Source organism: Melanotaenia boesemani, chromosome 4 (genome assembly GCF_017639745.1).
Source record: "Melanotaenia boesemani isolate fMelBoe1 chromosome 4, fMelBoe1.pri, whole genome shotgun sequence".
Lineage (NCBI taxonomy): Eukaryota > Metazoa > Chordata > Actinopteri > Atheriniformes > Melanotaeniidae > Melanotaenia > Melanotaenia boesemani.
Window position 1 is genome coordinate 30,473,272 of NC_055685.1, and position 62,870 is coordinate 30,536,141.

The 62,870-nt window shown below is 38.1% G+C and overlaps 2 protein-coding genes across 3 annotated transcripts; one reads left to right on the forward strand and one right to left on the reverse strand.

The window, feature by feature from the left end:
* The first annotated feature begins 4,514 nt into the window (after positions 1 to 4,514).
* LOC121638001 (Kv channel-interacting protein 2-like) lies at positions 4,515 to 21,651 on the forward strand. 2 transcript variants are annotated; one of them, XM_041982413.1, is made up of 9 exons: positions 4,515 to 4,851; positions 17,398 to 17,496; positions 17,677 to 17,801; positions 17,967 to 18,036; positions 18,391 to 18,461; positions 18,779 to 18,886; positions 18,981 to 19,143; positions 20,169 to 20,231; positions 20,333 to 21,651. In XM_041982413.1, the coding sequence occupies exons 1-8, from the start codon at positions 4,779 to 4,781 to the stop codon at positions 20,186 to 20,188; spliced, it is 729 nt and encodes a 242-aa protein (XP_041838347.1). In that variant the 5' UTR covers positions 4,515 to 4,778; the 3' UTR covers positions 20,189 to 20,231; positions 20,333 to 21,651. The 2 variants fall into 2 exon arrangements, with proteins under 2 accessions (XP_041838347.1, XP_041838346.1); XM_041982412.1 differs by having other exon boundaries at positions 18,981 to 19,085; positions 20,333 to 21,650.
* A 2,019-nt stretch (positions 21,652 to 23,670) lies between these two features.
* LOC121638000 (junction plakoglobin-like) lies at positions 23,671 to 45,772 on the reverse strand. Its single transcript, XM_041982411.1, has 16 exons — positions 45,621 to 45,772; positions 34,628 to 34,680; positions 32,847 to 33,014; positions 32,513 to 32,766; positions 32,039 to 32,277; positions 31,492 to 31,693; positions 31,098 to 31,242; positions 30,844 to 30,947; positions 30,411 to 30,749; positions 29,368 to 29,520; positions 29,147 to 29,266; positions 28,897 to 29,047; positions 27,082 to 27,203; positions 26,534 to 26,573; positions 25,651 to 25,780; positions 23,671 to 24,015 (listed from the first exon to the last, which is right to left on the reverse strand). The coding sequence occupies exons 2-15, from the start codon at positions 34,638 to 34,640 to the stop codon at positions 25,653 to 25,655; spliced, it is 2,178 nt and encodes a 725-aa protein (XP_041838345.1). The 5' UTR covers positions 34,641 to 34,680; positions 45,621 to 45,772; the 3' UTR covers positions 23,671 to 24,015; positions 25,651 to 25,652.
* Between the last annotated feature and the right edge of the window lie 17,098 nt (positions 45,773 to 62,870).

The following is a 62,870-nucleotide window of genomic DNA, read 5'->3' on the forward strand; positions in this document are numbered from 1 at the left end:
CAGCTTAAGACGTGCCTGGGTGTTTTACTGCTACTGTGCATTCATAATGTTTCATTTAAGTATACCAGACTTATCAAATATTCATGTGAGGGGAGATTGCCTACTTTGTCTTGGCTAAACATCCCCCCTCCCACTGTTATCCTTTTGTTTCTTTAGTGTGTCCTTGCCTCCATATGCAGAAACATGCAAACACAGAATCAACTCAAACCACTTCTTTGTAAAGGTTTTGAACATCTGGTACAAATATGTTGTCTTGCACTGCCTATAATCATCTGCTTTGCCCAGTCTATGTCAGCTGGGTTAGTTTTTCCTGCCTGCCTCTGTTACCCAGACCATTGCTCCACACTGTGCCCAACTTCATTATTGGCTATCTGTCAGCTCCACTTTCCATCCTGTAGTGGGGCTAAACTTCTCAGTGGGAGATAAACACCATCAGTACTGTAGGATTTAACAGTCCCAAGACATATTATATATTCAAATACCTCTCTTCTGTGCTATTCTTTTATTTAGTTTATTCTTCATCCCTTCTCCTTCACTCTTTGTTGCGGATTTGCTTGAGCCGCCTCTCTTTGATATGCCTCCTTTGCTTTGCTTTTTTCTTCATACTGCTCTTTCTCCAGCAGCTGGTAGATATTCTTCCTCCTCTTCATCACTCTTCCGTCAGAGGATGCAATAATCCCTCACTCAGCTGCCTGTCTTTAAAAAGCTTAAACCCTGTTTATCCCCAACAAACATTATTTCAGCTTTTCCTGGAAAAACTATTTCTCTTTTTCTTGGTTACATTTGTTTATTAGTTTTACATTTTATCCTGGTTGTGTATAGTACCAATCAAAAGTTGGAACATGCCAATATGCTTATTTTGATGAAGATTCTGTTGCTTTTGACAGGCGTAGATTGAATTTTAACTTTAACATTATGCTGTATACCTAAAAATTATGTAAATTTATTCCAAATGACTAAATACAAGTTCTGAATTTTGAATACAAGGACATATTTTATGTCATATTCAAAGTAGACTAATTCATGGAGATTGCTGTGGGATTGCTGATACTGCCTGTTTTTCCTGTTGGTCATTGGTTGGTTGAATCTATGAAAGTGTTTGTAGACAATGCAAGGATGAGGAAATCTGTTGTTTCCCTCATCAAAACCAAATGTGCATGAGATGGTTGCTACCAAGGTGTTACCAAGGGTTTTCCATGTTGATGCCAAGTATGAAGTTATTAAGTGAACACATGAGTGCTAGAAGGCTTTAACCCTTCGAGTCCTGGGTCCATTTTTAGGCTTCTGTTGGAACATTGCATACCCTAATAGAAATGAGCATATCTCTGCAACCACAAGGTCTAATTGAATACTTTTGGAGCATAGTAAAGGGAACACCTCTTAAATAAGGTGTGTAAATATCAGTATATGTGATATTGGTGAAGAATAAATGAAGATGGCACATAGCACAAAAAAAGTTTCAAGCTCGTCTTAGAAAAAAAATTTCAGGATGAATGGGAATATCTATTTGGAATGATGCAGCTGTAGCTCTAAACTATCAGATTATAGTACAATATGTGAACATTATTTATGCTGAGGTTGACTGATAAAGTGAAGCAGAACAAAATTAGAGGTTACAGTATAGACAGTTCAGGAGAGGTCTCCAAAATTTAGGCATAGTTTAGCACCATCTGTTCCTAAAGTCCTCCAATAGGGAACCTCTGGTTTTAAAAGGCTAAAACAAACACTACAACTTCTGTTTTTCTGGTGTAAAACTGTTGACATTAAAGTGAGATATAAACAGAGTAACTTGTATTTTACTGATAAGCTTGTTTCTTGTTCTGTATGGGAGTCTAGGAAACGTCGGTATTCCTGTCTTTAGGAAGACTCTAGCTCAAAACCTGTAATTTTGTTTATGGCTGGGATCACCAACTCCAGTCCTTGAGAGCTACTGTCCTGGAAATTTTAGATGTTTACCTGCTGCAGCACAAATAAAATGGTGTTAAATGGTAAATGGTCTGTATTTATATAGCGCTTTTCTGTATCTGGAATGACACCCAAAGCGCTTTACATTATACATCACATTCACACACTGCTGGTGGAAGCTGCCATGCAAGGCGCTCAACCATGACCCATCAGGAGCAATTTGGGGTTCGGTGTCTTGCTCAGGGACACCTCAACATGAGCTCAAGGCCGAGGATCAAACCGGATCAACCCTCAGGCTACAAGACGACCTCTCTACCCACTGAGCCACGCCGCCCCACAGATCCAAACGTGAAGATCCAAACAGGCCTCAACGAACCATTAATTTGAATCAGGTGTGTTGCAGCAGGAAAATGTCTAAAACCTGCAAACCCGGAGTTAAAAACCTCTGGTTCTGAGTCACATGGTGGGAGATAATTCACATTTTAGTATTTTGATGGAAAAACAAACAAACAAAAAACCAAAAAAAACCAAAACAAAACACGAAGCTAAAGTTGATCGAATAAAAACTTTTCAAAATAATTTCTCAGACTGAGTCACTTTAAGTCTGAACATCCCATCTATAAAGATAATAAGTCATTGCAGTGGTCACACACACATGTATCCTAACTTTTTACAGGTTTTTCCAAGTTGCTTTCAGATTTCCTGTCCAGGTCACTGAAACAGTTTAAAGGGAAATGTGAGGGGAAAAAATAAGTTTTTATCGGTTACCAAATTCTACTTCAAAGCCTTTAAAGTGATTGTAGTAAACCACTAAACATTAACATGTACATGAGCATTAAAGGCATCTTTTCAAACACATCTATTGCTTTAATCATTTCAAATGAATTTTTAAACCATGTTAGCTGCTGGAGTCTTTGAGATAAGTATTTTCTTATTGGTGTAAGTCAAATGGGAACAGAAAGACCCCAAATTCAGTGTGTGAATTTTTGACAACTTCTGGAAATCAACAACCTCATTTACATTTTCTTGATACTATTTACCACACAGTGAAAGCTATAACCAACCAGTGTGGTGTACAATACTTTTAAGGAGGAAACAAGAATATTTACCAGGTGGCCATCATCAGGTCTTAAAGGAGCAAAACATTGTCAAAAGTACAAAGAAAACCCTTAATAGGTTAATGTTCCGGGAAGTATGATGATCCCTTAAAAAAGTGTTTCTTAATCCCTGTCCTGTATGTTTTAGAAGTTTCTGACTTGAGCGGACCTGGTTCAGATTAATTGAACAGCTCATCAAGTGCTTTTGGAAGCCTGCTCAAATCCTCTTTGGTTTGAATAATAATGGTGATAAATCTTTTGCAAATAAAGTCTTTAAATATCATGAGAACCAGGTGAGTTCAATTAACAAGCACAGGTGGACACAATCAGGAGCCTGGCAAGCAGAGCACCAACCAGTTCATGACAGCTCCACTCACAATTCAGAGTCTGAGAAGTTTTTCAAAAGAAGATAAACATTTTATTTATTGGAGCAGTAAATTGTATGTTTATGTAAAAGCTCATACAGTTAAGACCCTGTAGAATTACCTTTGAACTCTGTCTCTTTTCTTTGATGTAGTTAATTCAGAGTTTTTCTTGTGCAAGATAAGCATCTACTCGCTTCGATTAAGTCTCTTCTGTTCATCCCTCCAGTGCCAGATTATCTGTTGCCATTTGTTCAGTGATCCACTGGCTTTACCACAGCCTTTCTACCACTGCCTCATGGATTTGTCTTGGACTTCTGCCTTCATGTTGACAAACCTTATACCTGCATTGACCTTGCCTACCCCAGTTCCAGCCTTGTAAGTCAAGATTGTTTGCTCTCAGATATACTTACAATTGTCTGGATCTCTGCACTACATCCCTGTCGGGAGTTTTGACACCATTAACAACCTCTCTGTTTCCTCTCAGTAAACCATCAATCCACACTTGCCTCCAATCTCAGGCTCACTGGACCTCAAACCAGTTTACTTATTACTCACCAATGTAAATAAAACTTTCAACTTTTCAACTATTATAACATGTTTGTCCAAAAAATGTGATGCCTGCAACACACAGAATGGGTTCACTGGTTAATTCTTGCATTAGTATTATTTCTTTTAGGATGTGTTTATTACACATATAAACCTTGAAGGCTTACAGGAATTAGATGATTTAAAACAGAAGTTTATGGTGGGAAACGAGGCTGCTGAAATCTTTGAGTTTATCCTGTAAAGTAGCTAGGAGCCTCATCCAGCCTATGCTGCGTATTTAAGGATAGAATTAATTGATTTTCTTCTATCGTGACCTTGGTTCTCGCCTCTTATTAAATGGGAGAAAGTTATTCATTAACTAAATTTAAGGAAGTGGAGTTAACACCGTATTGATCGGAGGGTTTTACTTAATCCTAGCGCCTCAAGTTCGGGAGCCAAAGTGGCAGCATCCATTAGTCAGACACAGATTAGATGCTATTCTGTCCTGCACCCCTCCACCCCTCTCCTGCTTCACCACCCCACCACGGGTTCGTGTCGACGCTCTTTCCATTGCAATAAATGCGCGCGCTCCAGCAGTTGGCAACTCTAACCTTTCGATTCTCTGAAAAGTAAAATCAAACTCATTATAAAATCTGAACTGACTCAAAATGTGTACGTGGGAGTGCTGCTGCTAGAGAGGCGCAGAGGGACGAGCTTTGCGTCCACTTTCTCGTTCCCTGTTCATCAGTGTGCCGCGCGCACAGATTGACGCTCGCAGGAATTTACATGCAAACGGGAATCGCTGCACAGAAGAGGTCGTAGATGAACCGCAGCTCGGACGCACTCACGAATTCTGCAGGTACAACGCCGTAAAGTGGGGAAAAAGATGAAATCCAGGAGTCAGGATCAGAGTTTGTCGGACTCCAGAGAACTGGACAGATCTTACGACCCTCTCACAGGTTAGTTTCCCCCCAACATATTTATTTGATCGTATTTCCCGACCTGGCTTCACCTCCTATGAGTTTGGGCTGTTTATGATTTGTGGTCATTTGACATCAGAGATTCGGTGTGTTTGAAAGACGTTCAGCAGAACAGCTGCTTCAAGAGCAGCATCATTTTCTAACAGTCTGACATAACACATATTTTACCTCTGCTTGAACTTTACATCACCCCCCTGCCGCTTTATTAAAAAACGACCACAGAAGCATAAATCTAAAAGGATTCCATCATAATCATGTTCGTGTTTCTGAGCTGGAATTTTATGGAAAATGTTCCAGAATATTATATCACGTTAAATCTGTGAAGACACGGAGTGTAGACTGTGGAAGGAAACCGTCCTCATATAAAGAACTGTGTTTGATTCACATGTTTGTTTAATTCATTCATGTTCAGTGAGTGTAGACATGATTTTTGTGGCATTTTTGGACTTTTAGCAGTTTCTTTGAATCTTTCTTGTGGGCAGAAAAAAGTAATTACCACAGTAATTAACAGAGAAAAGTAATTTGATGCTTTTGGGATCAACATAGGGAAAATGAAAGAATATGTAAATTCTGCCGTACTGAAAGTCAGAGAATGTGTTTTAGAGTGACTTCATACCTTCTTGAGTGTGTGAGACTGAAAATGAGAAAGTCCATGTCAGATCAGGGAAAAGTCCCAGCTGCAGATTCCACTATAGTCAGTTTCAGCATTTTTAGTTAAGTTATGGGAGGTGCCCCCACTTTGCCAAAGTCTGGAAAAAGATTGAAACTGTTACCCACACTTGAGGGCATCATGGTCTGTGGGTTGGCTTGTGTTTTGGTATGGATTTAGTCTTTCTGGGTTTAATATATTAGCATCAGTTAGCCTTGGTCCAACTATGCACATTGCTGTTGTTTACTTCTGTTCAAGGTTAACCGGTTGCCATACCTTGAATTATTTCCTCCTGCAGTATTTCAGCTCCTTGATTTTTATTCAGTGCAAGAATCTCATAATTTGCAAATTCAGATCTGTTATTCATGCAAATTAAGTCTTGATTTTACTTGTGATGTTATGATTGTCTCATATTTTTGGATTATCTGCCTCTGCACAGTACTTACTTTTGTTTACCTTGCTGATGCCTCCTATTCAGTCTTGTATTCGGATCATCCTGCAAACATGGATTTTGGTATGGATGGTAAAAAAAAATAACTTTAGAAACTTAAACACATGATTTCATGCTGCTTGGATTTTAATGCTTAAAGCTAAATGAGTTTTACATCATGAATCCAGAGGCTGCTGTCTAAGAAAGAAGCCATTGATCCAAAAAGATCATTTTTAAACTCAACTACAATTTGCTGTAGAGCACACATTTAAAAAAACAAAAACAATGGCTGGTGAAGGGAGGTTTAACAACCTTGGGACAAAGATAAGACTGTTTGGTCACACTGATCAAAGAAATGTTTGGAGTCCCAAGTAAAAAAAAAAAGTGTTTCTCTTGAAGATTTCCAGTTTAAAAAGTTCCTAAAGATCAACAAAACACAGAGGGCAAATAAACTCTTTTGGGCCAGAGGACAAAAAGTCCTCTTCCTCCAAAACATTGGAGATGTTTGAGTGATTTTTTTCCCCCGCTTTTAATTCTTAGATCTCTCAGTCAACTTCTCTCCAATCCAAATATGTAGTTTATTGTAATTATTTATCCCTTTAAATGCTAATACAAACATATTTTATTAAAATAATAACTTGTTTTGTGTATATTTATTTTGATTTATTATTTCTTATATTCTATATATGAAGGTCTTTTTTTTATTGAACACAAGCACATATAAAGATACCAACTCTATCATGAAGAGTTCAAAAAGAAAGAAGAAGAAGAACAAAAAAATCTAAACACAGTTCTTACAGCAGCTTGTTAAAAACATCTAGAACAGTCTGTTCAAAGTTCAAGTCCCCAACAAGCATCCCCACTGTCATTTTACCCCTTTTATCAAAGTTATGAGCAATAATTCTGCCCCATTAAAAGAATAATTCAAACAAAATATTACCATAAAACTGAGATGTCTTTGAGTGTGTAAATTATAAGTAGAACTTTAGTTCACATGAACAAATGGCCTGGTTTAAAAGAGAAAAGACAGGAAACCTGAAGTTAAACCTCCCAGTGTATGTGTTTGTTGCCTAAAGAGATCAGTCAGGCTCCTCCTTCTGTCTTTTTTTTTTTTTTAACATTTCAGTGTAATAGTTTCTCTTTTGTGGAGATCAGACAGATTTCTCAGCCCTTTGTGAAGCTGGTCTTTCATACTACTGACAACTGCCAGAAATAGTCATTTCCAGTGAAATTAGAAAAAGGAACAGGTAAAAATAACCTCTCAATAATTCACAGGGCAGCACACTGTTGTTCCCATTAAGATTTCAGCATATTTTTCCATTTCTTTCTTTTAGACATGGAAATATATAAAGTGTGCAGATGACTGCTTATTTAAAGGCAGGACATTGTTGCTGGCACAATAGTTAATATAATTTCTATTCAGCAGCAGGTTAACTAAACGGTGAACAGGTGCATGAACGCTGAGGCTTTAGGTGGTGTTCAGGAGAAGCCCAGCCTGAGGGCCAAAACTAAGCAGCTCAGCCTTTTGCGTTCCACTTTTAATAACAGGTATTCACGGAGAAAACTAACAACAAGTTCTGATGAAAAAGTGCATCTAAAATATTTATCAGCTTTATCTAAAAACCATTCAGACTGGATAAAAATGGTCTTCATGTTCAGCTGTTCCAGCATAAAGCTGCTAAAAATGCCATGCTGTTTACTTTAGTGTTCATACATTATAAATACAAAGGATCTTTGTCAAGTCATCAGTTTCTTTGCTGCTGTTGACATGTTGCAGTGACTTCGACTGCTGCACAGGTGAACATAACGTCATGGCCAGGTGCCTAACTTATCATGTTAGTGAAATTTACCTGAGAATGAAATTTTTTTTAAGAAAAAATTCAGTTTCTGATTATGTCTCATTGTTTCTTTTTCTTAAAATAAATGCACATTTATATAAAAATGTGTTTGTGTGGATAAAACAAAAAATACAACTCAGGGCTGTCTAGGAATTTTAAACATCTTAACAATAAAAAATACTTAACTTCGTCCTGAGAACATGTTCAGTGGCATGTATGTTTGAGCGCTGAAAACAATGAGAGGTTTCAGTAATCCCATTTACAGCGAACTGTAAACTCCACAGATGCCAGATCAGCTTTAACCATTTGATGCTTGTTGAGTCAAATTTGCAACAAAGCACCTGTTTTTTAAAAAATATATATCTTTTTATATTATTATTTTATTTTATTGTTATTGGTGTATTTATTTTTTAATTATTTAATTTATCAATTATTATTTGATTTTAAATAATATTTAGTCAATTTTCATTTTCTTTATTCCTTATTTTTAACTGAATTTATTTTGTTATAAAACTGAAAAGAAAGTTGGGTGTTAACTTATTCCATCCACTGTTCTGTGATAATTCACATGGTTGATGAAAGTCAGAAAATTGACTGAAGGCTTAAACACAGCTTTTCCAAACTGCAATATCCCAACCAATTTAACATCACCAACTGCAGAGCATCTCCCTTCAAGTCTAGACTTGATTAGCGATGACCATTTCAATCTGAAAGAGTCGATTCCTAAAATCTATTTAGACTTTCAGCTCAATGAACCTTATTTATAGAAAGGTTGAGTTTTTAATACAAGATGAAATAAAATGTTTGTTAATGTGTTAGAACCTTCAAGCCTGACCATTGTAGAGTGGTACACAATATATACAGTACAAAGCAAATAGAGGCAAATAGAATGCAATAAATATAACAATATATAACAATAACAATATATAACAATAATAACAGTAAAATAAAATAAAATATAACAACAAAATAATATATAACAATATATAACAATAACAATATATAACAATAAAATAAGTTAATAATAAAATTGTTAATAAAACAATATAAACAAGCATAGTACACAGTAGAGGTGGAACAGATTCCCAGTTCACTATTGCACGTATAAGTTATAGCAACTGTTTGTATGAGTTATTGTGCATGTGTTGTATCAGGCGGACTGCACACCTCCCTCTCCCCCCTCCTTCTCCCCCTCCTGCCTAATACAGAGTTGTACAGTTTGATGGCTCGGGGGACAAAGGAGTCTCTGAGCCGGTTGGTCCTACTCTTGGGGAGGAGCAGCCTGTTACTGGTCAGGCTTCTCTGTGCACTGATGACAGTGTGCAGAGGGTGACTGGCATCATTCACAATAGCCAGTAGTTTTTTTAGTGTTCTCCTCTCTGCCACTGTCACCAGGGAGTCCAGCTTCATGCCAACCACAGAGCCCGCTCGCCTGATGAGTTTGTTTTTTTTTTTTTTTGATTATTATCATAACTTCCTTTTTCCCTAAACATGATATATTGTAAAGATTTAGAGATAAGGTAAGAATCTCAGAAGAAACAGGAGAATCTGGATGTTTATGTGTGATAGTGTGGGTTCATGTTTCTTCTATAATCTCACAGGCAGGGATTATGATGATACAGAGGCTGTTGCCTGGCAACATTAGCTGTATGACCCTGCTTAAGCTGTCATGACCTCCCAACGTAGATACAAAACACAAGTGAAAGTACAAACATACATGATAGATCAGTGTGTGGCTTGTCTCAACCAGCTTTGTTTTAACCAATAATTTTGTTCTTTATTTAAAAGATTAATCTTTGACACTTCACTTCATGACAAAATAACCTCGTCACTTTTACAAACACAGTCCAATTCAATCCAGTTTATTGTAGATCCATTACAAATCCAGATTCAAATCCATTACATCAGGGATGTGAAACTTTGGTCTTCAAGGGCCAGTGTCTGGCAGGTTTTAGGTTCTTCCCTGCTCCAACATCTTGATTCAAATGAAATGGATCCAACAGCTTGTTATTGTGTTTTACTCAATGACCCATTAATTTGAGTCAGGTGTTATGAAGCAGGAAAACATTTAAATCCTGCAGGACAGTGGCCCAGAGGGCCAGAGTTTAACACCCCTTCATTACATGATCCACAATAATAATAATAATAATAATAATTGAAGGATGCCAGCCTTCTGAGGAAGCACAGATGGCTCAGTCCTTTCCTGCACAGAGGATCTGTGCTGGCAGTCCAGTCCAGCAATCATCCAGCTGCACTCCCAGGTATGACGAAGTCCTGGATCAGTTCTCTGTACTATCCTCCTGTCCACTCCTGATACAACCCACAATAACTGTGTTGTCTGCGAACTTCTGTACATGGCAGAACTCAGAGTTGTACTGAAAGTCAGATGTGTAGAGGGTGAACAGGAATGGAGAGAGCACAGTTCCTTGCAGTGCTCCTCTGCTGCTGACGAGCGTTGGACCTGCAGTCCCCCAGCCTCACGCACTGAGGTCTGCCAGTCAGATAGTCTGTAATCCATGCCACCAGGTGTGATTCTACTCCCATCACTGTCAGTTTGTCCCTGAGAAGCAGTGGCTGGATGGTATTAAAGGCACTGGAGAATGTAATCCTCACAGCACCACTGCCTCTGTCCAAGGCAGAGACAGATCGGTAGAGCAAAAAGATGATGGCATCCTCTATTCCCACCTTCTCCCAAGCAAACTGCAGAGGTTCAAGAGCGTGGTGGGTCTGTGGCCTCAGGTGATGGAACAGCAGCTGTTCCACGGTCTTCATCACGTAGTAGAGAGGACAGGATAAAGGTCTTTTTCATCTCCAGAGTCCTTTTAGTGTTTATGACCTTTTCCCTCAATGACTTAAGTACTTTCAGCTTGAGTTGATGGCAGCAGTAGGTAAAGTTCCCTTTAAATGTGTTAATAACGAGAAGGAAGAGTATATTGATCTAAGAGGGCTTCATTTCTTCAAATTGATTTATTTAAAGTCACCTGGAGGACTTCTAGAGCTGAGAAATGGCTGGTGCCATTGACATATCGTTCTCATTTTTAATGCATGCATGGGACAGTTGGAGCTTTGTTTAATACTTCATGAGAAAAATCACTTCCTGGTGAAACACTGAAACATTTCTGTCTTTGTTATAAGTGCAGAATATCTTATAATAAGATTAAGGATGAATATTTTAAAATGTATCAACACCTGAAAAATCTGTATAATGTGGAAAACATACAAGTACAACATACAAAACAAAGCCTATGTAAACATGCCGGTTAGTAAAAACAAGTAAAGTCGCTGTGGGAGATGAGAAATGAAATTAGCTTTAGTGTGTTGAATAAGTTAGAAAATTGCTGAAAGAATCTGGGAGCAAAATTAAAAATGTTAAACCAACAGCTTTAAAAGCCTCAAAGTTAATCCACATGACATCTTAATAACACCTCTGGAAAGTCAGGTCTGGTGTTATTACAGCATTTTTCATGTTGTTATGTCATTGCATACAATGCGTGACTGATGACAACCTGCTCTGGGCACCAAATATTTGCTGTTGCATTTTAGATGGGATTACTGAAAAATGAGAAGCTTAACGTGGATAAATCAGATGTGAAAGGTTCCAGAAATGTCAAGCGATGACATGGCATGATCCATTAAAACATGTTGACCAACCAGAAACAGACAGGATGAGGTGCAGCCGTGATCAGCTGTTTAAAATCTGCTGTGTGTTAATTTGGATAAAATCATCCAGCAAAAGAAGACAACAGCAGAGTCAGTAGCTATGTTTATATGTACAAATACGTCTTCAGTGTCATCGGATTCAATCAGATTAAAATGGAAGTTTTCACATGCTCATAAAGTGTGTGTTTACATGCCCCAAAATGAAAAAAAACAAACATTTAAAAACAAATAATAATAATAATTTAGGAAAATTTAAACAACAAGGAACAAATTATATCCCACAAATGACTTTCTTTTGGCCCTTCTAGTAAAACATCAAACCCGACAGCACATTGGCCTCCTTCTCCTGCTTTCTATAAATGAAAATGCATGAAAGCAAATCTTTATAGCTCACTTCACTCCATCCTCCTTTCAGGAGTAAATGGGCTTTGGATGAAAGTCCAAGACAGAAACTGGTGAGAAAACTGATGAGTGACAATTTGCCCAGGAGTTCAATTGTACAAAAATGGAAACAGATAAAAGAAAATCTAGTTTAACGTTTCTAAGCCCTAATTCTGTTCCCATAGCAGATCAGTTTTATTTTGCTGTCACTGTGTTTCTTGGAAACTGAAAACTACACCTGGCTCACCTGGGTATTCCAGAAAGCTGGATTAAGGGAAAGCCTGGCTTATCTTGATAAGTCTGGCTCATTTAAGCCAGTTCCGTTCCATCAACGTGGCTTATTGGAATGCCCGCTCAGTAACCATGGTAACTTATGCACCAGAACTAGCCTGAACAGGGAAAGGCTAACGTTCAAGCTTAGCTTATCTGTTTCTCAAAGGTTTGACTCCCAAAAGAAAGTTCCACCTGGTAGAATGCTGCGCTCTCGCCACTCATTCTTTTTTTTATATATAAAAGTAACAAAAAACAAAACCAAACAAACAAACAAACAAACAAAAAACAAAAAAAAACTTATCACTACCTTGACTGTCTTGAACAATCAATAAATCTGTCAGCAATGTAACTAAAGAAACACAACTAGACAAGTACTGAACATGAAATTAAATGAAAAAGAACATGGTATTCATTAAAAATAACGAATACCTTATTAAACCCCCTCCCCAATTTCACGAACACCTGACCTACACTGCCTCTGGTTGGCTAACAGTAAAACTGGGTTCAGCTGAGCCCTGTCCATACAGGCCTATTTAAAGAGCGAGCTAGAGAAAGCTAAACTAAAGAGATAGACGGAGAAAGATGCAGCTAGATAGAGACAGATTTCCTTTTTGGTTACCATTGCTTGGCCTTTTATTGATGACCCTGCAGAGGGTGCACACTTAATTCAAAGCACATTCAAGCCACCAGCTCCATGGGTTTTCAGGGGGAGGACCCCCACCAGTAGCAGTGGCCTCTGAGGTTGGCTTGGTTTCCACAGTGGAACATATGTACAGCTCAACACTGAGGTGTCGCCAGACCCCATTTAATGAGGCACGTGCCCTAGTATAAATGAGCTGTGCCCCAGTATAGATGCTACAATTAATTTTTGACAAATATTTATCATACGTTATTTCAGATAATTCAGACGGGAGGAGATATATATTTCAACTCAAATGCGTAGCAAGAGCGTTAATTTCAAATAGAGGATCCAGCTCATGGACATATTCTGTCTCTGTATGTCACCGTGCACGAGCAGCAGGTGAACCACACTCGCAGCTCGCTTGCGTCGGGAGCGCACAACGCAGTTTGAGGTCACGTAACGTGTTACAAAAACAGTCAATTTTACCTTATTTTTAAAAATATAACCAAATGAGATGAGAAAGAGGGAGAGTGCAGTTAAAACAGTTTTAGGTTGGATATTGACAGATATTTGCTCTGGAGCGACCAGCGTCTCGTCTAGAATTAGATGCAGCTGAAATGTGTTTAATGAACGGCTTGAGCCTTAATTGAGAGATGGTGTTAGTTCAAGCTTGAACTAACACCATAATATTTTTGTATTAATTGAATTACCATGGTGACTTTGCTGTAAACTTGCAGGTCACAAGTAAAGCTAAAATTGAAGTGTCGGGTGCTTATTCCTATTTTCATGCCAAAAACCAAAAAATTAAATCACAGCTACAAAAGTACAACAGAGAGGGGAGGGAATAAAACTGGAGTCAGTGGCACACTTGCACCATGTACCCCCAGTATAAAAAAATAAGTAAATCCTGACTAGCTGAATATATCATGGTCTCAGGGTGTAGTGAGATTTTCTAAACTTTATCTGGTTCATTGTCAGTGCTGGTTGCAGATTCTCCTCTCCTGTGTTGCAGCAGTCTCTCATCTTCCCACTGCCAGATCATCAGTTTTTCCCATGAGTGTATCCAGACTTTCTTTCAATCCCTTCAACCCTGTTTTTGTCCCTGGATTCCCAAGCCTGCCTGCCCCAGCCTTGTAGTAAAAAAATTCTGATTCTAAACTTATATAGTCTTTTGGACTAGGGACTGTTTTTAGATTAGATCTGGGATTCTGGACAAAACTTGTTTTTCTGGATGGATTTTTTGGAAAGAATGGGGTTGAACCTTGGACCTGGAGAACGCTTGTCAGATTAATCCCTTAAAAAACTGCATTTTTCACCTAAAAGGGTTTTTTATGGATAAAAGACGTTTGGTGGACCTATTATCTTACTGAACCACTTTTACTGGACGCTTGCTGATGTAACAGGACAGTTTCTGTTGCAGTGTCGTCTGCTACTGGTTTACAGTATGGCTTTAAAGATAAACTGTTTTTGTGACTGGTCTTACTGCATCTAGTTATGATTGCAGCCTGGAATCCATCCGTCCATCCGTCCATCCGTCCATCCATCCATCCATCCATCCTCAAGAATCCTAGCTTTCCAATGGTGTATAATGGAAGGGAGACTGAGTAAAATACATATTTATTTGTGATGTCCCACTCATGGGATCATCTGGTTTGGACTTCTCACAAACCCCAGCTTATCTTTCAGCACTCACCACCTGCTCTCCTGTAACCTGTGTCTCTCTGTTAGTTACTCCTAATTATTACCTTGGACAGATTTCAGCTAAACTGCTGGTACAGAGAAGCCAGAGCAATCCAGACATTAGAGCCTGTCCTTGCTGTTCTCAAAACCTGTTTATGCTTTAAGAAACTTATATTTAACCCAGTTCTGAGTTAACTGAACTTCTGTCTGGATCATTACAGAATATCTGGAAGGTAAACACAGCCTCTTTTCATAACTAGAAATGAAAGGAGATAGGAACTAAAGAAAGAAGTTTATGTGGAATGTAAAATAAAGAAAACAAATAATTACTGTACTCTTGTTTATTATTTAACAGAATTTAGACAAACAGTCAGTTATAACTTATAGACTGAGCCTAGAGAAGCTTTTGGCTCAGTCTTGCCTTTAGTTCTTGTCTTTTGTGTAAAACAATCATATCAAAGACAAGCAAAAGAAAATATAAATGCCCTTCACTCCATGATCTAAAAATACCTGCTGCAAAGAAAATCAACCCCCCCCCCCTTTTTTTTAAATATATTTCTAGTCTCCTGTTTTATAACCTCAGGTGTTTGTGTGTTGCCTGTGTGTATAGGTGTGTATGTGGAGTTGTCTAAAGCTTTATTTGTTTACAGTACCAATAATAAGTGACCTTAGAATCAACTGTCCTATACGTTCATGATAACAAAGAGTTAAAGGCAACCACTGGGGGAGGGACAGAACTAATCACTTCGAGGGGATAATTATGGGATAAAAAAGGAAAAATTGTGATGGAAAACCTTGAAGGATGCTTAAAGTAAAATAATAATAAAGTAAGTTTGAAAGGCAGAGTAAAATCAGTTTGTTTTGTGGACATTAGAAACATATAATGGTGAATTAACAGTTTTGGGTTTTCAGCTGCAGATATTTTAGTAGTAAAACTGCAGGAGTTGCTGTTATGTGCTACCTGATTGATGCTTTTGTTAAGTCATTCTGCATTTCCCCACATTTTTGATGACTTGTTTGTTTACTGTAATGACACTTCTTATAAAACGTAGAATACATTTAGAATAATAATGCTGCTATAAAATTGCTTGCCATCTTTCCACCAGTTGACTTTTACAGCCTACTGTAAGGTGACTTACCAAATGCTGCCCTCTAGTGGTAATAAACCTCCATAAATATATTGGAAAGACTTTAAAAATAATTTTAAGCTTTTTCAGCTTCTGGATTTTCACACTGTCTCTATTTAATTTTGTGTAAATGATAATATTATCAATCTATAGATTGATTGGTGGTAGGATACTTAATAGTGTTACTGTGATACTAAAGGACAACACTTTAGAGGGAATAAATAATATGACAAAGTTCAAATAGTGAAGAACATATACAAACGTATGCAAAAAGGAACAAGATGAGAAGCAGAGAGAAAGGCATGTATAGAAAAGAAAAGTGAATTCGTCTGTGCACTAATTCCCATCTGCAGTCTGTTCTTGGATAGCATGCGATCAATATGAAGTTTCTATGTCTGGATTTGGATTTAGTCTGCAAAGATCAAGGCGCCTTCACAGGCTGAGAGCTCCTCTGTGGCTACTGCTGGAAGAAGTAAGGTTGATATCCGATAGGAGAACAAGCTGAGTTGTTCTGTGAAGGAGCTCATCAGAGATCCTACAAAGATCAATGAAAACTGATCTAAGATCACTTCAAAAGAACCAGAATCCAGTGTTTTAGTATGAATCAATGCAGTCTGATGGAGATGGACACAGTTAGATAGAATATAAAATCTTTTATGATTAAACCCTATCTTCAGGAGTCTCTAATCTATTTTTGTCTATGTCACTTGCATGTGTCTTTTGATGATATTTGGTACAGTAGGTGATGGATAATTCAAAGTCTTTACAATCTTAACTTAAGGAATATTATTCTCAAATAGCTCCACAATGTGCTGATGCAGTTATTCTGCAGATCGCTGAACTTACACTCACCTTTACTTCTAAGGTGCTCTGCCTTTCTAAGGTGCTCTTTTTATACTGGCCTATAGCCAATTAACCAACATGTTGCAACATGTTCTTCTCACTGTTTCTTTTTAGTAATAGCTTATTTTCCAGCATTTGTTGTCTTCATCAAATTTTATTTTTGTAATGTTGCTTCCATTAAATTGAAGATGAGCTAATATTTATTTAAAATAGTACATTTTCTCACTTTTAACATGGTCTACCGTGCCCTAAATCTTTTAATTGGCTTAGAAATTGACATTCATATATATATATATATATATATATATATATAATAATTATTTATTATAATTATTTATTAAGGCTACCAAGACTTTACCTCATTCTTTGCCTGTTTTATATGATGGAATGACAATTTTGTTTATGGAGGAGTCAAAATATGCTTTGCCATCCACTGGACTAAGATAATCCTCATTACTTCTCATTTCCATGTAATAGAGTTTTGGTTTTGAGGCATCATGTGGCCTCAGTTAATAACTGTAAGAGGTTGAATAAGATATTTCTTTTAAACTGTCAGGTTGCACCTGATGGTGAAGCTGGCTAAGTTTGTTTATTATCTACATTTCTCTGAGATTTGTAATGTTTTTGACCCAGACTCATGAAGATAATGACCATCTCAGATCATCTTTACTTTGATGTATGTGCCTGTTAACAAACGTTAGCATGCTAACTTAATCAAAGATGAAAATGATGCATACAGCCTACCATCTGCTAACTGCTAGCATATTAGCTTTATCATGAGCTCCATGACAAAGCCAACTTCCTAAATAATAACACGTTAGTCTTGTTGTTGAGAGCATGTTAACATGCTAATGGAGAATTTGCATGCTTGCACAGCGCTGGTGGTACAGCTGACTCATCCAACATGTAAAGCCAACATAAGTTCCATATTGTTTATATTTATTAAAATGGCAAAAATTCTTCATAATTCCTGTTTTGCTAGAACATTTATTTAAAATTCACCACTGATTGGTTGTTTCCAGGTAATCCTCCATCCAAACCCACCAAAAAGACCATAAAGCAGCGTTTTCTCAAACTACTGCCCTGCTATCGCTCAGACTCTAGCTCTTCAATTAATCAAGGCAAGTATCAGGATGTACACGGTCACTGTTAATTACCTTTTATCCTCTCTTTTCCTTTGGTTTTCCATCCTTTGGTTTTCCATCCTTTGGGATCAGTAAAGTATTTAAGTATCTGTCATTTTATCTTTTCAAAGTGCATCTCAAAGGGTAACATTTCCGTCTCTCCACACATCCATACAGGAAGTACAGATGATGAGGGTGAACTGCAGACAGTGTGTTACAGACCTGAGGGACTTGACCTTCTTGTTCAGCAGACCAAATTTAGCAAGAAGGAGCTGCAAGTCCTGTATCGAGGATTCAAAAATGTTAGTGAAAGATTCCTGGGAATTATTGATTTCCATGTTCTCACATACTGCAAATGTGAATGTGCTTGTACTTTTAACTTGCTCATCTCTGTATATGAATCTCAAGTATAGTTTGTTACAAAACATTATGATTTCATTATGATTTCATCCTGTTGATTTCTGCAGGAGTGTCCCAGTGGCATTGTGAATGAGGAGACCTTTAAAACCATCTACTCCCAGTTCTTCCCTCAAGGAGGTCAGTTGCATCTCTTCCTTTCACTCTATATTTAAATATTCCTGGTATGTTTTTTAAGCAATTAAACAAAAACAAAAGATTAGAAACCGAGTGGAGCGAAAGATCTTGTATCCTCCATCTCCCAAGATTTTAAATCTGTTAATACGGTTGAAAATGTGTCAAGTCAAAAAGTCCTTTTTGTCCTTGAAGAGCAAATCAGTGCAGTTAGCGGCAATTTGACATTCACTAGAAGGAAATATTAATACAAATAACAATACATTACAAAACAACATAACAAAAAATTGAGGATGAGATTAGCAATACTGGTCATTGACCCATAAAACATTCTGCTTCCTCTGTATGTCCTTTTTCCAGATTCAAGTATGTATGCACACTTCCTGTTTGAGGCCTTTGACACCCACAACCACGGATCAGTCAACTTTGAAGTGAGACACAAACTTTTCTCTTGGACCTTTCATCAGGATTATAAACACTGACAATTCAGAGCTTTTTCAGACCAATTTATCATCACATCCTGCATAAATCTCCTAACTTTTCAAATAATTTCACTCATCACAAACTGATGGTGGGTGCCAGTTTGTGCAAGTACCATGTAATTGTCCAAAAAATCCAAACCACTATAGTGATGATATTTCCCTTTTTCTCTTTAACTTCTTCATCCCTTGGCTGTATTCTTACCTTGTAACTCTGTGTTAAAATTCATGATCTCATTCGATCCTCTACTTTGTTTTCTTTGCTGCAGGACTTTGTTGTAAGTCTCTCCATCATCTTGAGAGGCTCCATGACTGATAAACTCAACTGGGCCTTTAATCTGTATGATCTCAACAAGGATGGCTGCATCACCAGAGAGGTACTTTAACACCTCAGAGTCTGTATCTGAGACATACTGTCTTGCGTTAGGTCTGCATCTTTATATGTCTTTTTCTTCCTTTCTTTTTCTCCAGGAGATGACAGATATAATGCACTCCATCTATGACATGATGGGGAAGTATACCTACCCCAGCATGAAGGATAGCGCTCCAAAGGAGCATGTAGACAGCTTCTTCCAGGTACTGATCCCCTCGATGTTTCCAACAAAGAAAATCAAGGAATTAATTGAAATCTATGGTAATTGAGACTTTTGGCTGTGTGCTAATTACTGTGAGGGACATGTTAAAGTCAGGATAAAAAAAACTCCTTTGTCAGTTGTTTTTTGCTATATTACAATTAAAATTAATTTAACTTGTTTTAACTTTATATGGTGTGACTGGAAGCACTGGTAACTCAGTTTTAGCTTGATCCTCTGGGCCTTAAAGCAAACCCGTCACAGAAAATAAAGTTGCAAAAGAGGAACAGAGCCTTTAAAAGCAGTGCATATTAGTGATGCTCTTCATAAAAGCCAATAAAACTATTCAAATTGTGCTGGCTCTGTGAAGTCTGAAAGAAGGAAAAGAAAAATGTCCATAACAGATCTACTGCAGGGGGTGATATCCCTGGTTCAGTGCACTAAAAGAAAGTAAAAACATACAGTCACCACCATGTTACCCTACACAACACACACATTACCTGATATGATAAGCAAATGATAGCAGTGATGGGTCTTTTTGATGTCATGATGATATGTCTTATAAATACATGCAAAGATGTTAAATATCTAAAACAAGGTTCATACCTTCCCCGTGTACAGGGGTGTGAGAAGAGTGCAGCGTAGACATTATGCTCATGTTCGGAAGCACTAATACTAACATGTAGCATACCAAAAATGACAGAGAGAAACACAGCTGAAGCATTGCCATCCAAGAAAACAATTCAACCTCCAAGCAATTGGACTCATAATAAAACAGTAAACAGAAAAACAGTAAACACTGACAGTGCATGTCCACTCAGAGCTTCTGCTAATGTTTCTACCTCAAGCAAACCACATACACATATGAAAGCAGAGACTCTGTTGAATATACTCAACACTTTGTGACAAAAAACTCTTACAGCTAGCAGCAAAGAGTAGAAAACAAAAATAATTTCTCAAAATATTTTTAACTTCTAGGTGAATTGCCTTTTGAGACCAAAATTACACATAAAGCCCTTGTAGTTGTGAAGATATACTTATGTTATTTCATATAAATATTCTGTGATTATGTGTTCATTTTTTCCAGAAAATGGACAAGAACAATGATGGAGTGGTCACCATTGAAGAGTTCCTGGAGACATGCCAAAAGGTCATTTAAAATTTAATCATCTAATTTGTGGATTAGACCTCAAATTCACACCCAGATCCTCTGAAAGCATTGACATCTTGCCTATTTGCTCCTCCATCCAGGATGTGAATATCATGCAGTCCATGCACATGTTTGATAATGTGATCTGAATACTGGGAAACAGAAGATAAGACATATCCCATCTGCATGGAGCTCCGCTGCGGTAACACAACTCCCTGTGAAGAAGGGTGCTGAACAGACAGGTGCAAGGTTTCCCATGATGTGACCTGAAAACATCCAACCCCACAGTCACCTTTTCTACAACTGTAACCAAGAGACTGAGCAGAAAGAGTGAAATGTGTTTATTCTTTAATACTATGTTTAGCTGTTAAAATGTCACTTGTTGTGTTGGAAGATGGTGACAAAAACAGAAACAAACAAGAAGCAACTGCAGTTTCGACATCTTTACTAATCCCTAGATTCTTATTAATATATGTATATATATATTTTTGCACAAATTATACACTTGAGAGGGACTGAATGTACAGAAAGGTAACAAATAGAAATATTGCTCAAAGCAAAGTGTTACACACTTTCTATACTCACTTATCCTGTGAAGAGAGAAGTTTCCAACTTTAAAATGAAGCAATAATCTTGTAATAATTACTTTGTTTGTCCTCTGTGTCCTTATGAAGCTCACATTATTCAGAACTCTGTATATTGTTTGCATGATACATCTGTTTTAAATGACAACTAAAATGTTCAGAGAAAGGGTTAATATATTTGCTATATGGAGACAAAAAACATGACAGTGAGTTAAATAAAACTACATAGACTCATTGCAAACCACAAATTTTATTATTGACCTGCTTCGTTAAGTTTGGGTTGAACTGGGAGAGAATTTTTCCTTTTGCTGTTCACATAGATCAGGACGAGTCACTCTGAACTGCTCTAGATAAGTCTTAAGAGAATTTTTTTCCACAGGCTGCACACGGGTGATTTGTAGGTGAACTGAAGCAACGGATTCTCGCCTGCGCCAACCAGGGCATGAAGATAAGACAAGACACTCTGCTCCTTTCGTGTGGTTTGCCTGTGAAATGGCCTTGTCTGGGAAACGTTTTGCGCTCCGAGTTATAATTCACACAGATGAAATTCAGAGCTGAGGGGAAATAAATGCTGCATATCTGTCATTTCTGCCAAGGATTCTGTAGCTTTGCATGAACAAACTTTTATTTTTGAAGTCTTAGAGCTCAGGATTCCATGAAATCTAATTAGATCTTTAGGTATTTTAGGATGGTTTGTTATAATAATGATGGACGGTGTGGTGTCTAATCATTCAGAACAGACCCAAACATCTGTTTCACAGTAACTATGTGGAGGCACTATGGAACTATGGAGACTTAGAAACAGTAAACCTGTGTGTGGACAACTAACTGTGCACTAAAACGGTGTATATTTAGTGTATACAATACTGCATTTACTTCTGTAATTTATAAGTATTTTAAAAAGCGTTTCAGTATCACGTCTTAATAACCAGATCTGCTAAAGATGTATTAAAGATAGTGTAAAAAAAATTACAAAAGTGACAGAAAATTTTTTATCTATTGGTTTCTATGAGTCCACTGAGTCCCAATACTCGCCGGGGGTCAACATACATGGACGCTGCCATATTCATGCCACTATTTTTACTACAGTTTTACTGAATGGACAAACAACTGTGTGTATGAAATGAGAACCTTCTTAGCTTAAAAACTGCAGTATTGGCTTTGTTTGATAGGGATAGATACTAGAGCACAGTTTGGAATAATAACGCCTTAAAAGGCAGAAAGAAAAAGACAGTACACATGTACACAGTGTTGAAGTATTTACATGTAGTGCAGTCATTGTTGCACACAAGGCCACTCGATCCACTCTGATGAAAACGTGTTCATGTCTGAAAGAATTTTGGCCACTGTCCATTCACCGCTGTGCTTGGTATTTGAGATCATGTCTATGCCCATCTTTACCACTAGATGTCAGTAATTCTTACACACTGAACCTTTGAGCCCCCAGACTGTGTTCTGTGAAAAACAGTACTCCCTCTCAGTTAGATGTTAGGACGTAATAAATAATTGCCTTAGCAAGTCTTAGTTAAATACAACCTCAGATAAAAAAAAAAACAAACAGAACATGTAATACCCTTTAAGGTTATTTCCAAACTATTCAGAGTCTCTACAGAGAGATTATTAGACTAGAAGATTATTCACAAGAGGAAATAGTACAGCTGCCAGTCTTCCCAGGAGTGGACATCCCAGCAAGTTCGGCTCAAGAATCAGATTATGCAATGATCAGAGAAACTGCAAAAACCCCCAAGAGCTACGTCTCAGACTCTCTAAGACCTCAGTTGGCACATTAAATGTTCAAGTCTATTACAATCTAAACAGAACAAGACTGAACAAGTCTGGTATGTTTGGAAGAAAGCGCCTTTCCTCTAAAAAGAACCAGTCAACACGGCTTTGGTTTGCAAAACTGCATCTGAACAAACCACGAGGCTTCTGGGACAATGTCCTTTGATAAATCCAGACCAAAGTGAAGCTGTTTGATCAGAATGCACAAAAACCTGAACACAGCATATCAGCACAAAGACCTCATACAAACTGTCAAGCACAGTGGTGGAGAGCCGGTGATCTGGGCTTGTTCTGCAGGCTACTGCTCATGTGAGGTTGTTTTCCCTTTATTTTAACACCCGGTGAGGACCACCCTCACCCTGACCCTGCATGGAAAACCTTGGAACTAAAAAGGGATGCACACTAACATGAGCAGAGGAAAAGCAACAACAAAGAAATGAAGAATATTCTTTGTTTAGGAATAAATCAAGATCTTAGAATTATTAGTAATAAATGCAAATGAAGGTAAAGCAAATCAATTGTAATCTAAGACTCAGTAAACAAACACCATTCCATGTTTAATATATTCTTTATTTTTATTAAACAAAATTTCAGTAAAAACTTTTATGAAGTAGAAAGACAAATTTCCCTGTCAGTAGTTTGCTCCAGCTGTAGGGTCGTCCACACGTCGTATATTGTGTTGAGTAATCAATCAGACAACCTGTTGCACACGTATCAATCTGTCATTAATATACTGTAAAATTCACTTTAAAATCAAAGACATCTGTTAATATTCTGGCAGGTCAGGTGAACGTTTCCTAGTAAATAACTTATAAAAAGATGAGAAATCACAAAACAAAACAACTGTCTTGCTCTTTGCTGCCTCCTACTGAACTGGTGCCACAAGATAGAAGTGTTAACCGAGTCAAATTTCAGCTCACAGCGGGAGAAAGTGGACGAGCGTAGTGTCAAACCCACAGAGAAGACAGTAACTGTTAAAAAGGCATTAAGGGAAGCGGTGAGTAGGTGCACCGTGCAAGTTGAGCCACCTCTGGCAGTGTTTAACTATTATTCTCTTTTTGTTTCTTTTTCTTAAAAAAAAAAAAAAAAGGAAGCTACATGATTATCATTACAACATAAAATCTCTTTGGCATAGAACACCATATAACACCCACCCAGAAGCAGAAACACACATACTCACATGCACACACACGCTGAAAAGGTTCTCTAACAGAAACCTACGAGCATAATCAGCAAAATTATACTAGAAAAAAAACCAAGTTCAGCCCTGTTAAGATTATGAGTCCCATACTCGTTGATAGTTGCATATATTACATCAAGTGGAGAACGGAGGGAAAATAATCTCTACTGGTCACTATATTCTCCTCTTCTTTGTCCCATTGTGTCCCACTTCAGCTCCTCCTCTTCCTTTTTGTCCTCTGTGATGATGGGAAGATTAAAACCAGGATCAGAACAAAGATCTGAGCTGATTAAAGTTATTTTACAGTATTTAAGACTTAAATGTTTTAATACACTTATACATATACATACATATATACACATAAGACTGGTTAAATTTATGGCTGAGATGAATTACACACCCTTTTATGTACCACTACTGCATTATGGGAAATCCATGCCAGTATACTGTCAAGTGCCAAAGACTAACAACTTTTCAGTGTTCAATGGCTTAAAATAAAACTTTATGCATTAATGCAGCTGCTCACCAATCAACCTCCTCTGCTATGAAATATGAAAATAGAAATACGAGAGACATCTAGAAATTTCTACATTAACACTAACTGTAAAACACCAAGCTCATTATTACTGGTATTGACTGAGATGTAACAATAATGAACTAATAAAATTCAACTTTTCTCTGTGTAATCAAGATTTTATTTAATTTTTTTGCCTCTTGTATTTTGTCCTGTCATGTCACAGTTAGATAAATATTTAAAATCTAATCATGTCACATGTTTCTAAAACTTCTATGAAGTGAAAATCTTGTTAATGTTAAATGAAAATGACACTTCTGCTTTAGCAGAGGAAGCCTTTCAGATTTACAATCTGCAGAAGTTTTGAAACGACATCATAATAAACGAGAATATTTTCTACCAGGTAAAACAACCGGTAAATACACAGGCTGAAATAAAAAAAAAATATATAATTACTTAAATATATCAGTAGTTTAAGATTGTAAATAAATAAATAATTATTAAACTGATAATTATTTGAATGTGTTAATTATTTCACCATTTACTTATTTAATGTTAAGCTCCACTGTATTGTATGTATTGTAAGTCACTATAAACTGATACCAAATAAAATCCCTGCAGAGCCAGCATGAAATACTCGAGCACATTAGGCTGCATTTTTCTCTGTGTTTGATGGCTATACCTGTTAGTTACCGTGAATAAAAGAATAATAATAAAAATGGGGGGAAAAAAATCCAGAAAAGTATTATTTCAGCAGAAACCTCGACTTTAGACCAAAGTAATCAATAGCACAGTAACCAATAGCATGGCTAGTGATATCAAAATTAGCCCCGCCCACTGGGTTTAATGAATGAGACTGACAAATATATCATGAATATAAAAATTCATGATGCACTGCAGCATGGGGACCATGAAATAATTAAATGGTGAAAATTTATATATGTTTTTATGTACAATGCATTTACTTGTAATGTAATACATAATTAATTTAAATGTATTCATTTTCAATTTTAATAAATTAAAAAGATGTTTAATTTATTATTTAATGCTCTATTTCTGCATTATTGAGGCACTTTTCTCCCTCTGAAGGATTTTCTCTTTACCTGCAATTTCTAGAAACATTTTTACATACTTTGTACTTTTTGCATTCATCAGTCTTTCATCTACTGAATTTATATAAGCATTAGCTTCATTACATTATTTGAAATGCATTTAGGACTGTTTTATGCCATTTAGTTGTGTCTATTGCAATATGTGGACAAAAGCATTTTCCACACACTCCTAATGGAGCAGGAATAATAAGTTCCGGTTACAGTCAGCATACGATATGTTCAGTGGTCGGGGTTAACATGTACTGACCGTTAATATTGTTCAGGGTACTGTCTGTCGAAACCCATGGTAGGCGGGTAATCGTCATGCATCATGTTTCCATCCATACCGTCCATGCCATCTGGGTATACTCCATAGGGCGGGAAAGTACCATCCAGCTCTGCAAGCAGTTGCAACATTTGTTTTTCATCAGTTACACAAATAACCAACACATTACACACCGTTTACCGTCGCTTATCTACTGCAGCTGCTCCCATGGTGTTGACATACGAACTATAAATACAGAAAAAACTGCAGGAAGTCTTCATTTTTCAAGACTGGTTAAACAGAAAATAGCAGCTGTTTTTTATTTTTCTCTTGCTGGAGTCACCCTGCTTGGAGCAGGAAAAAAAGAACATTTTTAGACCATAAAAGGAAAAAAAAAGGGTGAGTGAAGGAAAAGATGGGGATTAAGAGAAAAATGCTAATGGAGATAAGGAAACATCCGGATGGAGGTCGGTGGAGGGACAAGGTATTAAATACTGGCCTATTATTATTATTATTATTAAATACATAAATAATAACAATAATGTCAGGTCAAAGTCCCGGCCAGGATTATTATACTAACCAGGACCTTGTCAGTGAATGAAGGATAAGAAGTCTTAAAGCACTACAGGAAGAGATTAAACTGAAATCAAGCGGTACATGAATGGAAGATGTAATACTAGAAAAGAGGACAGTGCTGCTTAAGTTTACTGTTTCAATAATAACAATGTTCATTAATATGTTCCAGTATTTTCTAATAGCTGCAATAGGTTGTAAATAAAGTCTGCAGTCAGCTGTGTGTGTGTGTGCGCGCAGCCTTTAACTGCTGTGGTTGCTCCCGCTGCACAGGAATGTGCTGCATGTGCACATTTCAGCTATAGTGACTCACCATCTGCATACGGTCCATCCATGGGGACACTGTTGTGGGCCTGACAAGGGGTCACAAGAAGGCAGAGGTCAGATACAACACCGCTTTTAAAAAAACTGAGCTTATAAGCAAGTCTTACAATCTTATATTTAGCCAAAAGTAGTTTTGATCGTGTTTTGAGAGTGATATACTCAGCCAGAACAGAATGTGTAAGATTATTAATGATGTATTTTATTTCTTATCTAGTTACTAAATCTTAATATTGCTTATTTTACATGCATATTAAGTTAAATCATCTCACTGAGACAGTTCAAGATCATATTGCATCTTTCCCAACCAATTTTAGCTGTGAAAACTTTTTTCAAGATCACCCAACATCAATTCACACACACTGAAAAGATACTGCTGTTACTGAATGCTGACTTGATGTGCAGTCTAAATATCAAGGTTTTATACATGTGAAAAATAAGTGGTGAAACGTTTTTGATATAAATACAGATGAAGATGTTTCACATCTATGTTAATGTTCAGCTGTCAGGGGCTGCCAGCAGGGGGCGCCATAAACTCACCATCTCCCAGGCAGCAGGATCATGTTTAAAGAGAGAGTGTGTGAGCTCCACTGACACTCGCTTCTTATAGTCCGAGTTCTTATCCTCAGAGATGCGGAAGAGCACAGCTGCAGCGTAAGTAGCTAGAGGGAAAGAATCAGAAAACATTAAGTGATGTACAAAAAAAGCTCAAGTTCCTAAACCAGAAAGACCTGGAGCAACATATTATACAAGCATGCTTGTGCTAATAATGGGTCATAGAGGGTGTGCATTGAGCCATAAAGGTCAAGAAAAGAACATATTCATTAATAACCCATGTCAGTACTAGCACAGACCATAAAGCATGAAATTCATGTCTGTAATTACACACAGTCCAGGACATTGGTATTTGGAGAGTTAACCGCTTGTTTTTTTAGGGTTTGTTGTCGTCAAATTACCTTGTTTATGTCTGTTTATGACTGTGTGGGTGGTTTCGTAAATAAGTACAAATATGGAAAGAATGAAACGTAATCATTTATTTTTTTGTAAAACGTCTTTGCAACGGCCTGAACCCAAACACACCAGCTGACATGTTTAACCTTCCACTGTAATGCTCATCAAGCGCTTCATTGAAGTCACCTGCAGCTCTACAGCTTTTTTCTACAATTCTGCTTAATTTATTTATACATCACTTTTTTTTTTATTTAAGTCAATGTTTTAATGAGACATCTTGATTATTGATAAGGAAAATATTCACCTACACACTGAAGACCACACATAACCTCCTGGACAGTCTTTGCAAACTTTTCTTCAATATGTCAACAATTATCTGGTTGTCTATTAAAATTATGCAATGTTCTTGTTATTTTGCAGGAATAGCTGCTTTATTCTCACTTATTTCAACAACTGAGGCTCAAGCTGGGTCTCTTCTAAAGCAGGCTATGATGGTAGCTCATTCTGTGTTAAACACTGATTTCTACAGGACATTGTGACATCTTTTTTAACATAACCTGCATGTAGCTGCACATTTATGTGCGGACATGTCTTGATAGCAGTTTTAGCACTGGCATCATTTCTCTTTCACCATGTATGTCATGACGTTAAACTACACAGATAAAAGTTCATAAACTCCCCAAACTGTGGGCTTTCAGTCCACACACAAAATGTCTTAACTCATGAAGGAGTTTTCCGGAACGATCCATTTTCAGTGTCAATATAAATGAGGTGAAAAAGCACAGAATACAAACATGCATGCAAGGACTGGGCCTAACAGGAAGATGTTGGCTACAAATGTCATTTGCTGAATGTGTCATGCTCAATAAGTGACTTATGAACTGAAGTAATTTCATATTTTAGGCCAATCAAACCAAACGGATAGTTCACCCATTAATGGGAGGATACAGTATTCTTAAAATGGAGGTTAAATATACGTCACATAGTGGGGCAGTGTAGCTCAAAATATCCTAACAACTTTTTTTGTGATAAAAGTACCGAATTTGCTAGGTATGTTATTAGATATACAGGAAACAAAACAACATAATAAATTCAACCCCTGGTGGCAGTGACATTTTTAAAAATGACCACGAGAAGTTGGCTACCTGCCATATTGCATGAGACTTGCATGCAATATTAACAAACTGAGACTCTAGTAATGCTAATATATATAATCTATCTCTCTATCTTACAAGTGTACTAACACGAACAAAAACAGGGAAATGAAGCTCACTAAACGGACATGATGATGATGATGTGAAACTCCACTTCCAGTAAGTGTAACACTTGAAACATTCCTGGTTTCAGCCAATGATTGAATGCCATGAGAAGCTAATGGTAATGCTCTATAAGTAAGCATCTCACCGATGCCCTCGTTGTTGGAGTGCAGCAGCTCCATCAGTGGGGCTGATGCTCCCTCACTGTCGATCATTTCAGCCGCTGCTTTGTCCTGGGCCAGCTCACACAGGACGCCGGCTGCCACACGCTTCACGTTGTCCACAGGAGAGTAGAGAAGCTGCAGAGGACAGGTGGAAATGAGTCAAAGGAAAAAATAAAACCTTAAAAATAATCCAGAGAAGGGAATGTGTTAGCTTTAGTTTCTTTTGTTTGTTACCTGGACAAACAGAGGAATGGTCTGTAGGTTGGCGATCTCTACTCTGTTGGTGGGATCTCTGGCCAGGATATGTAGTGCTCCTGTGCAGCCCTCTACAATCTCCTCCATCCTCACTCCATCCTGACATAAAAAGGGGTCAACATTATTTTACAGAAATACAGTTTGCATGCTCTGTTAAGCTAACTGGCTGTGACGCCCTTTGATACTAGCTCATCACACACCTGGTATGTCTGCTGGTTGGATGAGCCGTGTTTCTGGGCATCCTGGTGGGCTTTGAGCAGCAAGTTGACCAGACGGGGTATGGCTCCTGCCTCTCTCAGAGGGAGCTGGTTCTCCGGGCACAAGGCCAGATTACGAACGAGGCCGACTGCAGCCTTTAGGCAAGGAAAGAGAGACGGATACAGTCAGTATACGACTTCTTTATATTCAAATTGTAAAAAACCTCAAGCTTTTGTTTCATGCTCCTTCAAGCTAACACCATCTGTGCAATCCTCCTTTTGTCCCCTCAGTTACTACCAGTTTTCAGCCTTCCTCATAGGATCCTTTTTTCCATTTTCCTTAGCCCTTAACTCAAAAGACATTTTTTTTAAATGTAAAAATACATGTAGAGCCTCATCCTTTACAAACACTGTCAACATATAGACATTATTATTTCAGGACAGCCCCAGTTGTCAGATTATGAGGCTAAAATGATGTAATATGAATGTATCAACAGATATAGCACGATAAAGGCAAACCCAAAAAAACAACAGTACTAACAGAACACACAGACAACATGTCATTCTCTCATATCTTAGCTTTCAGGAGTAAAAATATTGGCATTGAAACAAACACACAACAGAAACAATTTTTATATTTACACTTCTTCCAGCAGGTGTGTTTTCTTTTTTGATGTTGACAGTTATTTGGGCTACTACAACTCAGCTTAGTTTTGGTGCCTCCCTATCCATCATATTTTCCCCCACAGAGTTACACACTACTGTTCCTGAGAAGTTGTTGACAATATAAGCAATAGTGTTTAGAGGTGCCAGCGATCTAGCAGAGGTTTAAGGGTTAAACCACCTCCTCATTTTAGCAGGTGTAGACCATCATAAAAATCAGCAAAGCATAGATCAAGGTGGGAGTATAAAAGCATTTCTAAAGGTTTTGACTGTTTCCACGAGGACAATGGTTTTCTTAAGTTTGACATGTAATAAGATTAAACTGTCATGACTTTTCTATCAGGTGAGCAAAATTTTGGAGAGCACCGTTTCCCTCCATCTACCTTGATGACTGGCCAGTAGTGAGGCTGGTTGAGCAGCTTGATGATGGCAGGGATGCCGTAATGACTCCTCACAGCATTCTGTGTCACCTCAGCCTGCTGGTGCCGTGAAGTCAGATGCCGCAAAGCACAAACAGCAGGCTCGGTCACATCCTCCTTCTCCCCGGCGCGCAGTATGGCATGGATCAGCGCTTCAACGCCGTTGTTTTGGGTGACCAGAGTTTTATTGTGAGCATTGTTGCACGTGAGGTTCGACAGGATGCCTGTGGCACAGGTGAGCATGTTAAGGTCATCGGAACTGAGGAGCCCCACTAGGACCTGCAGCAGGCTGTCCATTCCCTCCTGGAGAAAAACAAGAGATTCATTTCTCAGAAGTTAAATGAGTGCAGAATTACAGGAGGAATTAAATGGGAAGTTGAAACGGTTAAAGTCGGACCTGCTTTGTGGCAGCATCAGACAGGTTCCTGAGTGTCCAGAGGCAGTTCTGCACCAGACGAGGGCTGGAGCCAGTCAGGTGTTTACCCAGAGCCTGCATCCCACCTGAACAGACACATGAAAATCACTCAGCTCTCAGCAACATCTCATAACGGCTGTTTGACAAGAGGCCACAGATCAGGCAAAAAAATGCAGGCCCACCTGCATGACTACCCTGCACAGGTGTCTGCTGCCACATAAAAACAGATTACATACCAGCCTCCACAATGGCCGGTTTGTTGCTGGGACACACAGAAAGGACTTTCAACACACGGCTTGTGGTCCACAGCAGCTTCTCATAGTTGTAGTTTCTCATGATGTGGACTAGACCCTCAGGACCCCCATTGGCAAGGATGATGAGCTGTTAGAGAGAGTTGGTGAGTGTGTGTTGCATTTACACTGCTGCGACCTAAGCAGGCAAAATAACACCTGTCTACTTTCTTCAGCCACACCCATACCCTCACTGTTCCCATGCCGCACCCAAATCAAAACACTTCCACACACAAGCAGATAGTTTCAACAGTCTCATGTCAGAGTATTTGGTTGCAGTGTTGTTTACTTATTTTTCTTACAAGGAAAAAAACTGACAATCCAACAGAAGCATGCACACCTTGCTCTCCTGGTTGCCATATGACAGCAGCTGCAAACAGTCTGTTGTGATGGCCAAGAACTTGGGGTTGCTCTTCTTCAGCAGGGGAACCATCCTCTGCAGTCCATCTGCCAGACGGACGGCCATCTTGGCTCCCTCTTGGTGCAGCAGCAGGTTGTGGAGCGTGGTGATGGCATAGAAGAGCACAGACTCCATAGGAGAGCTGAAGAAGATGAACACGTGTCTTGAAAATGTCCATTTTACAGAGAAAACTTCCACCTGTGTCTCACTTTTGACATTTCAAGTGATGTTTTACATTTTATGCAAATAAGATCTAGTCTTCTAGTCTCATTTTGTCTCAGCTAAACCCATTTCCTGTCATGTCTAAGACCCACAGTAAACTAAAATGTAGTGAGAAGAAAACGACTTTTACTTGAAGGCAGGACTGGTTGCTTTCACTCATTATATTTATTAAATAAACTAGAACTCCTTTTGAAAATGCACTAAAAAGTAGCTGCATCTGAATACAGCATTTCAATATATTCGGGTACAACCATAAACGCAGTACCTGAGCATACGGACGAGTGCGGGAATCCCTCCTGACTTGAAGATGGAGAGCAGGCCTTCTCTGTGGTGGGACAAGTTGTGGAGGATGCTGGCTGTGGCCCGTGCCGTCTCCATGTCACTGGTGTTTTGCATGGCCCGGACCACCGCTGCCACCATCTGAGGGGATTGCATCAGTGCATGCCGTGAGGCCTCCTTACGCGTGAGCTGGTTGACGATCTGTGCTGCCTTGCTGACCACCACCTGTGTGTGGGGAAAGAAAAAAAAATAAGTTTTTTTGTTATCTCAGGTCTGTGGCTGAGACTGTACTTGAAAGATTTCAATAACTTTTTTTTAGAACAAAATAAATAGTCCGAGGAGAGTTCTGTCATGTGTGGAGTCTTGTCTACTTCTCAGCGAGCTAATTTCACTAAGTGGTTCTTCGTCTCTTTATAGGTGATGAACTAATAGTTGGAGGTGTGTTGGTGTGCACGGGCACCTGGTCTTCATCGTTCAGCAGTTTGGTGAGCTCAGGCACGGCGCGTGTTGCCAGCTCGGCATCATCCTGGTAGTTGATCAGATGAATGATGGCCGTCTTCAGCATCTGAGAGGGCTCGGCCAGCCACTGGACGTTGGTCATCTGGGACGGGTCCGTCTGAGTTGACAGGATGGTGGTGCCAGCCTCTAGTGTCTCTGGGAACATTGCAGCTCTCACCCTCTGGGCTCTGGTCATCGCGAACTGAGCATCCAGACCTTTTAGAAAGTGCGATGATGATGAATAAAAATGACCAATTTAAAGAAGACCAGTGAATCTGAGTGCTGCGTTGTCTTACCGGGCTCCTCTGATGTGACAGTGGTGGTCATGGTGTAATGCTTGGTGGTGGTGAACTCGCCGTCATCATCTCTGACTGTGGTGGCTCCAGACTGGATGCCAGAGTCGAGGCCGTACATTGTCTGCTGCCACTCTGCCACCTTCACAGATCCTCTTTCCATCTCACCCACTGCCAAGCGCAAAGAGAGGAAAACATGTTGGAAGTACTGCAATTATATTTCAGTAATTTAATAAGATTTAATCAACACCGAATGAGCAGTAAAGGAGTTTTATTCCACATTTTTCACCCCTATGAATGAGTGCTCGTCACCAAATGCAGGAACCGTTTTATAGAAGAAACCTTTAGCTCTTATTTTTAATGGGGAAGTGACCTTTATATGAATCATTACAACAAAAGCTGGAAGATGGAAAGGTCATGATCAAATTTTTTACCACCCCTTTTTCAAATCTGTTATAAAATGAGCTCATAAAGTTCAAATGGGTTGGTCCATGCCAATTAAATCTATTTTAAATAAATATCCCAATTCATTCGTTTTTTTAAACCCCTTTTCTGGGAAAAAAGTTTATTAACTTAATATATCAGAGGTCCCCAACCCTGGTCCTCAAGGCCCACTATCCTGCAGGTCTTAGATGTCTCCCTGCTGCAACACACCTGATTCAAATTAAACGGCTCTCTGACAGGCTCTGCACAAGTCTGCAACTGAGCCATTCATTTGAATCAGGTGTGTTGCAGCAGGGAGACATCTAAGACCTGCAGGATAGTGGGCCTTGAGGACCAGGGTTGGGGACCTCTGTAATATATGACTAAAATAATACTTAATTTAAACTGACAGGGAGAGTTTAGCATATAAAGAAAAACAACAACAAACAACAGCCACCACAGCATGAAGTCCTAATATATCATTTGTGTACCACTTAGTCTTTCTCCCACAAAAGGTTTAATCAGGCAGATATCAGTCTAGAGTGGAAAAGTGAAAATAATTTTTAAAATGAAACGTATGTTTCATGTTTTTACATGACTTTTGCAACTGCATTGATGCAAAGTGTAAATATCATAACTTGCTTACTTTTTCCAAATATTTCTCCTGCTACATTTCCAATATATCTGAAAAGACTCATCTTTAATTAAAAAAAGTGAATACTTTCCTTCACCCTTTAAGCAGATAACTATAGACATTAAAGTACTACTCAGACTTAAACTACTCTGCTTAGTTTCTTTTAACAGCATTTAAAATGTGTTTTAAACCATTTTTGTTTGACGTCTCTTTGCCATTTGTGTTACAGATGTTTCATTTTTTGAGAATATGATAAATATGGCATTTTTCATATTGTAATAATAACTACAGGGCAGTTATTGCCTAATTAAATTTACTATTGCCCCTAAGAAATATTAGCTGGATATAATCAGTTCTGAACATTGGGCAGTAAAAAATGACCTGGGTTGTCATTATAAATAAAAACTGCTCCTTAATTGACTTACCTGGTTTAATAAAATCAAAACTCAAGAGCTGTGAAAATATCTTTTCTAATTTATATTAGTTATGCAACACAACCCCCCCCCCCCTACATAAATAATGTCATGCAGTATTTCTAAACTTTATGAATATTTGGGAAGTCTTTTATCAAGATGCCAGCTGCTCAACAAGAAAATAATGTGAAGTCTGAAATTAAATGCCCACAACAAATTCTACATAAAATTACATCACTGAAACTGAGTTTCTAAGAAAATAAAACTGAGTAAAATGTACAGAAATGATCAAATATAAGGACTAAATGACTTACTTTGCATTGCCATCCTTGTGTCCTGTTATCAAAGCAACAATGATGGAGCAAACCTAAAATACAGAGAAAAACAAAGTCAGGACTTCTAAGCTCCCCTCCGATCCAAATTATGAAGACATTTAACTAAAAGTCCATGTTTTCCTGAATTACTAAACGTTCTGGCAGAATTTCCGCCTCTTACACAAGACTGTCATTTTTTTTTTCATCTGCCAGTAAGACAGCTCCAAGCCGGGCCCTCCTACCCAGCAGCCGTCAACCCTGACCTGAAAATGACAACACGGAGCAGCAGCAGGAGGGAGGAGGGAAAGCTGCAAGTCTGAAATTCTAGGTGATGACTTTTAACCTCCGGCCCCCGCCCATACAGCCGAGGGAGTAGTCTGCTGCAGACGTACGAATCAGAAACCTGCTTGTCGGGTTTAGATTCCAGAGGGTGAGCGTGAGAGCGCACTCTTCGTCAAACAGAAGCCCAAACACCTGTACTGTGACCTGAGTACATTTTTCTTTTCATGTAAACTTTTAACATTTACTATCTAAAATCTCACTAAATCTGAGAAACTTTACACCGCTGTGGCTAATATAAACCAACAATGCTATAGATTGTGTAACAAGAATCCTACTTGTTGGTACGTCCACATTTATGTTACACAGATAAAACATTTAGGAGACTTCCCAAATCCACAGCAACGTCTAACCACCAGAACATGCATAGATGATTTTTGCCACATTTCTGCTGCCTGAACATTTTTCACCACAGAAATCTCCTTTCTTATTCCCCGGCATTTATAATAGCCGTCTGTCATTTCTTGTGACATTTAAATGATGGTACAATGCATCTACTGTGCTGCTTACAAGTGTTTTCAGATGTTTGGCTGTTACAGAATTTTTTGTTGAGCATGTTCATGTGGCACGTTGTGTCTGTGATGATCTGAAGGGACTGGAGGACAGAGGCTTCAATAAACAAGAGAAAGAAAAATTTCCATCCACGAAAATCTTTGTATGACAGCACAAAGCGACTCAGTGTAGTAAACAACTGCACGCATCTTCAGTCTTTATCACCAATAAAACATGTCCTTGCAAAAAGAAATCATAATGTTAAGGTGCTGTGCCAGCACAAAACAAGCTATAAACACATGTTAGCACATGTACCTGCACTTACAGTCAGGTCAGACCAGGTACTCTGATTAAAGCTGATTACTAGACAAATTAATACAGTTTATACAAACATGTGCTGCCTTGCAAAGATTATACAAATAGAAATTAAATACAAATTAAAAAGTCACCCCTCATCTGAATTTAGATGAAGAGGTTTCTCTTTTTATGCATTTCCACTGGTTTTGCTCAAACATGCTCGCAGCTTCTTCAGACAGCTTTGATTTTTTTTATTACAATGTGCATTAAGTAGAAACTGACACCAGCAGAATATGCTCATCGTCTGTTTTCAGTTGCCTCTTTGTGGTATCCCGTTGGACTAAGAACTCTCAAACTTGCACATTTTCTTCTGGGACTGCATGTGTGTCATTAGGAAAAGATACTCTTACCCAAACCTGATATTCATGTAAGGTTTCAACATGTCTCTTTATCTTTGTTCACCTTCAGAGAGCAGGAGCTCAGTGAGTTTCTGCCGCAGTGAGTCTGGCATCAGATCCCGTAGGATCAGGCCCCACAGGACTGTCTGTACTTGCAGCTACATGCAGCTTTAGACATGATGCACTGACTCATCACACCACTGACAACTGTGCTTGTAGTCACTGTGCTTTCTCACATTTATGTGTAAAGGTGTGGCTTCTTGTTAAATAAAAGGAGAGGGTTTAACTACCAAGTACCAAACCAAGTTTCATTTTGTGTTTTCAAAAGCCTTTTTTACATTAATTTTAAAAGACCAATTAAGTCAACATAATGTTTGTTTGTAGCAGATGGTTTGAAGTGCTCACACAGAACTTTATTGTTCTCAGTAAAACAGAGACTGTGTTTGTGTAGGCTTTGTTTTCCTGGGTGAGGCAGAGGGTTCAGCCAACTGTTGTAATGCTGCGACACACCCTGCTGATGGCCAAGGTAACTCTCAGTAACTGAACTGTGGGGGTTTTATCTCCACATCTATCTGATGTATGAAGCTATAAGAACATATTTGTAGTGTGAAGTGGCCTTCCTTCATTTTTATTCCCCTCTCATGGCTAAATCTTAATATACTACTACTACTACTACTACTACTAATAATAATAATAATAATAATAAAATAAAAACACTTGGCTTGAGAATATTCAGACATTATCATGTGAAAGAACCTGACAGTCTGGTAAGATGAAATAAGAACAAATTTCTAGGTTTAGACAAGTGTGAAATATGAGTGGTAAAACACTAATTTCAGGTCCTTTATTAAGTAAAAAAAAAAAAAAAGTCCTCAAGACCATCATGTCAACGCTTCTTTCAGTGCTGTTTCTCACTTTTAGAGAAATTATTTTAAAATATTCAAGATTTGCTGTTATTTGTTCTTTAAGAAATTTTGAATTATTTAAATAGACAACACAGAAAAAGCTGAAGTTATTGCAAAAATCTTTTGATACATCATCCTTCATTTTTTCAGTTGCCACAAAAACACGTGTTATGTGATTCAGACTGGACTTTGCTCTCTTCCAGTTAATGATTGAGCCCTCCTTTTACGCTCACTGTACCTTGCTTTATCATCATCATTACCACCATCATTCATCTACACACCCACATAGATGATATGCAACATGGAGGCCTCTCTCTGAGCAAAAAACACCACACATTTCACACCAGTCACCTCCCACCATTTTCTTAAGCAACAACCTCTGTGGGTGACTTTGGGAGGCTTCTTCCAAAAAACAGCCAGCGCAGTAAAAGCAGGAATGCGTGTCAGTGAAAGCTGCCAGAGAGCGTGTTGCAACAGAAAAGTACTTATGGACACGTTCCAGCGCCCAACGCTGAAACACTGGTGTGACATTCCACGCTAACGTTTTATATTCAATCTGTCCTGAGTCCAACTGGGAAAAAAGTGCACACAGTTACACTTTTCTGAGTTTAAACTTTTCTAAACTTGATTCTGACTCACTCATCAACTCTGAACTGCTGAAACTAACAGATGCTGTGAGTACATGGCTGCTGTGACAAAGGATGAGTAACCCTGTTGTCACTAATGAGAACACAAACCTGCCTCCTTCACAAGAATGTCAGCCAGGACAGGGTGTGGCAGAAGACTGCGTGGGTGAGAATGAATACACCTAAAAGGGAGTCAGTCACTTTAATAACAAGTTTTGCTAACTGAATGAAGTCATGAAAAACATTGCAGCAGGCAGATTTTGACTTTAGTGGTCTAAGCTCTTTTTATATCCCAGCAAGAATGAATCAGGTCAGGGAAGAGGCCCAGGGGGCCAGGGATGAACTCCGGTCATATTCCAGAGGCTCCTAACATGCTCTACCGAGTTTCAGTGATTTGTTATTTAGGCTTACGCGTGTTTGGCAGGCTGTGGTGTAAATAAAATATCTCTGAAATTTTGCTGTTCGCTCTGCTTGGCTTTTACACGCCTGCTTGAGAACATTAAGCCTGCACAAGTAGAACAAAGGACTAGTTTTGGAAAATGTTTGTCTTTTTGCCAAAAGTTAAAAGAGAATATTGAATAATCTCTGGACAAGTTGGCCGGTAGCCAGCGAGGATAGGTTACTATCAAGATTCCTGGTTTGAAATATAACATCACTCACCAAACCCTTTGAAGTTTATAAATCTACATCAAATTTGTTTGATGTTTGATATGATCTAAACAAGAATAACAAAACTATATCATGTTTCGACTCAAAGATGCGCTAAGCTAGCCTTCTTCTGGAATAAGAGCAATCTTGCAGCAAGAAAGCGAACATGGAAGGAAGATCATCGTGACTAAGAAACTTTACCACATGTGGTATGAATGTGATTCCATCAGACTAGCTGGTGTTATGTTTAGTCTGACAAGCAAATAAAGCAGATTATGTTAAGACACATCTGTAAAGCTTCTTGCACCATCTGGACTGATAAACTATTCGACATATAGGTCAGCCCGTCACATATAGTGCACCCCCCAACCCCCACCCGACATGCAATCTACACTCCCGTTTCCCACAAGACTTTAACGCATCCTGCACTCACACCATCCAGTCCCCAGGATGCTGTAGATGGGCCGTCCCGCCAGCTGTGCCTCATGATCACTTCTCTGCAGATCTGAGGTTCAGCTTAACACGTCTACAAAACCCTCCTGGTCCCCAAACCACAGGTCTCTCATCCCCTGCTTGTACAACAATATCTGTTCTGGCACTGTGATGGCAGCGGGGGCTAACTGGAGAGCTGTTAGCTATAAATCAATAGGAGAGGATGTGAAGTGGTACACAGCTAATGGACTTATTGTGGTGGGTGACAGGGAGTGGTGGTCAACATTATCTGTCTCATCAACGCTGCCAGGCTGTCTAGTCAAAGAGAGGAAGTTTATTTGGAGAAGTTGTTCTCACAGCTGTTCATATATACTAAAAAATACCTGAGACAAACTTGGTAGGTGTCACGCAATCAGTTCAAGTGAATTCGTTTAGTTTGGTCCATGAATTGTAACAAGCAGCAGATAAAACCAGCCACCATAAAGGCTCACACAGAAGGAGCCAACAACATATTACTGGCGTTCACCAATCTGAGTTTGTCTAAATGTGGCAGATATGGTAGAAGGCTACTCTTCCCCGCCTCATCTGGAAACCCTCCAAACAACACAGTCAACCACCACGATGAATAAAATAAGCAGCAGAATGGCCAAGAGCCTTGTTCTGTCAGTTGACTCACTGCCGCTACTTTAATGAGCCAAATTAGGCCAGTGGATGCAGTACGGTGGCTGTAAACTAGAGCGTAGCTGTGTGCTCCCTCTGGGATCTCACTGTGAATCAAAGGAAATGTGAGCGGCCTCGGAGGAGGTGTCTGAGTGCAGACCAGAATCACATTACACAAAACTGATAAAGGAAGAGGGAAGGAGTAAAGAGTGCTGTACCCAAGTTGCAATAAAGGCTCAGTCGTACAAAGTTCACAAAACAGTCTGTTATAAATCTGATAAAGTGTACACAGACTGTTGTTATCTGATAAATATATCATAGACATGTGCCTATCAAGTGGATTTAGTCAGTTTTATTTAATGAAAGATAATTTTTCAATTCCTGTGTGCAGAAAGTACCTTTAACCCTAAAAAAAAACATTATTGGTTTACTTGTTTGCTTTCTTATTGGATAAAAATACATGTAAAATTATTCAAAATTAATGTATCAATAGATATAGCACCATAAAGGCCAACCCCAAAAAACCCAGAATGATAAAATGATCAATTATCTTTATTGTGATGGCTGTAAACATATTTTGATAGCCTTTTTCAATTTAAATTATAGTGTTTGGTTTTGTTTTTATGTCCAAAATAAAGAATTCAACTAACTATTACTAACAGTTCTTTGTAGAAATAGCACAGCGATTAACAGTCTTTTCTCATCTGCACGTTGTTTTCTCACGTCTTGGCTTACCGAAGAAAAAATAATGGCACTGAAACAAACACATAACAGAAACTATTTACATATTTACACTTAATCCTCATTTGAAGTTATTTATGCTGCTATTTACCTACTAGCTTCACAAAACCAACTCCAACTCAGCTAGTGTTTGGCGCCACCGTGCATCAAACGTCTTCTTGGCTTTATTCCAGCCGTAGAGGACAATTTTTGTTCTTTTCAGACAGACATACCTTTCTTGTCACTTGTTGGTCTTTAGCTGCTCCTGATTGGACATTACCACCAATTTAAGCTATGTAATTTGTTGAAAGTGGTTTCATCATCATTTCTGGGTCAAAACAGAGGTCTCTTAGCAACATGGTAGTAGGGATCTTTTTTTTTTATTATGATACCATTATGATATTCAATATGATAAATAATTGGGTTATCATTGATTGCTTATTGTGGATTTGCCATAGTCTCCATTTTGCGGCTGAATTATAAACATCCTGGACGGGATATAAACTTCTGTAGATAACCTAAAGGGTAAACTACTGATCACAACTCAGCCCACAGAATTACACACTACCATTCTTGATAAATTGTTGACAATATAAGCGTTGCCAAGGCAACAGAAATTTAGTTGAGTTTTAAGGCAATGATTTTCTCTTTGAACTTGAAGAAGATATGCCCTCTCCATGTTGTTTGGTCAGTGGAAGGAAGGAAGAGGATGAACTAAGTCACAGATAGCACAGAGAGCGTCTATGCTACTCTGCTTGTGTGAGAGAGAAAAAGAGTGGCTACATTGTCCCATTGACTGCTGTTACAGTGAATAGAAAACCTCCCTCAAGTGTCCCAGCTGAATGCAGCCAAACAGGACTGAAGCACATCAAGATGGCTCAGTGTAGTCAGGCGCCAAGCTTGGTGGCCAAAGCTGCATTCAAAGCCCTGTTTAAAGGCCTGATGGGGAGTTTCTTCTTGAACTGCCACTGCTATGCATCAGTGTGTGCCTGAACATTGAGGCGATGTGACAGATGATTAATTTTTCAGGGAGATTAGAGGCACGAAGGAGAGGGAGGGGGCTGCTTGGGCAAGCAGTGCAAAAGGCTGGAGAGATCTAAAGAATATGGCAAATTTGTTTAGCAAGTTAAAGTTCAGTTTGTTCATCTATAAGTAGGCTATGGACTATTCTGGGCAAATCCCAGAAGCAAACTATCCACCATTGCTGAGGTGGCATTTCTGTGCATGTTGAAGCAGAACAAATGAGAATCTGATTATTTTCTTAATATCAAAGAAATATGTTGGACTTTCACGTTTCAGGGCTATTTGAACGTAAGTGGAAAAATGGAAATAGTGGTTAAAAAAAAGAAGAATGCCAAGATCAGAGATTTATTTCATAAAGATTTCTGCTGTGTGACGCTGAGAGGAACAGTGGTTGACACCGTTTGTCCAATGATGTCTGGGTGTTTTCATCAGGGAGGAACAAGCTGCCATGGCAGAGGAAACACTGGATTTTCCCCAACAACACAACCACTGTAAATTCTGATAAACAGTTGTTAATCTGACACTAAACTGTACATTTCCATGTTGTCTTCCAGCTTAATGTGACATGAGGTGTAACGATTGTTATGCTACTTAATGCTAACGGACTAAGAAACAAGGGGCTGCGGTGTTGCTGAGTGTTAATGACTACAGAGATATTGTTAAATAAAGTTATTTGCTCTTATCAAGGCAACATTGTGACAAAAAACAAACAAAAAAAAAAAACATCCACTTAGAAACACAAACAGATCAGGTACATGGTGTCCTGTAGCCTAAGCTAGTTATTAGAAAATTAACAGCCTTAGCAAGACTAAAACTATTTCTATGACAACTTTTGATAAATTATGAGATTTGCATTTTATATTCCAGTGTGGATTCTGTGGATTAAAAGCAGTTTCTGGCAACATGGTTCACGTTAATGCTTTGATGTCTGACTAATAAAAAAAGAATTTTGAGATCTCCAGATAAGATGCCCCAATCAACAAATGTAAACCCCTGTCAGATATCCATACGGCTGTCCATGTTGGCACATACGAGATAACTAGATGGTATTTTTATTGTATTAGAACATTAGATAATTAATGATGTGAAACCTCAATTATGGCGGCATCGCAAGATGGCACAACATACAAAACGGCCGCCATATTAGGCAAAAAATGTGCTACATATTTGACACATTATCAGAGAATTAAGTGACTCATTCTGATATCAATCATCGTGTTTAATACACGGCTACAGTCAGATGAAAACTCCAAAATATCAACTTTGAACAAACAAAGCAGAAATGAAAAGAGAAATAATAACAGCCTTGACTCACTACAACGCCCATGCATTTTTTTTTGTCTTCCTGATTGTAGGCAGTGTTTTACAAAGTACTCACAGGCACCAGGGTTGCACAACTTCCATAACCCATGAGAGCATGAAATTTTTCAAAATGAGTGAACAAACAAAAGAATCAAAAACTGATGCAGATGGTTTTAACCAAGCAAATGCAAAACGAACGTCTCTGTGAGATGCTGGCCTTCTTCCTGATGCCTATCTACCAAGTCAAGCTTCCATGTTAATTTGTTTTCTGTTTCAGCCACACCCTCGTTCTTCTCGGTCTTTCATGGAAGTGTAATTAAGGGACAGGGAGGAGGCGAAGAAAAACAGACACCACAGGACTCGGAGTCGCTGTGCTGAGAAGCACAGCTCTGCCAAATCATCCAACTGTGAAAACTTTCTCTTTCGAGTCAGTGCTGGAATCTGGTTCACCTCCTCCTCGGCTGGATAATGAAAAAATGATCAATGGTAAAAATATTCACAGATGAAAACAGTGAGACTCGGCTAGTACAAGCAGCCTTCAGACCGATGAGTCACAATTTTAGACGTCTTTGATAAAAGCTGACTTGAAATGAGTTTCTTCTGGCATTTTAAATGCCAATGACGGCGAGATAAGTCCTTTGGTATTTTAAGTGAGGGACATTTTCTTGCCCTTGTTTGATCCAACCAAGAGAACTGCTGAAGGTAAATAATTCACTTTGGAGTGGGTAGGGCTCAGCTGGGCAATGCCAGCTATACTTGCTCAGCAATGTGCCACTATTTACTGCTAGAAGCATCTGTGTATTTGTTGGTGGCAGCAATAATCGGCTTTATAAATAGATGTTTTGGGTTGAGATGGCCAGTTATCATTTAGAGAACCTGAAGATCCTTCACATAGATTTACCCCCTTCTCTTCCAGATGTGCTTTCTTGCTTTATGTCTTTTTATTAAATAAAGATTATTTAAAAAAAAACAAAAACTTTGATTTCTTGTTGGTTTTATATAATAAAAAAATCAAGCAAGTACAGATTTTCTAGGAGCTGGGACTTTCATAAAACAGCTTTGGTCTTGGCAGCAGCAGTGTCTGGTGAATTTTCTTCTGGAAAGGTAAACCTATGGAGATTTTGATGCCGTCACACCACTCTTCGTTTATGCTTTCACCACACGAACCCCATTGAAGTTGATGGGAAACTTTATCTTTCTGTGTTCCCTTCTCCATGGGAACAGTAAAACAAAAAGGCAGCTTGATATGCAAACACAGAGCAGGTCGTACAATGTGGCTGTAACTGAGACCCTGGAAAGTACTCGGCCACCGTGAGACAGAGACAGACGAGGCAAGACAGGGGAGGATATATGTCATACATTAATCCCCTTTGGAAAGTGTAGACCCAATTGTAAACTGAAGGATCTCCTAGCCTCTTGCTTTGCTAATGTAGGACACTATCAGGGAATTAGGCAGAGGGGGGCAGGGATTAATGCTGTGCCATCACAGCTGTAGCTGCGAAATCTACTGTAAGTCACCCCTGCTGCTGTCCCACCACCCATCCACTCTTTTCCCTGAGGGCAGACAGGAACAGCTTTCCAAACACGCCTCTGTCTGCTGCTGGACTCTGAGCCAGACTGGCACAAAGCATGGACAACACGTCCTATTCAACCTGCTGCTTATTCAACAAACTCAGCTGGAACCATTGGTCTAGAAACCAGCTGAAAACCACAGTCTCTTCTGGCACTGATCTGGCTGTTTTTGTGATGCTAATCGAATATTTAAACACAAGAACAATAGTTAATCAGATTTATCTTCGCTTCAAGAGAAAGAACCGTAGTCAAACCTTTAATCCCAAGTTTATTCGTGCCAAATGAACAATACTGAAGCTGGCCCAAGACGATGCAAATGACTTAATCAGATAAGGAAAAAAGTGATTATAACTGGATGCTGATTTCAAATGATTTACTCGTGAAATAAAGTGTACCCTACTAGACGCTATAAAGAACACATTGTCTTGCCAAGTTTAGAGTTTCTGCAAATTAAATAAAAAGGTCAATTAGGCCTGTCATAACTAACAGTTAACCATGTTATTGCTGTTATCTGAGATCATCTTGAACATGGCTGCACAATTCTGATCTTATTCATCCACTTTAAAACAGCTGAGTGGAACTGTCAAAAATGTCATATTTCCATTATGTTTTTCATCATTTAACAGATTCCAATGACAGAGTCGGACCCTTTTCATGACATTGTGACATGTCTGCCTTCTGCTATGTTCATGGTATTGTTGAAAAGGACTTAAAAAGGTAGATTTATTTCCCATTCCTTGCATTATTTTGGAATAAATTTAGCAGTTATTTTTACAATGGAAATGATTAAATGAGTAGTTAGCTTAAAGAGACTTAAAATCATTAAATGCAAGCATTTCTTTGACAGATATTCATGACTAATATTTCATAATAATGACAACCCCACTGGCAACATGCTGATGTGGGAGTAACACGTCAGAGTGAGAAATTACAGATGTGCATGCACAAACTTGTAAGTCCCCCTATGCGCAGTTCAGTTAGATACTGTAGTTTGACATTTGAATTAAGGAAAGCCACAAAAGTGAAACCTTTGCAACCTGTGGCAAAAATACAAAGAATGAAAAGCAGTTCTTGATATAGAGATAACAGTGACACTGGGAAATACCAACTGACCGACATTGTGTAACCTTTTTTTTTTTTTTTTTACTTGATTTGTTTGGATACAAAACATTTTCCCTTCACCTGCTACTCTCGCGCACCACCTCTCTACGGAGCTCCACTGGTAAACGACGTTTACATAAATTCGATTCTAGGTTTAAATCGTTTTTATCATTTACCCCCAAATAACTATGTGATACTTTGTATGGTAAGAAAACTTTCGGAGCTTGCCATCAGACACAAGCTGCGGTCATGGGAGAACTCGCGCTGATCTCACGCGGAAATGAATTCCTTATTCTAAACGTGTTTCTTTACTTACCTTTAGTCTAACAGACATGCAAATGTAAACAAACGCTGTCAAACACAAACACAATTGTATTTATAGAAAGTCGGATGAAGATTAAGCATGAAAGAGTGAAAACAGCGTCACTAAGAAAAGCATCAGAAGCCGTTTAACAGCTGTAAAACTAGTAGATCTTACCTTATGAAAACGAGCGGAATCTTTTTTAGAAATCAATCCAAATCTGTGTTTTTTCCCTTCGTTTCAGAGATTATTCTGTATGTCTCCAATCCTCTCTCCCCTCTGCTGCTGGTCGACGGTCCGCTGAACAAAAATGAGTCAAAGGAGCGTCACCTCAGCCCAGACTCCGCCTCCTCACCCCGACCCCACCCGGAACGGCACGGCTCGGCTCGCCCTACAGTCTAGTTTTATTGTTAGCAAGTGCTGTCAGAATGTCAGTAAACACATTTACTTTTTAACCTTCATATTACACTGAAAAATGAAACGGCAACTTTCCAAATAGATTAATTGCTTCTAAATCTCAGGAGACCTTTGATTAGATGGAAGATGAAGCAGAAACTATATATTAGTTGTTTTTTTTTTTTTTGTTTTTTTGTTTGTTTTTTTTTTACAACTAATGAACTCCACAAATGTGTCAAAGACACCCCAAATTATAACCATAATGTCACCGTTTATTTTATTTTAAGAGACCTCAGCTGCAGTCGTGTGTTAACAGCCACATGAATTACGCTCACCTGCCTAATGACGCTCACCTGACCACACCTTGATTGCGTCATGAAACCAAACCTGGATGAGTCACTTCAGCCGGGAAGTGCAACGATTTAAGCGAGAAACAAATCCACTTTCTGAGTAGGCTATTTATCATAATAGTGTTTTCTAAATACTTCTTTAGAAACAACTCAGGACTTGGGAACAATCTAGAAATGAGGGACAAATACTTGATCTTTTTTTCCTGTCCTGCCATGTTTAAAGCAGAGACTGTTTGGGCCTATAGGACAGAAAATGGAATCTGACAAAGAGCATTTACAGTTTCTTCCTTAGTTTCATACATATATTTTTTTCATACTCCAATTTTATGCCAGGCCAATATAATACTTGTTCAGATATACATCATAATAATAATAAAAGAAAAAAATAGATACATTTGGTTTATGACGCACTCACCAAGAAAGGCCACATTTTTGCCAGTAATGCTTCTGTATTGATGCATACCCTAGATTGCACACATGAAAAAAAGAGCACAAAGCCAAAGCAAGCAGAGATGGGACATTTGTTGAGCACAGTAAACCATGAGAGGTCTGTTAGTTGAGGCAGAGATTGGTTTGGAAAATAATAACTACTGCATGGCTGGTTTTACAGCTAGAATACAAACTGTGACAACAACAGCCCCAAAATGAGGAACCAAACAAAAAGGAGCATCAGAGTGACAGAATAATTTACATGCTCAACACATTGAGACATATATCAACACGGAGTGGAGGGAGGCTCCTCTGGTTCCCTGTATGACACAGTCTGACTGGATGATAGACGCAGATAGGTCAGGCTGTACTCTGCGTCCTGCCTCGGGGTGTATCATCACTGCTGTCTCCAATACGACCATTGTGACAGACATCATCTGTGCCTCTCAGAATGAAAGAGACAGTGGCAGAGAGGGACAAGACATGCTGGGTCACTGCTGGTTATATAGGCCATTATATTTGTCAGAGTGAATGTGTGGACTCTTAAAAATAGCTTCAGGCCTAATTGACACTCTTGGGTTTTAATGTGTAGCTTAAGGGGCTTGGTGATTATTAGTCTGTTCACTGAATGGAACAGTGCCTTCGTGTTGCCAAACTGAACCATCTGAATCTATAATTTACTGCTAAAATGGTCTGACTTTAACTTTTGCCTCCTCAGATATCCATGAGTAGTGGACACATGGGCTGCAGTGACATGAATGGGCCTATTGTTTGAACACAGCACCCTCTCCATTTTGAAAATTAGCCAGGAATTAAAGGACTGAGATTCATGTGGGACTGCAGCTCATACTGACACTGCCAAAACATGTTTTAAGCTTTTATTACTGATGCTATATTCAGCTTTTGATGTTTATTTATAGAACAGAAAAGGACAAGGCAGAAAAGAGGCTGTTTTTAAATTAATCAGTCCCCTGCGTCTGTCATGTCTGCCTGTCTCTGGGATATAACACATTCAAGATATCCTGTACATCTCAGACAATAACAGATATATTTCTAAATAAATTTTCTTTACATCCTGTTGACAAATTAAAAAATAGACATCAGTCTGCTTGTCTTGGCTCCAATATTGCCTTGTAACTTCCCAGCAAACAGACCAGGAATCTCACTGCAAAGCCAAGTCTGTTTTTTATTCCAAGGACAAGACACGGTGATACGATGTCTCTGCTTTACAATACTCGCCTGTGTGAGTCTCTTTGGTTCTCAGCCTTGTGCCCCACAGGAAACAGCCCTATTGTCCCAGGGAGAGGAAGTGGCCGGAGCAGACCACTAGCTCACTAGGCTGATGGAGACTGTGTTACATAATTAATCATTACTAACAAATGGAAGACAGACATACAGTAGATAGCAGCGCTGACTGTCCTCTCAGGAATGTGTCGGAACAATGGACAGTAGAGCTGCAGTTGAACACCTGTATCAGCAGAGAGGTTCAGGTAAAACTCCAACATATCTTAGACTCAGAAAAAAGTCAAAGTAAAGCACTCCATATAATAATATTAAAATAATGATAATTATAAAAATAAATATCTCATTTTGTGTGAAGTCTGCAAGCAGCTCTACTGGGAGCATTTCAATGACTGTTTAACTGTATTCACAGTTCTTAGGATAGTAAAAGTCTCCCTGAGCCTGGAAGTCCTCGTATTTGTTTTGCCAAATGGGAGAAGTTCAAATAGACTGTGGTCTGGGTGTGTGTGGTGACCATACAAATGCTGCTGGCTATCCTGAGGCAGCACATGCTGTAAATATACTCCAGGGCTGGAAGCTTTACCCTGTGGATCCTCTGTGCTCATAACACAACACTTACACTCACTGTAAAGCTTTCCATACAGGTGGTCCCGTGTTGAGCATTTTTATGTCTTATTTACGGTGGCCCTGAAGTGCAAATCACAACGTGCAAATCGGAATTTTTCTGCTATTTCCTGCAACACTTTTTGTTATTTCTTATAAGTTCTCATTAAATCCACCGTTGTGTTGCCTTACTTGCCTGTCTGGATCATAACAGTTACAAATACAAGTTTTATAGTGTAAATGATTTTATTAAGTAAACCTTTATGAGTGTCATCACAACAGTTTAAGGTCAAAATATTAATTGTAGAAAAATATATCTGTCCACAACTAGATTGTAGCTGTCATTTAAAAAAAAGCACAAATTACAGCTAACAGTTGTTTACTTCATGTAATAACTGCACCAGATAAATAGTAACTTTTATTAATAAAAGTATTCATTAAATTACGATGGTGCAAAGTTAATACTGAATGGACAAAAATCTTTAATTTTGATCCTTCAGATAAAAACTCTTCCTATTTATTCAGTATTTTACCACTAGAGGTAGACAAAGACTCGGATACACAGCATGGCTTGAGCCATCTGCTTTGTGTTGACTCCCCGGGTTAAAATAGCTCAGCATTTGCTCCAGTCACATGTGGCATCCCTTATTAGCTGGATCCTGATAAAGTAAGGAAGGCAGCTAAAATTAACATCTACTCCAGATGTTATTTTAAAGACCCATGTGACAGAGAGAGACCAGGCTTGAAAAGTTGCAGTTGCTAATGAAAGGAAAATAACCAGGAAAATGAGGAGAAATCGTGAAAACTTTTGAAATCTATTGCATGTCACGAATATTGGTTTATGCAGTAGTAGATCATCCTTAAACATCTTGCAGCCTTTATGTAGGTCGGGGCTGAAAGTTTGTCCCCTGTCACTGCACACTTGCTTGGTGCTATATAGAGTAACTAAACATGTCCACAAGGTGTGATATGATTTGTCTGGCTCCGAAGACTTTGCATGTGTCATGTGGGTTATAAAGAGTGACTTAACACATTTTATATGGAATGCATAGAGGGAGGAAATGTTGCAGGGACGACACATACCTGAATGTTTAAATTAATACTATACAACAAATTTTAAGTGTTTGTAACTTTAAAAGGTACATGTTTCTTATTTTATGATACCATCAATAATAATAATTATAATAGTAACAATAATAATAATAATAATAATAAACAACATCAACAAAACTTTGATAGTGTATCAAGTATACTCATTTTGTTGTGGTATGAAAGAAGTGATTTAAACTTCATTTCCCAGGATGCATCGCTTCCAAGCTGACCAAATGGAACGTATAGCAGACTAGCCGTTATGACAGCTGAGTCTCAAGTTTACTGAGGGAAACGTCAGAGCTGAAAACGACCTTCAACAGAAACTACTGAAATCAGTATGTAAGTTACACATATTCCTCTTTCTTTATCTGCTCCCAAGAGTTTATAGACACTCCTGTCGCTGTCCAGTCGCTTTGGTCTTTGTTTTCTGAATTGTCAAAACTTGTCGAGGGGAAATTTCCACAACGCCGCTGCAGGAGGGTGGGATGATTCTCTGTGAGTGGAAATGTTGATGCTGCGATTCAAGTTGTCATGCTTTCTACATCTTCTTTACAGTTTGAATAACATACTAATTGCATCCGTTCAATAACCCTAATATGACCTGGAAATGGGACATTTAGTTATGTGAAGAGCTCTACTTTATGTTTGAATGGCTAGCTGTTCTCTGATGTGACCTTTCCGGTGTTTTGCTAGATATAGTATCCAAAAACAGTAATGGCTAATGCTCTAAAGGTGAAATTAATAATCACTTGTCAGATGCAAGCTCAACTCTTTATGAGATATATAGCAGCAGATTATTATTATTATTTTTATATAATTTGTATTGTTGAAGTTTGCTAACTTAGTCAAAGCTCCCTCCAATAAAAACAACTATCTTTATCGTCTTTTCAGTAAACAAAGAAATCAGTATTTTTGCACAGATGGTGGTCTTGAAGCAGCCTATTTTTTTGTCTGAAGTCAAACAACAATGACTCACAGAGGGTGCACCAAATGTACTGTACACAAACTGTGGGGACATGAATAGGACCTTTGTGTGTAAACCACTTTTTATTATCTGTGTATTCAGCAGTGATGATGGAGATGTGAAATGCAGGCTTTAACAGGGCAGAATGGCATGACGTATTGTTTACCCAAGCCTAGTTATGGTATATAAAGTAAGGTACAGGATTAGTCTTTATGTAAGACAGTGTTGAGAAAGAATAATTAATCCACCCAGTCTTTTTTTTTTTAGCTTCTTTGTTTTTGTGTCATAATCCTTCACATTAGCACAGTTTTGATGTTGAGAGAATGCAAGTTAGTAATGCAAAATTATTAGATTATCTTTATATATTACACAGTATGTATCAAATAACATTGGAAAGTGAAAACTTTCATTTTAATTTAAAAATACATAATTTGAATAAATACTTATTTTCACTACATTGTAAGTAATTGGATGTATAATCTGTTTGTGTAGCACATGCATATATTTGGTTAAAATTCCATTTGAAGAATAACTCATTTTCACTCATCCATTTACTTAACAGGTAAGTAGATAGTTACAGATATACAATAAAAGTCAAAGTTAAAACATAACTTTTTATTAAGTGTGTCCAAACTGTTGACTAGTGCTTTATATATTTCAGTAAGCAGACACAAATTAAAATGTTAAAAACACGATTTATTGACGTACAGATTTAGTGGACTTCTGATGAGACTGTTAAACTGAGGAGACTGAAAAGGTGGCGATGAAACGGAAATGGATAGTTAGTCTGCATGGAGGAAAAACAAAAAGAGTATGGTTTTAAAAAACAAAAAACCTAAGTCTGACCAGCTTGAAAGTAGTTAGAAAAAGACTATGGGACTAGTGATATCAGCATTAAGAACAAGGTAATTTGTCATTGTGCAAAACCAGAGCATGCTCTGGAAAAAGCCTGAACACCAGGAACATGTGAGCGAACAAACCCTCCTTAATGAACTTATGTAAAAGCTCCATGTATATGTTTATTCTGTACATATAATCTTCTTTTTGTTCAAAGCAGAGGTGACTTATAAGATGTTGGAGGAATTCTAAGCTTCTTTTATACATTTTTAACAAGATCTTGTGTGTTGTAATGAAATATCTTAGCTTTTTCCCCCACTTGATTCAGTTTGATATTGCTGGCCAGAATTAATTAAGCAACAAACTTTTTTTTTATTTTACGCTTTTGTGATCATGTATGTATGTATGTATGTTAGAAGTATTCACATTTATCATTTTATATGAGTCAATACAATGTGACTTTTGTTCCCAGCATTTACCCCTTAATACCTTTCAGAGTATTTATTTAATAATTTATTTTTTTACAATTAAATTAAAACAAAATAAATACAATGGAAAAATAATGAAAAAATAGCAAAAAGAAAAAAAAGACTGCAACAGAATAAAATCCAATTAGATATTAAATAGATTATAAAAATAAATACATAAATAATAGTAAACAAAATAAATAGATAAATAAGAAAAAATCTTGAAAAAAAGTTTTTATTTTTTTAATTTATTTATTTTTTCCAGAAGTGTTTTGTAGCAAATTTTGGGACAATAGGCGTTAATGGGTTAAGGTAAACCAAATTGAACAAACAGTGGTGGCCTGTTTGAGCTGCATGTCAAAGTATTTCCTGTATTAACAGGTGCTGTTGTTCTGCATGTAAACACCTGTGTTGTCATTGCTCTGTTAGGATTTTTCAGAAGCAGATTCAAAGTGAATCTCTTTCAGAGATAACAACATACAACATACAAACATACAAAATGAATTTAAGTACAGATTAGATCAAAACTGACATTTTAAGGAATTTTATTGTTGGGAAAGAATGGACATTCACTGGTTATTTATAAAGTAGAAAGATGTTAAAATTTCACAAAAGTGGTTTGTTAGCAGAATACTACAGATTTAGTTAGTAGCTAATCACTGATAAGTGTCTGTAAATCAGTGGCCAGCAGTGCAGGGAAACAAACTTGGCTTTGTTGCAGTGATAAAGCCTCATCTACTGGATGGCATTTAATTTGAATAATACTGTTGAGACCAGAGCCTGGCGCTTTGTCGTGTTTGATGCAAATGACACATGATGAAGAGGGAAGTTATGACTTACTGTATCAGAACATGAGCAGACATCCAAGCTTCAAACTTCTAAGTCTCCATTGTGTCTCAAGCACACACCATTATAGAGCAGCACGCCTTTTCTCGGGTTCCTCCTCCTCCTCCCCTCCCCTCTCATTCCTATGCTAGCCCCACCTCCACCCGGCATCACTGTTGCTTTCTTTCTTTCTGGCAGGACACAATCAGGGCAGGACAGAGGCCGGCCGGTAAAGCAGCACTAGCTGTAGAGAGCCTGCATTTCGAAGGGAAACCAGTGGGGGAGGCCGCAACAATCCTAGCACAGAAGATTAAATGAAAAGTTGCACAGTAAGTCTTTTCCTTTCTTCCATAAACAGCCCTACAGCTCACAAGCTAGTTAAGTGTTTATAGTGTATTTGCATGTAGTTGCCTCCTGTGCTGCTGCTGTGGTCAGTCTGTATTCACCAGGCTCAGAACCAGTGCATTCATCTGTTTATCCCTTCCACTTCTGGTGCTGGTCGTATCAATATGGCAAACCCAGTGAGCTATTTTATGCAGAACCACATTAGGGCTTTTTGTAAAATGAACTAAATGAGATGGTGCTTTGTGCTGCAGTTTGAAGAATTAGTTTAAGTTGAATAAATTACTTTTTAAATGTTCCTAATAATAACTAATGATCTGGAAGTTTGATGTCTCTTCCTGATGTATTAAATGTTTTTGGCCTAAAATTTAATCCAAGCCACTGTACGGTGTGTCACACTGAATGTTTTTAGCTGTGACTCTCATTGCAGATGATTGTGGCTTGGAATAAAGCTTTACCATACCAGGTTATTGAAATTAAATATTATAATCATAGGGTACATATACCGACACATGTATTGTCATGTATATTAAAATTTTCTGTCTAGTAAATAATCCCAACATAATGACTGAGAATACCCTTAAAGTTTGTACACAAGTATTTTAACTCCAGTGTTTAGCTTAGATTCAGAGTAGCCTGTAAAAGGCTTTGCTTTTAGCTACACATTCAGGTTTTTCTCTGGTGTGTGGCAGTTCAGCTGCATGGGCTGTAATTTGTGGTATTCCTAAGTGAGACATGTAGTTGTAGTTTAAGGTATTTGACCTGGATTTAACTGCACCTTTCCCCTGAAACATTGTATTGTTGTACAGATTTCTTTAAAGCTTAAATCCTGCTAACTACTTGAATCAGGACTTTGTATAGTATTAATCAGAATTTACGCCTGAATGAATTATTTCATTCTTGGCTTTTGTGCTTTCTGTCTAGTTTGTATCGTAAAGGTCACATCACCCATTAACTTGGGTTTAGTTTAGTGCACTACAGGGTGAGCATGTTCACTCTCTGTTACAGCTGAAGCATCTGTTGGTTTGAACCACATTTTTTAGTGTTTCTTGCTTCTCCAGGAGCAGATTTAATGCACCATTTTGTGTGTGAGACCAGGGCAGATTCTGCTTTAGAAGAGGGGGCATTGGGAATTTACTTTTCTTTTCACATGGAGTTGCTGTCCAGATATAGCTCTCCCAGTTGTCACGGTGACATTCCTGCTCATGGTGAAGTCCTCTGTTGTTGCCCATGTTCCTTTTCTCATGTTTAATGTTGCTCTTACTGATTATGTGTTTTAGCAGTTAACAGTGAAAGCCATTTGAAACTTTTGAATACTCATTGTTAGATATTCATTCATTTAAATCAAAATAATTAATATTTGGAGTCATAATCTTTTGTCTATCTTTCCATTTCCCAAGCTTTTACAGCTCTTCTTAATGCAACAGCTTTCTGTGTTTGGCATCACGGCCTGTCTTTTGTCATTGCATTGGCTTTGTGTTTGCACTGTGCTGACATGTGTGTGACAGTTTTAAACAAAGTTGTTATTAATAATAAAACAGATTAGTGCGAATATCATTTTACAACATATCTGTGCTGAATGAAATAGATCCCTGAGCACATGATGAACTAATATGGCCTTACTTGACTGTTCTCATGTGACCTGAAACAGCCAGTTATCAGCTTGTATTGGAGCCTTCTTTATGACCAGTCTCACTAAATGACTAATAAATGTGTTCTGCTGGGAAGAGTAAGTGTGCGTTGCTAATGATTAACCAAACAGTTCTTGTAATTCAGAGTCATTGTATAGATGGACACTTAAGAGAACTTCCATTTCTTATAAAGAGTACATGATGTCATTTTTATAGGATGACACCTGTTGGTGTGAACACGCTGGCGTTGGCTTGTATTTTTATGGCTAAACTGATGTATCTCTCTGGAATTTATCTAATTATTATGTTCTTTTATTAACATAAAGAGTATTGTACAAACTAATGAAGTTAGGAGGTGAGTGTTCATTGTTTTAAAGTTTTGTTTATAATTTTTGCTGTCACTATAAATTTATTTATGCAGTTTGTCAGCTTTCTTTGGATTGAGATGGAGTTGCATCAGTGGGGTTTTCAGTCACGCGCATTGTAACCTGTAGCCGTGTTGTCTGTCTGTTGGCAAAGTGAACATGCACGCATCTCTTGTCAAACATAATTTTCCATTTTATTTGGGCCATATATGTCTTGTGATGTGCATGTCTGTGTCTGTTGCAATATTATTTAATTTTTTTTTTTGGGTGTGACTCTCTGGGATCTGATCACATCCTCTTATTTATGAACTGCAGCATATTGTAGATGCACCGTTGGGTCTTCTTATCTTGTTAGGTGATAAGATAGTAATATTTTATTTAGTCTATTGTTTGGATTTTTGATCCTTTTTTACAGGAAGGTGAAGTCAGGGACATTTGCTCAGAGAAAACTTTGAATAAAGATTATTTAGTTAAGTTGATATAATGTTGTAATTTAAATTAGCCATAAATTGTCAAATATAAACTAAAGAAAAAATAAGTAATTTAGTCCAATTCACATAGCTTCTTAATCCAATCTCCAGAATTGATTATTAAATAGATGCAATTATTTAAGAATGCATTTGTTGTTGTCAAAAGACCTAAATTATCAATTTAGTTTATGCTAAAGCTAAATGAGCTTATTCGCGTGACTAATAAAGTCCGGGCCATAATTACCGTGGTTTTTTCTGGATTTTAAAGATAGAAAAATCATAAGCAGTCTGACTTTCTGCTTGGTATTGTAAAATTTGCAGTTTTGTTAATTACCTATGTCAACATGGTCATACTGGTGTGTTGGCCAAGTAAGCAGCTGCTTGTCCTTACAGTTTAATAGAATATGTATTTGCTTTCCCTTTTGTTCTTTTTGTTTTGTTTTGTGTTGTGCTGTAATGAAAAAGTCGTTTATCAAAATCTTTGACCTTTGCTAGAAAAAGCATTTTCCATTAAATTATTTAATTAAGAAATGTTATTGTATTTATATGACCAGTTTATTCCATTGTAAAAAGAGCATTAAAATGAAATAAAATGATAAAAAAAACTATGCACATTTCTAGTTCTTAAAGAAATAAGTCAACATTACTGTTCAAGCATATCAACAAAACACAAGAAATTCAGCTCTGGCCATTATCACACACGTCATAATTACAATTTGTTTAGATTTTGGCATTTAGATATGATTAAAAAGTGACCTAAATAAATTACACATATAAAATTCAGCTTCTTTATCATCAGAAAATGTAATAGAAACATTTAGGTGGATTGCAATTTTGGGTGGCATGATGCAGAAGTGGGTAGCATTCAGGGCTTGAATTACACCGGTGCTTTTGGGGAAGCCTTTGTCGGGCGTGCATTTATATTAGTACACGTAGCGCAGTCAAAAATATGGCTACTGCAAAAAAAAAAAAAAAAGCTTTGCTGCTACTGTGTGAAGCTTGATTTATTAGAAACAGGGACGGAAAGTTCTTTTAACAACCACAAACGAAAGCATATAAAGTGTTTTTTGTATGGACGCTCAGAGCACGCTACAGACAACGAACGCTACTGTCCACTGTGCTGAAGGAACAGGACGGATCACATTTGGAGGATTTAATTAATTAAATAAAATAAATAAAACACTTAGCTGACAAATTATTGCTATTGCTTTCAAGGAAAAAATTAAATGTAACCTGAACATGAACTATGTTTAGGGCTCCCCCTCATAGTATCAGCTGAATGTCTTTAGGGGAGCTCCTGTGCCTTTCAGGGGAGCCGAGCTCCCCTTAGCTCCCCTGTAATTCGAACACTGGTGGCATTGCTGCCTCACACCAGGTTACTGGTTCAAACCTTAGCAGGGTTTGTTAATTGTAAAGTTTGCATGTTTTCCCTGTCTTTGTGGATTTGCTGCTGATCCAGGTTCCTCTTGCTGTCTAAAGAAAGGGAACTGTTGATTTATAAGTTAGCTGGGATGATTGTCCATTTGCCTTCTTATGGGCTGTCCTGTCCAAGTTGCGCATCTCTTTCAATAGCTCCAGAACCTTGCAACCCAGTGTTGCACGGTACAGAGAATGTATGAATGGATGGTTGAATATGCCCCCTTCTTTTTTTTTTTTTTATTGCTACTGTTTTCTTTGAAAAAGTTGACATGTTCTTTTGTTTTAGATAAGATAAGATAAGATAATCTTTATTGATCCCACAAGTGGGGAAAGTTCAGTGTTACAGCAGCTCAAAAAGAGATAAAACAAGAATTAAATAAAAACAATTAAATGAAAGAAACATTATATACACAATACAAAAAATGATGTCATTATGTCATGTCATACTGTCATGTGAGTGTGGGTACACTGATGCAGTAGATTGTAATGCAGCATTATACAGTCTGATTGCTGTGGGAATGAAGGACCTGCGGAAGCGTTCCCTTTTACACTTAGGGTGTAGGAGTCTATCACTGATGGAGCTGTTTAAGGCCCCCACAGTCTGATGCAGAGGGTGAGAAGTGTTGTCTATGATGGCGGACAGTTTTGCCAGAACTCTCCTCTCCACCACCACCTCAATGGAGTCCAGGGGGCAGCCACAGACTGAGCTAGCTCTTTTTACCAGTCTATTGAGTCTGTTCTTTTCCTGCTTAGAAAACCCCCATCCCCAACACACCACAGCATAAAAAAGCACGGATGCCACCATGGTCTCATAAAAAGTTCTCAGCAGTTGCCTGCTCACGCCGAAGGATCCCAGCCTCCGCAGCAGGTATAGACGACACTGACCCTTCTTATAAAGACAGTTGGTGTTATCTGTCCAGTCCAGTTTATTATTTAGGTGGACACCCAGATACTTGTAACACCCAGGTACTTGCACCTGTTTGGGATGCAGCTTCAAAGCCAAGCCCATTTGGACTCCTTAATTTAAGCTTGTATTTTTAGGTACCATGAGCTTCACTTCACTTAATTTACTGGCCACGTGCGTATTCATTGTTTTGTGATGAACTATAGATTTTGTTCAGAAGAAGCTGTTGGGCTGCTTACACATCAAGCAAAGGCCTGCTGTTCTTCCCCTCCCTCTGTTCAGGAGGAGATGTCTTGCTACTGAATTCATTTGGGACTTATCAGACGCTTCCTGATGGTATTACTTGATGGATAAGGATTTGAAACACTTAACAAATTTGCACAGTACTGCTTGCTACCTTGTTAAATCAATGGGGCTCAACCCGTTTGGCTTGTGACCCCCTGCAACAGAGGAGTGTTGTGTGTAGCTGTAGTCCATGATTGTGTATTAAGTGACCATGATCTCTAAAAATCATTGTGAAGATATGGAAATGGAATATCATTTTATTTCTTGCAGTTTGCGGAGCAGGAAAAACTTTTTATAATTTTATAACCCTCTCTAATTTTATAGAGAGGGTTTACCTCTTTCTTACTAGTTTTTTTTCTTTTGTTCTTTTTTTGTCTATTTGATCCGAGCTGATCTTTCAAATACAGTATCTGGAGAGCAGTTCTGTCCAAGCTTCATTTATGGTCCAAGATACTCTCCAACTAAAAGATCTGTATGCACACTGCTAAATTTAATTTTCGAAGAGCCCTAATTTACTATTTGGAAATTAGGAAGAATCATATTTAAGGTGTGAGGTTAAAAGATGTTCTGTGCATATTTATAAGCCTTTTAAATATACATAGAATATTTTATATATGCTTGACTCAGAATGTGTTGTGTTCAGTTTGTGAGGATTCTTTGGTGCTTCATTTTTGAGTATGTGGTTTTAAACTGATGAGAATGGAAACAAAGAAATAAAAAGTGTGTGTTATAAAAAAAAAACAACCTTTCTCTCTCTTTCTTTTTCTTGTTTTATACAGATCACAATTAAAATGCTTACTAATACATTTTTTTCTCAGATTTTTTATCTCTCGACTTTGTGTCAGTGACAGATAACATGCTTAACAACAATCTTGCACCAAAAGTCAAACGCCTTTTCTCTCACTGGTTAAAGGTCTCATGGGGAAAACAGAGCTTAAGGAAAATAAGTACTACAAGCTGTTCCTTCCAGTTTCTAACCTGCTAAGCCATACATAACAAAGTGAGGAGCCAAACCCTTCACCCTGCAAGGTGGGACTTGTAAAAGTTTGCATTTGGGAACAATGTTTGTCCAACACTGACATTATAAGCTGTAGTGAGACTAAAGAGTCAAGACTGGGCAAAGTCAAGTTAGAGGAGCTCCATTCAGACAAGTAGTGGAGGTAGATTAGGGGCTCATCTGCATATTAATTAAAATGTAAAATTATATGTAAAATATGTTGAAGTTTGTGCTTTGCTGATTTCAAAATATTTAAGACAACCATCATCCCACAATGATTCAGTCACTGTAGATCAGTGGTTCCAAACTTTTTGAGCCACAATCCCCAAGATGGCATACGTTTTTGTTATCTTGAAACTATCTTTAGACCCATGTTGGGGTTGAGATCCTCAATTTGGGAAAGGCTGCTGTAGATTATTGGACCTTGCTGCCTGAATAAATCACACATACTTTCTTGTTTTACTGATTAGACATTAGGTCAGAGTTGTTGATCTCTTCTTCTACCAACAGAAATCTAAAGAAAAGATATTTTGGCTAGCTAAAATTACCCTGATAATCTTTTCTTTCATGCTGTCGCCTGACTCTTATTTCTCAATGCACCCCTTCTAACAACCTGTGAAAGGAGGCATCCTCTCGCCCTCCCCCTCCTCGCTCTAGCTCTTTGTATCCTGTGTGCTTCTGCTCACGTACACACCCTCCTGGAAGGACATTGTTTGCACAGAGTACCAATGCCAAGGTCTTTAAACATTGTGTTAAGTTCAGATCAGGTCCAGTCCGCTCCAAGGTCAAAAGCAGCTTTTCTGCTTTTATTACAGTTTCAGCTCTGATATGACTTGAAGGCAGTAGCACTAGTCTTTCCTACTATAGTTCATGTGATTCATCTATAAATAAGCCATGACATTAAATGTCTCGTATTCCTGTTGTGGATACACTTTCAAAAATCCCTGAAGACATTTTAAGTCTGTTTTTCTGTTGCTGTTTTAGGGTTGCTGCACTAATCTTCTCTGCAGCTCCATTATGTTCTGCTTCAAAGATGTCCTAGCTGATTACCAGCTAAGTTTTTTTTTCTTTTTTTCTTTTGGCATCCCGCCTGGAACAGTAAAAAGAGGAATACAAAGCAGAGGGAGATGGCTAATAACTCTGTCCTAGCGTTACCACTAAGTGGGTGACAAGCCAGGGTCTCGCTTGGCTGCATGTTTAACTAACCACTGGTGTGTTTCAGCAATGGCTGAAGTGGAACTGACATTGTGCTGATGAAAAAAAAAAATTATCTATGAGTTTATAGCTGATATTTTATGGGCTCATTTGAAATAAAGTTGTCATATGTCTCTGGGTTAGGTGAGCGTTATTCCACTGTGGATGTACTCTTTCCTCACACTGCACATCGTCAGAAATTGTCAGGCTGATGCGGATGAATTTAAAAGCCCACGTCCAAGAGTGTGGTGTGACTCGTTTGACATCTCTGACTGAGGCAGGATTGATGGTGAAGTGTTGGCCACAAACCAAAACGTTCAGCTGATTGGATGGACTGCGCAGAGGAGAACAGAAGAGTCAGCTGGAGGTGGAGACAGTAATACACCCTGCCTGTCAAATCCGGCTGGAGTGTATCCAAATGTACGTGATCTGTGTTGTACTTGCCATGACAGCCCAGTAACTGTTGCTTTAATTAGGCCTTAGCCCTCTGGCCAGCTTGTTTTATTGACTGTGATATCTAGGCCGTGGTATTAGCTTTCCTTTTGTTACTAGCCTGGGCAAAGCAGCAAGCTTTTATGCGACTTCATTTAATGAGGAAGGGATCATTTTAACACAAATGCTCAGCAAAATATGCAGATATTTAACTCTTAAAACCCTCCTAGATTGCCGGCGCCCAAGATTGTTGGGCTATTTCTGCCAATAGTTTTAGGTATGTAATACCCAAATTATTTATCTCAGTGCTGTTTCAGGTTTAGACTATTCAGCTGTTATGTTTTTAGTAACTTTTTATCATTATATACCTTTTACTTTTGTCCAAAAGAAAATGAAAAATGCAAAGAAACATTTTCTCTCGCTTTTTTCATAGGTGATCTACAGGATTTTTCCAGGAATTTATGTTCTGTCCAGGAAGTTTATAATCCAGCTGTAAAATGTAGTGTTTATTCAGAGACTATAATCCACAATGAGTGATCTATGATGGCATGATTATTTGTCACATTTCCATAATATAGAAGAGATCGCTATCACTACTATGTTGCCAAGAGACCTCTATTTTGATCTGGAAATTAAGATGAAGCCACTTCCTTTGCACCAGTCAGAAAGCTTAAATTGATAGTAATGTACAATCAGGAGCAGCCAAAGTTCAACAAGTAACAAGGTTATATGTCTGTCTAAAAATAATAACAAAAATAATGTTCCTTACGGCAGAGACTTATAGAGTTTTTGTTTCTTTTTTTGGCAATAACAAGCCGAGTTGGAGTTGGTTTTGTGAGGATAGTAAGTAAATACTAACATAAATAACTAAGTAGCAGAAAACACCCGGAGGAAAAAGTTTAAATATGTAAATTTCTGTTGTGTGTTTGTTTCAATGCCAATTTTTTTTTCCCCTGAATGCCAGGACCAGAGAAAGCGATATGCAGATGAGAAAAGGGTTGTCACTGATAGTATTAAATTCTTCTTTGTGTTTTTGGTTGGCCTTTATGGTACATTAATTCTACATGATGTTAGCCACATAATCTGACAACTGAGGCTGCCTTAAAAAGATCATATATGTTGACTGGGATTAAAAGGGTCGAGATTCTACATGCATTTTGACATTAAAAAAAACCCCCCACCAAAACAGGCAAAAAATGCAAAAAAACAAAACAAGCAAACAAACAAACAAACAAAAAAAACAAACAAAACAAACCAAAACAAACAAACAAATAAACAAAAAAAAAAGTTTAAAAATCTCATAGTTTTAAGGGTTAAACTGTGTGAGTATGTGTTTATGGTGTAACCATAAATGTGCATACACAATTTTCTTGAATGAGCAGTGAAAGCCACAAACAAATCTGAAAGTTGTACTTTTGATGCTGTGCAGCTAACAATGTTTAGACTTAAAGCTTGTGTTCATCACATTAAACCCTACACTCCTTAAATAGCTTTAGACAATACTCAATGTTAAAATGCATTTTCCAGGCTTCAGATCTAACCTTTCCAGATTTAGTTTAAAAGCTTTGAATGTTTCTATGTTAAGGCTTAAAATATTGTCGGCACGTGTGCACAGCAGAATGGATTTTTGGTGTGTAGTTTTATCAAAGTTCTTTTAAAAAATGTCACTTGGACAAAGCCTGTATCTAAAATTCTGTTGCCTTTAAAAACAAGGTGCAAACATTATTCTGTATATGTTTAGATGCAACAGTTTGTTAGCTGTACCTTTTAATGCCTTCACTTTCATGGACACAAAAACTGCTGATCTAAACTGGAATTTTCTTAAAGTTATACTGGGATTTAAAACAGATTTTAGGTCAGGGACACATATCAAATCAAATTAAACTTTATTTATGAAGCACTTTTCATACAAAAAGCAGCACAAATTGCTTTACATAATATATATATATATATATATGTGTATATATAATACCTTCACACACAAGTATAAAACAAAGTTCAAAAACACACACCTGATCATACTCTCTCACACACACATCATCATACTGAAACCCACATAGCACACATATACACCCCCCCACCCCCCCACCTCTCTTTGCACAAACATTAACTCTGACTTCTAGTTTCTGTCTCCTTAACTGAAACATCAAGATAAAACCATAACTAGCCATAAACATCTGGAA

Bases quoted from the DNA above. Each gene is read 5' to 3' on its own strand.
- LOC121638000 (XM_041982411.1), bottom strand. The intron at 30,750-30,843 runs GTCCGACTTTAA...GTTTTTCTCCAG, and splicing joins CTGATGCTGCCACAAAGCAG to GAGGGAATGGACAGCCTGCT. The intron at 29,048-29,146 runs GTAACAAACAAA...TGTCCTCTGCAG, and splicing joins CCATTCCTCTGTTTGTCCAG to CTTCTCTACTCTCCTGTGGA.
- LOC121638001 (XM_041982412.1), top strand. From the start codon at position 4,779: ATGAAATCCAGGAGTCAGGATCAGAGTTTGTCGGACTCCAGAGAACTG. The intron at 18,887-18,980 runs GTACTTTAACAC...CTTTTTCTCCAG, and splicing joins ATGGCTGCATCACCAGAGAG to GAGATGACAGATATAATGCA. The intron at 20,232-20,332 runs GTCATTTAAAAT...TCCTCCATCCAG, and splicing joins TCCTGGAGACATGCCAAAAG to GATGTGAATATCATGCAGTC.